At 44.0% G+C, this 60,810-nt stretch overlaps 1 protein-coding gene across 6 annotated transcripts; it reads left to right on the plus strand.

The window, feature by feature from the left end:
- The first annotated feature begins 5,917 nt into the window (after nt 1–5,917).
- epoa (erythropoietin a) lies at nt 5,918–48,101 on the plus strand. Of its 6 annotated transcripts, none has more exons than XM_041178830.1 (5): nt 5,918–5,940; nt 18,909–19,039; nt 24,575–24,661; nt 33,585–33,749; nt 47,292–48,101. In XM_041178830.1, the coding sequence occupies exons 2-5, from the start codon at nt 18,929–18,931 to the stop codon at nt 47,436–47,438; spliced, it is 510 nt and encodes a 169-aa protein (XP_041034764.1). In that variant the 5' UTR covers nt 5,918–5,940; nt 18,909–18,928; the 3' UTR covers nt 47,439–48,101. The 6 variants fall into 6 exon arrangements, with proteins under 6 accessions (XP_041034764.1, XP_041034758.1, XP_041034759.1 ...); XM_041178824.1 differs by lacking the exon at nt 5,918–5,940 and adding an exon at nt 11,116–11,222; XM_041178825.1 differs by lacking the exon at nt 5,918–5,940 and adding an exon at nt 11,875–11,955.
- The last annotated feature ends 12,709 nt before the right edge of the window (nt 48,102–60,810 follow it).

Consider the following 60,810-nt stretch of genomic DNA (forward strand, 5'->3'; position numbering starts at 1 on the left):
CATTAGGGTGTTCAGGTCTGAATGGGTTAATGTGTGGGACTGGAGAAACAGTACTGCCTACAACATGATGTAAGAGAGAGCCACAGGACCAAGAATCTAGAAAGAGAAAGCTCCTGGCTCAGTCTGAGTAACACCTGTAGTCTTGTACATCTGTAAATAGTTCTGTTCGCACAATAAACAAGTTGAGAAGAGACATGTCTCAGCTTTTCGTTTTGTACTCATCAGGGTACTTGCAAGAATACAAATATAAGAGGAAAACAACAATTTATACTGTGTGTGAAGAGAGTGCTGATTGGTTGGCAAGTGGCATTGCCATGGAGAGTGCACCAGTGATGGTGGCTGACAGTTTACTGTCAAACATTGTTTGAATTTTAAATCAGGCAGCTTGGCAATTAACTGTCAATCACCATAACTGGTGCATTCTCCATGGCAACACCACTTGCCAACCAACTATCTTCACATACGGCATAAATTGTTGTTTTCTCCTTATATTGGTATTCTTGTGAGTGTCCTGATGAGTGCAAGACCAAAAGTTTAGATATGTCTCTTTTTTCAGCAATACTCAAGTTCTGTAATACCAAACGACTATTAATAAACCAGTTATTAGTCAGACATATCTATGTCTCCACAGCCATTCCTTAGCCAGTCACAACCAATGTACAACATGGCGGCAGCAGTGAAGGACCCTGAAATTTCCAAAAATCAACTTTAAAAAAGTTTGCAAATCTGAGCTGAAGAAAAAGGAGCCAAAACTGAAGACTTTGGTAAGACAGTGAAAATTCACTCAAAAAAAATTCATAGAAGACGTGGAGGCTGAGAGGCAGAGAAAAAATAATCAATAGTTCAGCTTACTAAGGGCTACACTATAGTATGTGGCGGTCCGTGAAAAATCCCGATCCAGCAGCAGAGTCAAAGGACCCAGCGACGAACAAGGGAAGGGTGAGCAAACCTCGAAAAAGGTTTTGAACCTTCAGGTTAATGCTGCAGGAAGCAGGCAGCACTGGACAAAAATTCCATTTCAGTGAGCATGGGGTCTGAGGTCAGCGCCATTACACTTGGCGACTGCATGGCAGCAATTGAAAATATATATATTTTGGCCACTCAAACATGAATCCCCAGTGGGAGGGAAGCAGTGAACGGAGCTTAATAATAAGAACTTCCTGCGATTAGTTTAAAAGTTCTGCAAAGTTAGTAACGATTACCAAAGAAGGTCAGCGACTGCGGTGGGTATCAGTAAAAGCCTGATTAGCACAGGTAAACTCCGTAACTGCAACATAAGTTTAAAAAATACCCAGGCAAACTTCCTAAGAGCTTAAAACAGCTATAGATTCCAAATTCACCTTGCCTGACCAATGTGGGCACCTGGAATGGACAGATAGGCACAGAACTGGGCACTCTGAAGGAAGAGATTTTTAAGATTCAGAATTGCCTCCAGATTAAACACTATGTTAGAGGCTGACCAAATCAGTACTTTATTGTACTTTATTGGAGCAATTGCTGATGATGTAATAGTAGGACAAGACATTAATGAAACAACAGAAAAATTTGAAGAAGCCGTTAAAGACTTTGGTAATTACTTGAATTTATGGAGTAACAAGATATTAGAGAGGGCAAAGTTTAACAAAGGTGTCCAGAAACCTTGTGAATTCCTGCAGTGCATCTTGTAGCTGGTACACACTGCTGCTACTGTGCGTCGGTGGTGGAGGGAGTGAATGTTTGTGGATGTGGTGTCAATCAAGCGGGGCTGCTTTGTCCTGGATGGAATCGAGCTTCTTGAGGGTTGTGGGAGCTGCACTCATCCAGGCAAGTGGAGAGTATTCCATCACACTCCTGACTTGTGCCTTGTAGATGGCGGACATTCTAAACCTGTGTGTCTTTTCACATCAAAGAAGATATAGCATCTGCTCATGAAACAGGTTCAACTGTGACCTGATGAGATGGCCAAGATGGGAGTCATCTCTCCTGTTACTAAGCTGACAGAATGGTGCTCCAGGATGGTTCTGGTTTCTAAACCAAACAGCTCCCTTCACATCTGTGTCGACCTGACTCAACTCAACAAGGTTGTGGCATGGGAAACCCATCCAATGCCCTCGGTGGACAACAGCTTAACCATCTCAAACCTCGGGTGCCAACAGTGGCTTTTGGCAAGTACCAGTAGACGAAAAATCTAAAAAATCTAAAAATTATTGCCAACCTTTATTACCCCATTCGGCAGATTTTGCTTTGATCGTTTGCCATTTGGCATAACCTTGGCCCCAGAAATTTTTCAGCAAGCACTGTCCACCATCTTGCAAGACCTTAACGGCGTAGTTTGCCACATGGGTGTCAACCCTGTCCACAGAGCAACTGCTGAAAAACATGACCTGAGGCTTAAAGCAGTCTTGAACCGTTTACAGGAAGGACTGACACCTAACAATAAATGTGAATTCTCCAAAATTTCCATTTGATTTTTAGGCCATATTGTGAGCAGCATAGGCATAGTAGCAGACCCACAAAAAACAAGGGCCACCAGTGAATTTCCAACCCCGTCATCCATTCCAGATCTTCAACGGTTCCTGGGTATGGTAAATCAGCTGGCAAAATTCCTGCCAATCCTACCACAATCCACGGAGCCCTTAATATTCCAATTGAAGAAGGTTCAAGCATGGCATTGGGGTGCACACCAAGAGCGAGCACTCCAAAAGATTAAAGACATGCTGCTCTCACCAGGTATCCTGGCTCACTATGACCCATCTCCGCTGACCACAATCACAGCTGATGCCTCATCTACAGGACTAGGTGCAGTCCTGTTTCATGAGCAACTGAATGGGTGCTGTCACTGGACTAGTGATCCTGTGGCCCAGGCTAATGCTCTAGGGATGGGTCCAAATCCCGCCACAGCATCTGCTGGAATTTAAATAAATATGGAATATGAAGCTAGTCTCAATAATGGTGATAATGATTCTTGTAAAAATCCGTTGGGAAATCTCCTGTCCTTACCTGGTCTGGTCTGTGTCTCCCAGGGTGACCAACTCCTGGTAAAAAATTTAAGGGATACTTTGGCACTGGTGTGAACCTGTAAGGTTTGGGGGAATTTGTTGTGAGATCAGAGTTTGTTAGAGCTTTTATCAGGACGATGGAGAGAAGGCTGAAGATGAGAGCTTAGTAGCAAAATCCATTGCCAATGCGAGAAAAACAGCGGTCCAGCCTCAAACAATCCAGGTCACGGGATAAGCAGCCCAATTTCAGGGCGATCCCGTAAGATCCAGGATGGATCAGTCACCCTGGTGACTCCAGACCCACAGCAATGTGGTTAACTGCCCTCTGAAATGGCCGAGCAAGCCACTCAGTTCAAGGGCAATTAGGGATGGGCAACAAATGCTCACCTTGCCAGTGACGCCCACATCCCATGGAAGAAAAAAAAGGATGCCGGCAGGCCTGCGGAGCATTTCCAGAATTTTCTGTTTTTAATTTCAGGTTTCCAGTATCCGCAGTATTCTGCTTTTCAATTACTTCAATAATGCGGCTGACTGTGGTCAATCATCGACAATGCTTTGAAGTGCTGCTTGACTCACATCCCTGTTTACCAAGTCAACTATCCCTGAACAGAGATAATCCTTGTTTGCCAGTTATCGACTGCGTAGCCCTAGCCTGTCCTACGCGTGACTCCAGTCCCAGACCAACTGAGTTGAGTCCTGACTGACCCTTGACAATGGCCTAGCGAGCTGCTTGATCATATGTTCAAGGGGCAAGTGGTAGGGAGGGGCAATAAACGCCATAAACATCAGCTTTTACCAATGATGCTCACATCTTGAGAATGAATGAACAATAAGGGAAAGATTTTTTAATAACGTGCAGATTATTTTTTCAAAAGTGGCTCTGAATAGTAACTGGAAATGCTTGTGCTGGTGGTAGATATCAGTAAACAGCTTCATTATTGAAGCTCACCAGTTACAACAACAACTTACATTTATATAGCATTTAGTAAAATGTAAAAATAGTGAAGCATTCCAAGGAGGAGAGAGAGGCGGAGAGGTTTAGGGAAGAGGTTCCAGAGCTTAGGGCCCAGGCCGCCAATGGTGGAATGATAGGAATCAAAGATGCACGAAGATGCCAGAATTGGGGGAACACAACTGGAGTAATTCCTATCTCTGGCATCGCGTGTGTAACAGAGTTTGGTCTCTCATACCTCTGATTGCCTAGCAGCCTACATGCGTTCCACATGCTGTTGGCCAGTCTCTCTGTGTGCAGAAAAATGCACCAGAGGTTCAAGAGATATTACTATTGTCTGTTTGTCATTGTGCAGTTTCCACCAATAACTTCATGCTTACCACAACACGGTTCTTTGATTTTGCTTGTTTCTGCTGCTAGGAAGTTTTAACTCTGCCTTCTTTCAAATGAGTTGTTTAACCAAGGTCCCATCTACCTGCTAGGGTGCGTGTAAAAGATCCCATGGCACTATTTTGAAGAAGAGCAGGGGAGATATCTCCAGTGTCCTAGCCAATACTTATCCCTCAGTCCACATCGCAAAGAAAGTTGACCTGGTCATTGTTACATTGCTGTTTGTGGGATCTTGCTGTGCACATATTGGCTGCCGCGTTGCCTACGTTGCACCCACATGTGGTTGACTGCCTTTCCTCTGTTTCCCCAACCATGGCCAGAGTGGAATAAACTTTTAAAGAGATAAGAGCCTTGTCTCCCAAAGTTGTTCAAAAGATTAATGTTTCTAACAGTTGCTTTGCTCAGTCATGTAATTAGGGAGTGGACGGTGGGGACAATGGAATTTATGATTTCACTTTGAAGTCGAAGTACTTCATTAGCTATAAAATCATTCAGGCTGTCTAGGTGTCATGAAAAGCGCTATGTAAATGCAAGTCTTTCTTTTCCCTTATGCCTTCCTCCGTGAATTAGGCTTAGCTGTAGGATTTGGCATGTGGTAAGGGTTAGATTTAAAGCATGGCCTAGTGGTTTAGAGCCACAGTTCAATTAAGGGTGGTTTAAGGTTTAGGGTTAGATTTAGGTTTAGGGTTAGGGTTGTGGTGGTTTCGGTTTCGAGTTAACTATATATCCTCAGTAGTTGAAATTTTTTGATTCCCAAAATAAATTTTAAACATTTGTAAAATAAAAAAATGACAAAATTTGTATTAACACATTGTCCCTCCCCCACCCCACCCCATTAATTGATAAGTTTGTCGACACTATCCAGGGCAATTAAAGAATTTACAATTGCTTGAGGTACTGAATTGCCTTGGGAATTGAACTGTATCGATCAGCACCTTCGGTAGAGGGGCGGGGGGAGAAAATTAGGAGGGACTTGGATTGGGGAGGGGGAACAACGAAATACAACTGTGAAGCTTTGCAAAACCTTCAGCATTCAGGAGGTTAACTATCTACAAACAGATTTTGGGAGGTATGTCCTTTGTCGCTCTAAGCTGGCCGTTATCCAGTAGGTATCACACACGTACCCCAGCAGGGGCTCTGCTTTCAGTATCATTAAACAAACAAAACTCTAATGGGATTAACCTTTCACCCCCGGGTGAGCCAAGCTATCTAGAGTTGACAATCACAGGCGCCGTGTTTTGTTGACTGACGCCTGACACAAATGCGGCTGTGGAATGCTGAGCATTTGGCTGCGGTGAAACTCTTGACAATGATTGCTACCACAGTCACCCACACGTGGTGACTGTCCTGCCTCTGTCCCCCGCTGCCTCGGCCAAAGTGAAATGAACTTTTAAGAGATAAAAGCCACCCACCTTGTCTTCCAGAGTGTCCCAGTTGTTAAAAAGATTAATGTTTCTGACATGCTCGGCTCAGATCACGTAATTAGGAAGGTGGGGGGGTGGGGGCAGATGGCAGAGTGGTAGGGGACCAATGGAATTTATTATTTTCAGGAAAGGAAAATTGACGATTCGGAAATGTCAGCAAAGGATTGGAACCAACTCAGAGAAGACATCTCCTAAGGTAAGGAGTCATGTTGTGGTATTTATCTGCAGCAATAACTTTCATTTGTATAGCACTTTTAACTTAACATCCAAAAGTGGAACTCAGCAATGTAATAAAGTGAAATTGGACACTGAACCACTTAAGGAAATATTAAGACAGATGACCAGAAGCTGAAGATACAACTGCCAGTGGTGAAACGATTAAAATCGGCATAGACATCTCAGAAGGTTGTGGGATTGGAGGTATGGAGGTGACAAGCTAGACTTTGGAGGGGCTTGGAAACACTGATGAGAATTTTAAGATTGAGGCACTATATAACTGGGGGCCAGTGTTGGTCAGGGACCGAGGGTGTGTTTTGTGCAAGTGAGGACATGGCTGCTGAAATAAAAACAGAAAATGCTGGAAATATTCAGCAGGTTTGGCAGCATCTGCGGAGAGAGAAACAGAGTTAACGTTTCAGATCAAGGACCTTTCTTCAGAACTAACCGTCATCCTGTTGTCACAATTTTTTGTTCACATCTGTGCGTCAACCTTTACAGTTGTGAATTACCATGTCAACAATTTTTGCATTGTCAATTGTCACAGTGTAGTTTGAGGCTTTGAACATTAGGTGGCTCTGCAGAATAAATCTCTGAAATCTTTCCCCTACTTGGTTCAGAAAACAAGTTTTATTCATCAACCGATTAATTTACAATTAATATATTGAAAGTCTCGCTTAAGCCTTCACTTCCTATGCATAATTCCCTTTACTTCCTGTGGTTAGGACTTTTTGATTATAATTTCACTTTCAACACATCTACTGACAATTGTGAATGACTAGTCGTTCCACCATTGATGGCAATGTCTTCAGCTGCCTGGGTCCCAAGCTATGGAATTTCTTCCCTACACCTCTCTGCCTCTCCAACTCTCTATCCTCTTTTAAGACGCTCCTTAAAATCCATCATTTTGACCATGTCTTTAGTCACCTGTCCTGATATCCCCTTATGTGGCTCAGCAGCAAACCGTGCTTTACAACATTCCTGTGATGTGCCTTGGGTCGTTTTGCTACAATAAAGGTGCTACATAAATTCACATTGCTGTTGTTGACCAGTCAGGAGAGCTTACTGTGATAATGAAAAATATATTTTAAAAGTTGAAGCAATTAAATCACAAAAAAAAATCGTCCGCTGTTCAATTAATAATGTGACAACTGCTATTTTTGATTGTAGACTGCTATCGTTGACTTGTGATTGACAACACCCCTGGTCTCTTTGTCAACAGAAAGCAAAGGATAAAGTTTATCAAGAACCTTAATATGGGGAGAAACTATTTTCACTGACTGGAGAGTTGATAACTAGAAGATATGTGATTTAATATAATCAGCAAAAAATCTAGGGGGGATATTAATTATTTTTTCAATACACCAAGTTCTTGTGATCTGGAAAGTGCTGCCCGAAAGGGCGGTGGAAGCAGATTTACAATCGTAACTTTCAAAAGGGAATTGGATAAATACTTGAAAGGCTCTATGGGGAAAGAGCAGAGGAATGGGGCCAATAGGAATATAGAAGCAGGACTGGATCATTTGGCCCATCGAGCCTGCTCCGCCATTCAAACAGATCATGGCTGATTGTCTAATGCTATGCCATTTTTCTCCACTAACCCCATATCCCTTGATGTCATTAGTATCCATAAATCCATCAATTATTGTCTTGAACATGCTCAATGATTGAGCTTTCCACAGCCCTCTGGGGTACAGAATTCCAAAGATGCACCATCCTTCGAGTGAAGAAATTTCTCCTCATCTCAGTCTTAAATGGCCTGCCTCTTATTCTGCGACTGTGTTCCCTGGTTCTAGACTCACCAGCCAGGGGAAACATCCTATCCACATCTACCCTGTCACACCTTGTTAATATTTTGTAAGTTTCAATGAGATCACCTCTCATTTTTCAAAACTCTAGTGAATACAGGCACAGTTTCCTCAATCTCTCCTCATAAAACAATCTAAGGAATTAGTCTGGTGAACCTCTGTTGCACCCCCCCCCCCGGCAAGTACATCCTTCCTTAAATAAGGAGACCAAAACTGTACACAATACTCCAACTGCAGTCTCACCAAGGCTCTATATAATTGCAGCAAGTCATCTTTACTCCTGTACTCAAATCTGCTTGTGAAGAAGGCCAACATACTATTATCCTTTCTAATTGCTTGCTGCACCTGCATGCTAGTTTTTTGTGACTCATGAACAAGGACACCCCAGGTCCCTTTGTACATTAACATTTTCCAATCTATCGCCATTTGAGAAATGCTCTGCATTTCTGTTTTTTTCTACCAAAGTGGATAACTTCACACCTATTCACATAATATTCCACCTGCCATGTTCTTGCCCACTCACTTAACCTGTCCAAGTCCCTTTTGCATCCTCCTCACAGCTAATATTCCCACCTAATTTTGTGTCATCAGAAAATTTGGAAATATTATATTCGGTCCCCACATCCAAATCATTTATATAGATTGTGAACTGTTGTGGCCCCAGCGCTGGTCCTCGCGTTACCCCACTAGTAACAGACTGCCATCCTGAGAATGATTTGATAGGTCTGTCAAAGACACAGCACTGACACAACGGGCTAAGTGGTCTTCTTCTCTGTGGTGTAATTCTATAAGTTTGCATTTGTTTCTCTCAGTGGAAAAGTTGAAGAAGATATCACTTAATTTTCATATGTGATTTCAACGTAGCGGGGAGATCAATCTGAATGGCGGGATTCCTCCTGATTGGTTGCTGCCCATGTCAATTATGGTAAACATATTGTTGTTGGCTGAATATTTTAGCTTTAGAAATTCTCCTCTTATGTTGCCGGAAATTTATGTTTGTTAAAGACTATATAAATAAAAAATGATTTGCATTTATATAACACCTTTCAAGACCACATTACTTTGGAAGCATAGTGACTGTTGCAATGTAGAAAACACGGCAGCCAATTTGCACACAGCAAGTTCCGGCAAATTGCAAAGTGATAAAGACCAAATAATCTGTTTTGCTGATGTTGATTGAGCAGTAGGTCTAGACCAAGACACTAGAGATAGCTCCCCTGCTCATCTTCAAAACAGCATCATTTATGTCTGGCTGAGAGAGGAGACAGAGGCTTTAGTTCAACATGTCATCTGAAGGATGGCATCTCTGATAGTGCAGCACTCCCTAAGTACTGCACTGGAGAGTTAGCCTAGATACTTGAGCTCAAGTCCCTGGAATGGGACTTGAACCTTCAACTCAGGGACAACAATGCTACTCATTGACCCATGGCTTCCAACTAGTTAAGTATTACAAGAGTGACTAAACTTCAAAGGTGCTTCATGAGCTGGAAATTGCTTTGCAACATCCTGAAGTCATAAAAAGGTGCTTTGTGAATGAAAGTCTTTCTTTAACTGGCAGTTCAAGTCCAATTCTCTTGTGACCCCTGATTCACGAGGGTGCTCAACTCTGCCTTCCTACTCCAGCCACATGCTGTCCTCGCTTCCTGTAACACTTTCTCCATCTCTCTTCCCCTGTCACATTCTGTTGATAACACCTCTATAGTTAGAAAGCAGAGATCTGCGTCAAAGACTCTTGCATTTTTCTGCCCGTCACATTTCAGATCTAACACAAATGAAAATTGCTGCAGTGTGCTTACCAAATTTGTCCCACTTCAGATTTAATTTCTTCCAGCTGATGGTTAGATATGCAATTTATTCATCACAACTGATATCCAGTTGATGTTTCCTTCACTGCGGGCTGATGTTCCCAGGGCGCAGTGGGTAGCACCCTTACCTCTGAGCCAAGGAGAATCTAGAACACGGCGTCACTGTTTAAAAATAAGGGGTCGGCCATTTAGGACAGAGATAAGGAAAATATTTTTCTCTCAGAGGTTTGTGAGACTTTGGAACTCTCATCCTCAAAAGATGGTTGAGGCAGGCTCCTTGAACATCTTTAAGGCAGATGTAGGTAGATTTTTGATAAGCAAAGGAGCGAAAGGTTATCAGGGGTAGGCAGGAATGTGAGATTAAAATCAGAGGCCAGCATTTGTTGCCCATCCTGAATTGCAGCTCCCTCAAACTGAGTGAAGTGCTCGGCCACTGCAGAGCGTGGTTAAGAGTCAACCACATTGTTGTGGATCTGGAGTCACTATGTAGGCCAGCCTGGGTAAGGATGCCAGATTTCCTTCCCTAAAGGACATTATGAACCAGAGGTCTTACTGAATGGTGGAGCAGGCTGGAGAGGCCTACTCCTGTACCCAGAAGTAAAAAAAAGTTTGGACTAGTACTCTCATTTCTCCGTTTTTACTGGTGTTCCATTTTACGGTGTGCAAGACCAGTTTGGATCAGTATTCTTATTTCCCAGTTCCTGTGCAAGGCAAGCCACTCAGTTCAAGGGCAATTAGGGATGGGCAACAAGTGCTGGCCTTGCCATAAAGGGGGAAAAAAAATACAATAAAACTAAACTTGTCTCCGGACAGCATGTTCCTCTCAGAAGCGCCTCAATACAATTGTGACACACACTGACATTTACGTTCCTTCCTTGAAAAGGAGAAAGAACATAATTCATGAGGAAGCTCCCGTCCAAACAAGCAAGTGTCTCTACCCCTCTTCCACACAGTCTCTTAGAACACGAATTCAGAAAGGGATTGTGTGGGAAGGTGGATGACCCTCAGACACTGGCGCTTTTGTATGAGGAGGAGGAGGAGGGGGTGAGTCCAAAGTGGAAACGTGCGCCAGGTTGCGTGGCGACCCACGGAGCAGCACTCGGATTTCCGAGGGAAAATCCGCGTTTCCCCGCACTGTCTTAAATCCCCTTGCGACTGAGAGCAGCCCACACGGTGGTGGGGGGGAACACTTCCTTGTATCCCTCCCTGCGCCTGCCGTGCTCTCTAAAAGGCAGGCTGAGCTCCGGCAGCGATAGAGGGAGAGGGAGAGAGAGAGAGGAGCTTGGAATAGAAAACGACCTAACCAGACCTCGAAACTGTCCCATCGCTGCTTTATAACCCGCACCTCCGGAGAGCCTCTTGTGTTTTGTGTGTGTGTATGTGTGTGTGTGTGAGAGAGAGAGAGAGTTGGATTTGGATTGACTGGAAGGAGAATTTTCAAAGCAACTTATTTGCCACCACCACCAACCCCACGCCTCCTCCGGAAAAGAAAGTTTAAAAATCGGAGTTGCTCTGGGACATAAGTTTGCAGCAATTTCTGCATCTCCTTTACAACGTGTAACATTGTCCAATGGGAAACAGATTCACGCATGGAAACTCCAGAAATGTGATTGAAGAGGACTATGAAGTTTTGGACATGGGGATACCGGGTAAGTGGCATGGGGATCTGAGGAGTCAGGGAAACTCTTGATAAAATGGACTGTGCACCTTGAATATGTGAAAGGGGTATACACACACACACACACACACACACGTACTCAGTTTTGATTTAAATGCTGAGAATCTGTCTTGGAGCATGCAACCAGGCTGCTGAATTAGTTAAGCGTATGTCAGTTTGTGATTTCAACTCTTCTGTTCCCATCACCTGTCCCAGACAACCTTCATGATTTGGCTATTAAAGCAGGAAAAATAGAGAACTTATGCCTTTTGTAACTTCAGGATATCCCAAGGTATGTTTTTTTATGGCTAGTTAAGAAGTAAAATGTTGCTGTGAGGAGCAGTTTTGGGACAAGTGGGCTGCAGACAGAGCTGCCAAGTCTCAATCAGTTGTGACAATAACAATTTATATTTAGTCTGCCAGGTTCATGTGACAAAGTGAGTCCTTGGTGCCAATGCGGCAAGGACCCTGCGGAAAGTGGGAGAGGAAAGATTGCTCGTTTATACAACCGTCAAGGGGCTTCGGGGTCCTTAGTCAAATTGTGATGACTGCCCACATCTAGAGCCACATGAGGCAGGTGAAGCACATGTTTATGTCTGCTCCCATAGCCTGCATTTTCTGGAACAGGGTCACTCGCCTGAAATCAGAAGGGGGGCCAGGCATGGCTGACCAGAAGTCTTGCCCACTCTTACCACTTGCCACTGGCACATGGGATGGATTTGCAGGTTGGTAATCAATCTGTTTGGACGTGTTACCAATGCACTTGCTGTAGCCATCAAGAACTGAAGTGGGACGTGAACCTGGAGCTTCTGGCTCAGAGGCCGGGGCGCTAGCCACTGCTCCATGAGACCTATTACCCCCCACTCCCCTCCTCTTGTTTCAGGAAGACGGCTCACCACTGCCTTCTCAAGGGCAATTAGGGATGGGCAATTAATGCTGGTCTAGCCAGCAATGCCCACGGCCCATGAACAAATTTTAAAAATGGGGGCATCAGTAGAACAGAGGGCTGGAGAGGATTGGAGAGGTCGAATGATTGGGGTCGCTGAGGGATTTAAAGGTGAGGGTTTTGATCTCATTACACTGGAGGTTAGAGATGGCAAAGATGAACCCTGTGACCGATATGATTTGGACTGCAGCATTTAGAAGGAGATTCATTCATTCCAGTGTAAAATGTAACCTATTTTGATGCCTTTATCATGAACATAGCTCCACATGTCCAAGTGGGTTTTGCAACCTGCCTCACTCTACATGGAAAATGCCATTATGATTTCCCACCCTTGATTAAAGTGGCACTGTCATCACTCTTCGCTGTATCTGGAGGAGCTGACTCTCACTGCGCGCAAATGCCTTATGAGGCTGATTCCTTTTCGGGAGGGAGAAGGGTTGACCCTCATTTTCTGACGTCGTGACACATTCTGTTTTACATCATGTCATGACCAGGGCAAGCGATCTGGCTCTGCGGAATCTTCCATGAGCTATCACTTGGGTAGGATGATCTGCTGCTCCAGCTGTGCAGTCAGAGGTAGGTAGGCTTTGAATTGGGAGCGTAGTTGTTGGGAAGATGGTATCCAATGGTGGAGCATGTTGAGTGGTGATGAGTTGAAATCTGGAGTCCAAGGGCTGTTGGAGAAGACTGTTGAGATAAGAAAAAAAGATTTGCATTTATGTAGCACCTTTCATGACCTCAGGACGTTGCAAAGTGCTTTACAGTTAATGAAGTATTTTTTTAAAGTGTAGTCATTGCTATAATGTAGGAAACAGGAAAGCCCATTTGATAATGTCCAGGTATTTTTTTCAGTGATGTAGATTGAGGGAAAAAAAATTGGTCAGGACACTGGGGAGTAAGTCCTCTGCCCTTTTTCAAAGTACTGCTGCAGGATCTTTCATGCTGGCTTGACAGGGCAGACAGAGCCTCAGATTAACATCACTTTCGAAAAACAGCACCGCTGACAGCGCAGCACTCCCTCTGTACTGCACCGGCAGTGTCAGCCTGAAGTTTTGTGCTCAAATCTCTGGGGTGCGACTTGACGCCACAACTTTCTGACTTGGAGGCGAGAGTATTACCTGTGGCTGGGGAGTGAGTGGAGTGTTGGGGAACTTGTAAACCAGGACAAAAGCCTTGAAATGCACATGGCAGGTTGGATGGAGAGCTTGGCAAGAACAGGGTTGATTGATTTCCAGAAGTTCATGGAAGGGCATTTGGAGCATCTTCTTTGTATTGGGGATTGTTTGTGGAATCAGTGGTAGAAAGAAAGATGAGCAGAGAGGTAAGGTGCACACAACACAGCGGCAAATGCTATCACTTTAGGAAAAAGAAATGTGCGTTTCTAATGTGTCTTTCTCGCCTCCAAGACATCCCAAAATACTGCACAGCTAATTAGTTCATTACTTTTTTTTAAGTGCCGCCACTTTTTTTTTAGGTAAATGCAGCAGCCAATTTGTACACAGGAAGCTCCCAAAAACAGCAAGTGAGATGAATGATTTAATCTGTTTTTAACGGAAATGTTGACCAAGATTTCAGAGAACATCTGCCTGTTTTTAAAAAAAATTAAAGCCACGGTATCATTTGCGCAAAACTGAACTAGCAAATGGAATCTTGGTTCTCACCTGAAAGGCGGCACCTCTGACAGTGCAGCTCTCACTCAATACTGCACTGAAATGTCGGCTTTAAGTGCTCAGGACTGGGACTTGAACCTGTACTCTTTTGACACGGAGACAAGCTGTCACTGGAGAATCTGATAGCATCTCTCCACCACTACCACCTCCCCCCCCACCCCCGGTTCATCATCGTCTTCAGCTTCCTTCTCCTGTGAAGCAGCAGCAGCTGTAGGAAAGTGTGTTCAAAGATCTCAGTTACAAAACTTAACTCTCACCCAAATGGCTCATTGGCTAAAGGCACAACCCAGTGTGTAACTAAGATGTGCAAACCAGAAGGTTCATTCTCAGTACATGCCGTTATCAGATCTTGTCTCGAGTAGAAATAGGGGAGCAACAGTTGGCCTCAATTAGATTAGTTGGTTTAGCCGGAGGGTGTTGGATGGGGGGGAAATCAGCCAGGATTCCTACTGTTGCTTGGTGTCCAGCAACCCCAATTTGAAAGTGCATGCATGTGGACATTGGGTGTGGAGAGGGTGGTGCTCAGTTGTTGCACCAAAACAATAGATTAGCCCACGAATGTCTATGAACAAATGGCCAGTAACGAGCAAATGAGCTCGGCACATCAGTTTGCCTGCATTCTCCCGCTGGCCTCATTATGCACCTTTCACCATCTCTGAACATCCCAAAGGGCTTTAGAGCCAATGCTTTTTTGAAGAGTGGTCTTCGTTGTAATGGTAATTGGCAAAAGAAGCAATGGTGACATAAGGGAAAATGTTTTCATGTTGTGAGTGGTTAGGATTTGAATGTGTGCTGGAGGGAGGGTCAAACGATGCTTTCAAGAGGAAATTGGATTGTTATCTGAAAAGGAAGAATGGGCAGGGTTAAGAGGAGAAGGCAGGGAAATGGCACCAAGTGAATTGCTCCTTTGGAGAACCAGCTCTGATATGATGGGCTGAATGGCCTCCTTCTGTGCTGCAACCATCCTGTGAAACATGACAGCCAATTTGTGCACAGCAAGCTCCCACAACCAGTATGTAATAATGACCAGATAATCTATTTAGATTGTTGGTTGAGGGGTGTATATTGACTACGATGCCAGGAAGAACCCAATTGGTTGTCTTTAAAATGGGAAGGTTTAGTCCAATTGAGACCAAATTTGACGTTGCAACCAAAAGTTTGCACCTCTGTCATTGCAGCACTCCCTCTGTGCTGCCACTGGGAGTGTCAGATGTTTGTATTCTAGAGTGGAACTTGAATCTAGAACCTTTGGATCTAGATGCTAGGATGCTATCAACTCAGCCAGGGCTGACTAGGAGGAGGCAGAATTGGGAGGTTTAGAGAGAATTAAGGGATAGAATTCCAGAGCTAAGGGCCTGGATTGCTGTAGGCAAAGCCACCAGTTGGGGCCACTACTATTGTCAGTCTACAGTGTGATGTGAGGAGATGCGGGAGTATAGACACTGACTGATTCCTCTTCTGACTTTTCCTTGCTAATGGGTCGGCCAAAAGGGTTTGGAATTGCAATTGAGGGTTTCTGCGAACACTCTCGTCCCATGGTCACAATGAGAAGCCAGATTTCCATAAGCAGGCTGTGGTTGCTGAGGTGAACACAGATGCATTTAAGGGGAAGTGAGATAAACACATCTGGAGAAAGGAATAAAATGATGTGTTGATAGAATTTGATGAAGAGGGGCAAAGAGAGGAGGTCCCTTTGGAGCATAAACAGTAGCATAGACCACTTGGGCCAAATGGCCTGTTCCTGTGCCATGCCATTCTATGAAACTCCTATGATCTGAATCCTGCATTCATAAAACTAAGGCTAGCAATTGCTCTCTAATTATATTGAGTAGACACTACACGGGACTCATACTTCAAATCTACTTCCAACTGCGTATCAGACACAACATCTTGATTGTTCTCAGTGACCATTTAGGACTGAGATGAGGAGAAATTTCTTCACTGGGAGGGTAGTGAACCTTTGGAATTCTCTGCCACAGAAGGCTGTGGAGGCCAAGTCACTGGATATATTTAAGAAGGAAATAGATAGATAGATTTCTGGATTCTAAAGGCATCAAGGGTTATGGGGAGAGGACAGGAGTACAGCATTGAAACAGAGGATCAGCCATGGTCATATTGAATGGCGGAGAAGGCTCAAGGCTAAATGACTTACTCCTGCTCCTAATTTCTATGTTTCCATGTGTGGTAGCCCCTGGTAAATTGGTACTGGAACAATTCTCCACCAGTTTTTGAATGGACGATCTGTGCCATGTCCCTCTGGCTCTTTCACAGGTTAAATCACGTAGTCAAATTTATTACAAACAAAAGCAAAAATTGCTGGAAAAACTGAGCGGGTCTGACAGCATCTGTGGAGAGAAAGACTCTTAAATCTTAGGTCGTACGGACTCAAAACATTAACTCTGTCTTTCTCTCCACAGATTCCAGCATCCGCAGTATTTTGCTTTTAGTCAAATTTACTTACTTACTCAATAATACACATAGAAGCAGTGAGATGCAGCAAGATACTGAGGTTATAATATTTTTTAAAAAACTATAGCATTCATCGACAGAGAAGAGTACCCTTTTTAGAATTTATTTATGGCTTGACAAGCGACAGGATGGCTGGGGAATTAGATTCATGTGGACCTTTATGAGGCAAAATTATAATTGGGTGATGGGAACAACGGCCGTGCAGTTTGGAACTTTAGCCAGAACTGAAGTTAAATAAAAACAGAAAATGCTGGAAAAACTCAGCAGGTCTAACAGCATCTGTGGAGAGAAAAACACAGTTAACATTTCAAGTCTGGCTCTGAAGAAGAGTCATACGGACTCGAAACGTTAACTCAGAAACAGCAGTTAGACCTGCTGAGTTTTTCCAGCATTTTCTGTTTTTGTTTTAGATTTCCAGCATCAGCAGTATTTTGCTTTTATTATATCAAAGTTAAATAACTTCACTTGCGTTTTATGCAGGGGGAATAGCTTCACGTCAAAGACATTTTTTCTTAAGTCAGTCAAACTAGAAGCACAGAAGATCCTGCACCTTGAGATAATGTTGGGATATTACTCCTCAATTGTTCAGCAATCAGGGAGGTCACATTTGATTATTCGAGGGTCGGTCAATCTGCATACGTTAACATTTCAAATAATCTACCTGGCCAAAAGTAGAAAAATTCAGAGAGTGGCATAGACAAAAAGAAAGCCATACGGGACAGCCATTTTGCAATTAAAATGCCAACAGGTCTAGCCAATTATCAGCTACAGCAACACCGGAGATACTGCTGGCTAAAGCTATTTTAAAGTCAGATGCACCCCACCTATCCAGCTGCATTTAATGTAAAATTCAAAAATCGCCCTATTGTGTTCGAAGCAGCAGTTTCAGGAGAGGTTGGGAGTTGAGGAGGGTGGGGGTGGGGGGGTGTAGCGACAAAAGCAGGTTAGATAGAAAGCATTAATGATGGATCTATGCATGAAAAAGTGATCGTGAGAATGATTTCAAAGCATATTATGCCAAAGATGCTACATGTACAATTTTAACCCTGCCTGCCCAAGGGAAGCGGTTGTTTAAAAATAACACCATTTGGGTGTCTTCATCAACTTTTGAACTCCTGTGATATTCGGAGCGGTCAAGGCCACTAGCTACAGGTAGGAGGGGACCTGATTATTATGAAAATGTTAGGGTCTGATCATTTGGAAAGCATCAACTGAGAGCAAGAGCAGAGATGTAGGTGATTTGGATGTGGAGGTTGGCCTGCTTGTCCATTCAGCTCGTCAAGCTTGGTCTGTCTTCCACGCCCTGTCCTGAGGCCCAATCAGCTGATTTGGTCATTGACAATTGCACCTGCCACCCCCCCACCCACACCACCCCCCCCCCCCCCCCCCCCCCCCCCCCCCCCACCCCTTTTAAATGGGGCACTATCTGAATGGAATCCTTGGTGCCTGCCTGATCCAGCTCAAGCCATGAGTTGGTTCAATCCTTGGGATAGGCAGCGGTCAACCACCTGATTGCAGGAAGGGAGGAATGAGGAAAGAAATAAGTCCACGTGGGTGGCTGAAAGAGTTACTGTATGACAAGAGATTAGGTTTACTGTGTCATGATATGCTGAGGCACTGTGGGAAACTGAGAGCTCGGCAACATTCACAAGGTCACTATGAACCTAAAACAGAAAGGAAACTTGGCAAAACACAGGAATGTCCATAAAAAGATATGCTGTAGAGTCTTGTCCTTTTATAGAGGATTGTATGGTGTGCAAGTCAGCATCTTAAGTATAAACTCATGACAGCCAACAGAGAGAGTGGAGCACCTAATTCCATCAGTATGGTTTTGGGAAGTGTAAAATCTGTATTCGAACCCACTGACCTGGAACTCCCACTCTCCTAGTCCTATTGAGGCAACATTTCATGGATTCAGCAATCCTGATCCTAGTTTTATTGTCAGCTAGGAATGTCAGAAGACCATTCAGCCCATTGAAAGTGCCCTTCCACTGAACCTCAGACCATTAGTTAGGTGCTCCCAAAGAAGTAATGAGCATACATAGATGAGATATCCGTGTTCAAAATGGTGTGATATTTGCCCAACATTGTAATGTACATAATTCAACCTTCAGCACCCTTAGGGTGAGAAAATTATGTAACCATAGTCTTAAGGGGAGTGGAGCCAGCAGTCTGTCATCTCAATTCCACTTTGTGCAGCATCCATTGGGAGGTTGGGAGAGTGGACCATAGATGGGAGCCAGCTAAGTCAATTCTGGTTCTTGATCTGGTGCACAGCACATTTTCCTTCAGAGTCAAATGAACCTGACAAATGCCTTTCCCATTCAGGTACTAGTCTTACCTCCAGCTAGGCCTGCAGTATGAGATGACTCCCTGTCAATTTTACATTTCGGTAATGACTCACTTGGTTTCCATTTGATACCTTCCTGGAACAAGACTGCTGACATTGCGTATTGAGGCAGCAGCCTCACCCCACAACCTCACTCCTGCCAGAGGTTCCCTTATATTGATACACAAGTTTATGTCATAACTTTTGTCACATGTTAACTGATGGTTCTTTTTCTTTTTATTTCCCCCTCCTCTCCAACCCAAGGACTTTTTGCACTCCTAGTGATGTTACTTGGTTACATAAAGCCAGCAAAGTCGACTCCACTCCACCCAATCTGTGACATCAGGGTGCTGGACAAGTACATTAGAGAGGCAAAGGATGCTGCAGATTCAATGGTACGCTCGCCATTGTGTGCACGTATGTGGTCTGCTTATAGTATAACACTGTGACTTTGGGTCGGACATTTGGTATGAATGTTAACTCGGAGCTCTACTTAAGAACAGATTAGTGCAAGGTTATGGATTCAACGCTGCAGTAACTTTTATTCGTGTAGAAATATAGAAGTTGACTGGATCTATTGAGTATGTGTTCCTTAATTGTCAGGCCAATCACTCCAGTTCCCAGTTGGGGCAGCAACGATAGGGTTGGAGGAATGCTCCTTTTAGTTGGCCTGTATGTTTTTGGGCGGGGGGGAACAAAAAGTCATCTCAGCTCTTGTTCCCAACCTGTTCGAGAGACCCATGCTGTAGAGTGCATGTGTGTTGATGTTTGTCCAGGACAACATTAAGCCCAGCTAACACTCGCTGTTTAAACCCCCTCAGGGACAATGGCCACCTGGGTGAGGTCCCACGGGGCAGCTGTGTCCCTAGAGCTGCCTGCCTGCAAACATTAGCCCCTGCAGGAGAGGAGACATTGAGGCCCAATGATACAACTTTAACCAGCAATATCAAAATTAGCACCAATGAAAAATAAAGTTAAACTCGATATCATTTCAAACGGCAACAATCTAGGGTTGTGTTCCCTGGAATTTAAAAGGTTAAGGGGTGATTTGGTTGAGTTTTCGAGACATTAAGGGGAACAGACAAGGTTGATAAAAAGACACTATTTCTGCTGGTTGGAAAGTCTGGGACTAGGGGGAAAAATCAAAAAAGAATAAAGTCAGGAGTGAAATTAGGAAACACTTTTTCACTCAAAAGGTGGTAGAAATTTGGAACTGTCTTCTGCAAATGGCAAATAATGCGGAATCAATTGTTGATTTGGAAACTGAGATGGATAGATTTGTGTTAATCAAAGGTAATAAGGGATGTGGGGCAAAGATGGGTATATGGAGTTAAGTGGATCAGCCATGATCTCACTGATTGGGAAAACAGGCTTGAGGGGCTGAATGGTTTCCTCCTGTTCCTATGTTCCTCGTTCCATCTGAGGAGGCAGATGACCAATCACTCCAGCTTTGTGTTTGCAGTTTGTTTAGTCGTGAGAACTCTTTTGATAGCTGCCTTTCACCTATCCAGAGTCCTCATTGGTTCCGGGTCATCTTCTGTAAAATCCAGGAACTCCTGAAGAAATGACATTAACATGGTTTTCTTCGTCGCGCGAGGGTTTAACGGTTGATTTACCGAAGATGTGGCGGGCAATGGGAAGTGCCCCCATGGAAGTTGGTCCTCACCCTCCCCCAATGTGTTTACATCATTTACATAATTCAAGGAGATTTTGCGGGATTATTTAACACGTGGTAGTACCCAATGTTAGTCATTTAGGACTTCCATAAAATTAGATCATCCATCTCAGGTTTGAACTCCAAATAGTTTGACCCATGAGAGATCAGATTTTCTTAACAGATGATTAGATCAAATCCAGACTTTGCACTTCTTTGTTTGCTCATCCCAAGAAACCTGTAATATCTGTCAATTACCAAGGGATTACACAATGCTTAAAGTTCCTGGGTATTAAACATTCAAAGGTGCAGAGACAAGACCCACTTCCCCATCCCATAGTTTGATACGTTTAAGCAGCGAGTCACTGATCAACATAAATCTGGAAGGTTCCAAAGTTCAATTCGTGGTCTGCCCTCTGTGAGCTGCTTTGCAATGGGATTGCCTCAGTTGACCCCGACAGAGGGGAGAAAGCCGGCCAGAGTTCCCATTCCCAGTGACCTTTCAGACATACTGGAAAGAGCGTGCATGACTGGATTGGATGTGATGTCCCTTGGAATCACTCGGCTGCTGACACTCACTGAGCAATGGCTTCCAAAATCTGGTCTATTTTGAGCACAGAATTAGCGCAATCTGGGTAGGAGGGAGAAGCATTTGGGATGGAACTCTGTTTTGGTCCCTGAGATATTTTGGCAGAAGGCAAGTGAGTCCTCCAAAACCCAGAAGTGCCGTCACACTTGGCGGTCGGATTGGCAGATTTCCCTAGAAATTCCAGTTGTACAGACAATGGGAAGCAGTCTAAAGTGGGCCTCACAATCCCTATCCCATTTGTGAAAGAGAGACATTGCCATTAGAAATCATCCCCACAGCAGCAGAGAACAAAGGTTTTCCTCTTTGACCACATTAGCCACATCCGCAACAGGGTGGCCTTGAGCCACTCAAGTATCCCGCTGCCCGTATCCTCCACCACCACCCCCCCCCCCCACCCCCACTCGGCCACCGTGGTGGTATAAATGGCTTGGGCAGAAGGACAACAAGACAGAAGCTCACCATCACCAGGCTGCTTACTGCAGTTCCGTACTTTGAGAACATGTTCTGAGTGACTAGCCTGGAATAACGACAACTCATGCTACTGTTCCACTGCTTCAATGAGTTTGATCAGATTCCACTTTCCACTATTTTAGCAAATGCTTAACCTGGTTATTGTGAAAGCAGTTAGCAGCTCTGTCAAAATAACAGAGAGAGGAATCGCATACCAGTATGTTAAGCGTTTCCATGATAACATTCCTTACAGTCGTTTGCAGGCTTCTGTGTTTACTGCTTGTGCTGACTAATCCTTTCAGCCAGTTTAATATGCTTAGCTACTTGGAGCTTGTTAACTTAATATAGATTGATATAGTTGCCCCTGCCAGCATTTAAACAAAAACTCCCCTTGCCACTTGTGCAGATGGCAAAGTTGAGGAAGGGTTTTGAAGCTCTGCATCTTCCCCACATCCAATCTGTCACCCACCCCACAACAATCTCCTGTCTGAACACCCAGTCTTTCTCCTATGCCACATGACTAGATTTTGTCGACATTCTCTTTGTCAGCCTCTCTGTTTTTAACATTCACCAGCTACAGGTCAAGCAAAATGCCATGAATGTGTCCTTGCCCTCACTGAGGCCCACATCACCATCAGCCTTATTTTTAAAAAAATCATTCATGGGATGTGGGCGTCGCTGGCCGGGCCCAGCATTTATTGCCCATCCCTAGTTGCTCTTGAGAAGGTGGTGGGTGAGCTGCCTTCTTGAACCACTGCAGTCCCTGTGGTGTAGGTACACCCACAGTGCTGTTAGGGAGGGAGTTCCAGAATTTTGACCCAGCAGCAGTGAAGGTACGGCGATATATTTCCAAGTCAGGATGGTGAGTGGCTTGTAGGGGATCTTGCAGGTGCTGGTATTTCCATCTATCTGCTGTCTTTGTCCTTCTAGATGGTAGTGCTTATGGGTTTGGAAGGTGCTGTTTAAGGAACCTTGGTGCATCTTGTAGATGGTACACACTGCTGCTACTGTGTGTTGGTGGTGGAGGGAGTGAATGTTTGTGGATGTGGTATCAATCAAGCGGGCTGCTTTATTCTGGAAGGTGTCAAGCTTCTTGAGTGTTGTGGGAGCTACACTCATCCAGGCAAGTGGGGAGTATTCCATCACACTCCTGACTTGTGCCTTGTAGATGGTGGACAGGCTTTGGGGAGTCAGGAAGTGAGTTACTCGTTGCGCTATTCCTAGCCTCTGACCTGTGCTCTTGTAGCCACAGTATTGTATGGCTGGTCCAGTTCAGTTTCTGGTCAATGGTAACCCACAGGATGTTGATAATAGGGGATTCAGTGATGGTAATGCAATTGAACCATCAAGATGTGCTGGTTGGATTCTCTCTTGTTGGAGATGGTCATTGCCTGACACTTGTGTGGCTCAGATGTTACTTGCCACTTGTCAGCCCAAGCCTGGATATTGTCCAGGTCTTGCTGCATTTGGACATGGGCTGCTTCAGTATCTGAGGAGTCATGAATGGTGCTGAACATTGTGCCACTGGCTCCTTCCATCCCAGAGCATTGACATTTGAGGGACTAATTTCTCACATTGAATCCCTCAAAGGCCTTGACTCTTCCCCCAGGTCCACCCCACTGCCACTTCCACCCAACCACAATGATCCTTCTTCAGTCCCAAGCCTTCTCATGCACTCTCCACTCCTGCAGCTCTAGTTTACTTGACCGACTCTGCATCATCCTTTGGAACTCACTCTGAATTTCTGCCTTGTCACTTCCCTCTCTGTCATAGACTTTGGATCCAAGAGAGAAATTGGAATATTTTGTTAATGAGGAAAGACTGGGAACTGTGAAGGAACAAAGTAATCTTAACACAAATCATTAAACCTGAGTGCTCAGGTACATAAAATAATCAAAAAGGCTTTTGGAAAACTGGCCTTTATCTCAAGAGGGCTGGAAACCAAATTTAGAGAACATTATGCTTCAGTTGGTAGGCCCCATTTAGAATACTGCATTCAGTTTGGGATGCTGAACCTCAGGAACAATAGACTGGCCTTGGAGAGGGTGCTGGACAGGTTCACCAGAATGATACCACAGCTTAAAGAGCTAAACAATGAGGGCAGATTGCATAAACCTGGTTTGTATTTCCTTGAGTTTTGAAGGATGAGGGGGGTTATCTAATTAAAGTGTTCAAATTGATTAAACATTTCCGTAGGGTAGACACAGAAAACCTATTTTCTCTGGTGGTGAAGTCCAGAATTAGGGGGCATAATCTTTAAATTTGGACTCGGACATTCAGGAGTGCTTTCGGGAAGTGCTTATTTCACATAAAGGATGGTGGAAATCTGATACTCTCACTCCCAAAAGCCTACGGATGACTGGGATCAGTAGAAACTTTCAAGACCGAGATTGACAGATTTTATTAGGCAAGGGTGTCAAAGGGTATTGCATAATGGTGGGTATATGGAGTTGAATGATGATCAGCCATAGTCTAATTGAATGGCAGAACAGGGTCAAGGAGCTGAATGGCTTACTCCTACATTCCAGTGTCTCTTTCAGTGTACTTCATCTTCACACCATGACCTTGTCTTTTCCCTCCCCTCAGTGTCCACTCAAATCTATTCCCTCGCTCTATAAATTACTGAGAAATGTCTTCCTTTACAAAGTGAGCTTTATGGAAAGACAAATGGTTGCTATAGTATAGTGCTCAGTGGGTGAGCATGTACGAATTATTCCTCTATGGGTTAAAATGGCATTTAAATTCAGCAGTGAAGAACAATGTCCATCCGAGAGGCCAAGCAGCGATTGCTTGCTGCACCTCCAAATCAAGTCATGAGCAGCCAGCGAACTCTGAGTGGAACATGCCAACTCTCCTGGTGCCTTTCTGCTGCTTCGATATGACTGCTGACCACCTCCCCATGCCCCCCCTTGCCTGTCTGACAACTCAGCTGAAATCAGCAAGTCACCAGGCGTGAAGACGGTCCTTGGTGATGGTGTGAAAAGGGGAAACAATGAACCTCTTGACATGCATGTAAAACTGGCAGCCGATTAGCTGTTGCCCCGACGGACGAAGACCAACTTTTCCCATGCCATGTGGGGGAAGATGGTGGCAGTCATGCCTTTTCACCTCCCCAAGGTGCAGCACTTCCTGCCCATGCCACTTGCTCCAAAAGCTTTTCCCTTGAGGTAGCAATTAAGACCGAGTATTAGTAGGTGCGGCTGGTTCTTTGTCTGACTGTCATGTCCTTCCATTTAGAAACGGTGTGAGGAAGCCTTCACTCTCCCAGGAAATTTTACTCTTCCAAAAACCAATGTCAACTACAGAGAATGGGAAACAAAAGACGTAAGTTTGTTTTCTTTTCACGATCATACTGATAAGAATATAAGTGGAAGGGTATCTGGCTTGGCACCAAATTGCAGGCTAGCAACTCTAGTCCAAATGTTATTATCTGACTGGCCCGGAATCCTGACCAACTAGAGCAAGATTTCAACTTCATCCAGGAGGAGGGAGAAAAGATAGGGAAAAAATAATTGAGAATAAAACAAAAAAAAATTAATTTGTCTGAGGAGAGCTACAAGTACAGATTTGAACCCATAAAACTGTCCTAATTCCAGATTGGGAAGTGGAATGGTGGCAGCTGCCGTAGTTGGGATAACCTGGATAATACAGGCACCTAATAATGTGACGTGTGATGTTGGTTCTGTATTGTACATTTCCACTTGGCATATCAGCTGTGATTATACCTGTTGGGTGCTTAGTAAGGAGTTCCCTTAAACCCATTTAATTTTGCACCCTTGTGTCATTCAGTCTGCACTTCATGTTACCCATGGTGATGAGATGAAAGGACATTTAGAGGTAGGACGTGGGTCTTTCGCTCCTGGATTTAAATCAAGCGCAGACTTATCAAATGAAAGTCTGTTCTAAGAGGGTCCAATGCGAAATGAGCTTTGGCAGTCTCAGCTTAGTTCACAATGGTCAAGGAACCACTGCACAAAGCTGTCTTTAATTCAACTGTTGAGTCCACCTGGTTTTATATTCTGTTAGATTGAAAAAACTAGAACATTATAGATGCTATATCAACCGGGAAACCTCCCTGACAAACACTTTGTGATCCTTCTGAAATGTTTTGAAAGCATTTGCAATTTCAAGGATCAGAAAACAGATGCTAAAAATCTAATATTATTCCATAATTTCACTGTAATAAGGGTCTTTCCTTAACAGAGCCACTTATTTTCAGAAACAACAATAACTTACATTTACGAAGCACTGTTAAAATGCCCCGAGGTGCCTCACAGGAGTGTTCTAAAGCAAAATCTGATGCTGAGCCACTTAAATGTAAAACAGTCCCAGTAGATTGGAAGTTAGCAAATGCAGCTTTGCTATTCAAGAAAAGACGGAACAAGGAAACAGGGAACTGCAGGCTAATTAGCCTGACATCAGTTGTCAGGAAAATTTTGAAATTTAGGAAGTCTGAACAATCCGCTTAGAGAATCATAGTAAGGTCAAACAAAGTCAACCTGGTTTTACAATAGGGAAATTGTGTTTGAGAAATTTGGACTGTGGTGTTCAGGCTGTGATATCAAAATTTGTAGATGATACGAAGATTGGAAACATTGTCAAATGTGATGGGGATCGTCTTGAACTTTAAAAGGACATAGACATGCTGGTGGATTTGGCAGACAAGTTAAAGGTCATTGCAGAGAAGTGTGAAGTGATTTATTTTGGCAGGAAGAATATGGAGACAGTATAAAATAAAGGAAAAAACTCTAAAGGAGGTGCAGTGTTGCCGGAGATTACCGGTAATGGTTATTGGCTTAGTACACAGAGGAGAAGAGTCAATTCTCTCAACTCTAAATCCGCTTTATTCACATTGTTTGATCATCTACATATAGCTTATACGTCTGGTTAAATATAGACATGCAGTTTACAGCAGATTATACAGTTTTATACCCAAAACTAGGATCTAAACGCACACCCACTAGGTTTCTCTGACACTCCCTGAGTGGTCACAGAATATAAAAGCTAATATCCGAAAAAGACAGCTGATGCTGGCCAGGAGTTCCAATCTCTCTCTCTTGCGTCTCTTATGTTGCTGACGTAGGTTCTTCTGCTTCTGTGATGGTTGGTCTCCAGAGTCTCGCTGCCCCATGCCCGAAATCCTCTCAGTATTATACTAAATCATATCTCTTCAAGCTGTGCTGTCTCTCTTCCCGTTGGTTTAGCCTGATCTGTGGCATCTTCTCCATTGGCTCTGTTCCAAGACTTGCAGGATCACCTCGTTCCCCCTCATCTAAATAAGGACTTAACACATTTCCTTTGTCTTCAAGACAGTCAGCTACTTCAGAACTGGTTCCAACCAGTTCGGACCCAGTGACTGGAGTTAGGTTTCAAAAGTTACTCAGGCCAGCAACTGGACTCAGGTTACTTCAGGTCAAAAATTGCTTTTGCTTGTGTCAACAATTCAGCTGCAGCCCCTGGCCAACAGCAGGAACAAAGAGACCTCAGTGTATATGTACATGAGTCATTGAAGATGGCAGGGCATGTTGAGAGCAGCTAATAAAGCATATAGTATCTTAGACTTTATTTATAGGGGCATTGAGTACAAGAGTAAGGAGGTCACGTTGAACTTGTATAAGACACTAGTTAGGCTTCATCTGGAGTACTGCATCCAGTTCTGGGCTCCATTCTTGAGGAAGGATGTAAAGGCATTGGAGAGAGTACAGAAGAGATTCACAAGAATGATTCCAGGGATGAAGAATTGTAGCTATGAGGATTGATTGGAGAGGATCGGACTGTTTTCCCTGGAGAAAAGAAGGCCAAGAGGAGGCTTGATGGAGGTATTCAAGATCCTGACAGGTATGGACAGGGTAAATAGTGAGAAACTGTTCCCACTGAAGAGAGCATCAAGAACTAGAGGGCTCAGATTCAAAATAATTGGCAAAAGGAGTAAAAGTGATGTGAAGAAAAAAATTTTCACCCAGAGGGTGGCTGGAGTTTAGAACAAACTTCTTGAGGGTGATGGAAGCAGGTTCAATCGATGTATTCAAAAGGGAATTGGATTGCTATCTGAAAAGAAAGAATGTGCAAGGTTATGGATATAAGGCAGGGGAGTGGGACTAGGTAGAATGCTCTTTCAGAGAGCCAGTGCAAACTCAATGGGTTGAATGGTCTCCTTCTGCACTGTAAAGAATCTGAGATTCTGTGATTAGATATTTTAAGGATGTAATTATAGGGTAGATAAAGGGGAACCAGCAGCTACTTGGATTTCCAAAAAACCTTTGATAAGGTGCCTCACAAAAGATACACAAGCTCTTGGAGTTAGGAATAATATATATATTAGCATGGATATAGGATTAGTTAACGGTAAGGAAGCAGAGAGTAGAGATATATGGGGCATTTTCAAGTTGGCAGGCTGTGACTAATGGAGTGCCGCAAGAATAAGTGCTAGGGCTTCAGCTAGTTACAATCTATATTAATGACTTAGATGAAGAGACAGAGAGTAATGTAACTAGGTTTGCTGATGATACCAAGCGAGGTAGGAATGTAAGCTGTGAGGAGGATACAAAGACACTGCAAAGATATTTTTTCAGATTAAATGAGTGGGCAACAAGATGGCAGATGTAGTATAATGTGGGGAAGTGTGAGGCTATTCACTTTGGTTGTAGGGACAGAGAGCAGAATATTTTTTAAAAGGCATGACATTTGTAAATCTTTATGTTCAAAGGGACTTGGGTGTACTGGTACAAGGAATAAAGTTAGCATGCAGTTACAGCAAGCAATTAGGAAGGCAAATGGTTCATTGGTCTTTATTGCAAAGGGATTGGAGTACAAGAACAAGGGAGTCTTGCTAAAATTTTAAATGGCTTTAATGAGAGCACACTTGTGCAATTTTGGTGCCCATGTCTAAGGAGTGATACACTTGCATTGGAGCTGGAGTAGCAAATGTTCACTAGATTGGTTCCTAGGATGGTTCCTGGGATGAAAGGATTGTCCTATGATGAGAGGCTGAGCAAATTGGGCTTGTACTGTCTGGAGTTTAGAAGAATGAGAGGCGATCTCATTGAAACGTAAAAGATTCTGAAGGGGCTTGATAGGGTAGACACTGAGAAGTTATTTCCCCTACCTGGAGAATCTAGAACATGGAAACAAAATTTCAGGATAAAGGAGTTGATTATTTAGGACTGAGATGAGGAAAAATTTCTTCACTCAAAGGGAATTCTGTACCCCAGAAGGCTGTGGATGCCCCATCGTTGAATATATCTAAGGCTGAAATAGACAGATTTTTGGTCTCAGGGAATATGGGGAGTAGGCAGGAAAAAGGAGTTAAGGCCAATGATCAGTCATGATTGTATTGAATGGCAGGTCATGCTGGAGGGGAGGTATCATCCACTCTTGTTCCTATTCCTGATCTTTTGTGCTTAAAGCAATTTTAGAGCAGGTGGCCAAATGCTTGGTCAAAGAGATAGCTTTTAAGAAGCTCTTAAAATGTCGAAAGAGAGGCGTAGAGGTTAAGGGAGGGGATCCCAGAGCTTAGGGCCCTGGTAACTGAAGGCATGGCTGCCAATTGTGGAGCACTTTAAAATTGGGGATACTCGAGGCCAGAATTAGATGAGTGCAGATATCTGGAGGGTTGTGGTGCTGGAGGTGATTACAGAGATGTGGTACAGTGAAGCCATGAAGGGATTTGAAAACAAGGATGTAAACTTTAGAACTGAGGTGTTGCTTGACTGGGATCTAGTACAGGTTAGCAAGCATAAGGGTGATGGGTGAATAGGATTTATTGCAAGTAAGGACATGGGCAGCAGGGTTTTGGATAGCCTCAAGTTTATAGAGACTTTGGAAGGCCAGCCAGGAGTATGTTGGAATCGTCAAATCTAGAAGTGACATAGATGGGTTTCAAGAGCATATGAGCTGACGAAAAGGTAGAGTCGGACAATGTTACAGATGTAGAAATAGGCATCTTAGTGATGGTGTGGACATGTGTTCGGAAGCTCATCTCGAAGTCACATATGACACCAGGGTTGCAAATAGTCTGGTTCAGCATCACAGTTGACGGGTGAAGTCAATTGCTAGGGAACAGAATTTGTAGCAAGGACTCAAGACCATGGCTTTGGTCTTCCCAATGTCTAATTGGAGGAGATTTCTGGCCATCCAGTATTGGTTTAGCAGTGTGATAATTTAGTAGTAGTGTGAGAGTTGAGAGAGATGGTAGTGAGTTGGAGCTGGATTGTCAGTATACATGTGAAAACTAATGCTGTGCTTTCGGATAAAGTCACCAACGGGCAGCATGTGGTTGAGAAATAGGAGGGGGCCAAGGATAGATCCTTGGGGAAACACCAGAGATCATGGTGTTAGAGGGGGAAGAGAAGCCGTCGTAAATGATACTCTTGCTATGATTGGATAGATAAGTATGGACCTGGGCAAGTGCAGACCCACCCAAATGGGCAACAATGGAGACAGCGGAGTAGGATGGTGTGGTCAACTGTATCAAAGGCTGCAGACAGGTCAAGAAGGATGAGGGGAGATAATTTACCTTTATCACTGTCACATCAGATGTCATTTGTGACTTTGATAAGAGCCGTTTTGGTACTGTGGTGAAGTGGAAATCTGATTGGAGGGATTCAAACATGGAGTGCCTGGAAAAATGGGAATGGACTTGGGAGGTGACAACACCTCAAGGACTCTACAACATTTTTTATCTTTGAAATTGCATCATTTTTTGCCGACTAGTCAGCATTTCTGAGTCCGACAAGTTGAGTAATGCATATAAAATCGATGTGAGAGAATCTTGACACAAGATGGCTGGAGTCGGAGGATTAGAAGCAAAATTGTCATCTTCAAAATCCTTGCCATCTTCACTATTTCATGGTTTAATTCTGGCATGGGTTGGTTCAATGCTTTGATGGAGGTTTGGGAGATCAAGGAGTCATCAACTGTGACATAGTCAGGGTGAAAAACATCAGCAGGGATCACTCACAAACATCAATATGGATAAAATCTGTAACACCATGAGGAATCAGTCTTTTCCTTGCCAAAGGCTTTCAATAGCGACCCTTGAAGAGTTTGATAAGTCCAGCTCAAAGCTTAGAAGAGGTATCCATTGGAATTCTGACAAGTTCCACATTCATCAGCCTGGAAATTTCAAGATGCACAGGGCAATTTTGCCTAATGTTTAACTAGTTTCTACACTGAACTTGAAATTTTCAGTCCAGAGGTTGGATGTACTCCTAAAGGGTTTCGAGGCTGAATCCTATTGTCTTTTTGTCAGTTCTGCAAATCTAGTGGGTTGAAGCCATTTAATATTGCTTGAATATGCCCATGAATCTTTACAAAGTTAAAATTCTTCAGATAAATCCTAGTACCAGTTTGCAAAATCTTTGATGTCGAACCATAAGATGAAGGTTCACCAGATTAATTCCTGGGATGGCAGGATTGTTTTATGAGGAGAGATTGAGGAAACTGGGCCTCTATTGTCTAAAGTTTCGTAGAGTGAGAGGTGATCTCATGAAACTTACAAAATTCTTACAGGGCTTGACAAGGTAGATGTGGATAGGATGTTTCCCTTGCCTGGTGAATCTAGAACCAGGGACACAGTCTCAGAATAAGGAGCAGACCATTTAAGACTGAGATGAGGAGGAATTTTTTCACTCAGAGGGTGGTGAATCTTTGGAATTCTCTACCCCAGAGAGCTGTAGAAAGCTCAATCATTGAGTGTCGTCAAGACAGAAATTGATAGATTTCTGGATACTAATGATATCTAGGGATATGGCAATATTGGGGAAAAATGGCATTGAGGTAGATGATCAGCCATGATCTGTTTGAATGGCGGAGCAGGCTCGACAGGCCGAATGGCCTACTCCTGCTCCTATGTTCCTATAGCCCTATGAAGAATAGAAGAAATAATGCAAAAGCGGGTGGACCGTGAGGTCCGAAATCAGCAAAAGGAAGAGGCAAAGGATGAAGCTGACAGAAGGGAGTGGCAGAGAGATATGGCTATAGAAAACTTGAGAGTTTCAGAAATCTGAAGACTTTCAGGGTAAACTACCTAATTGGCAATTTTACTTATAGAGTCCATAGGATGGTTGGTATGGGAAATGGAACTGTTATGTCACAGAGGTTGGGGCAGAGGCACATGGATGAGGATTCCTAGAAAGATCTAATATGTATCCAGTGCTATTGTACCACTTGCTGGCGCTGGGTGTCTAACTTGATGTTATATTTGATGTAAAGCCACAACATGACATCATCATTGTTAAACTTGTATAATTCAGCCTCATATGGAGTATTGCATCAATTTCTGGGTGCCACCCTTTAGGAAGGATGTGAAGGCATTAGAAAGAGTGCAGAAAAGATTCATGAGAATGATTCCAGGGATGAGGAACTTCAGGTACGTAGCTAGATTGGAGAAGTTGGAACTGTTTTCCTTAGAGAAGAGAAGGTTGAGAGGAGATTTAATTGAGCTGTTCAAAATCATGAGGGGACAGAGTAGATGGGGAAAAAATGTTCCCACTGGTCATAGGATCGAGAACGAGAGGGCACTGATTTAAGGTAATTGGCAAAAGCAGCAACGGAGACATGAGGAGAAACTTTTTCATACAGTGAGTGGTTAGGATCTGGAATGCACTGCCTGAGAATATGGTGGAGGCAGATTCAATCGAGGCTTTCAAGAGGGAAATGGATTATTACCTGAAAAGGAAAAATGTGCAGGCTATGGGAGAAGGTGGGGGAATGGCAAGGTTTGGCAAGTAATTGGTATGTCGATTAATAAGGATCCGAGAATTGTACAACGTAATGCATGGCGGTGTATTCTGTTGCTGAAGTCCAGCTATGTGTATTTTGGTGCTCCCATTGAAGCTATGTGGTATAATAATTGTGCTGAGGGGGTCGGTTAGAGATTAATTGCCAGATCAATTTAGGGGTTAATTATTTTTCTTCAAAGGAAAATTTGGCTCCTAATTCAAAGTTAGGTTTTGATCCAGGGGATTTTGTTTTGAAAAAAAAAACAACTGGTTTCCTTTCTTATGTATTTTTCCGAGTGATGCACACCAAGGGTCACTGACAATTCTCGAAGTGAAGCTATTTCTGAAACTGAATATCTGCCTATCTGATATCTAATTGTGTGTCCAACCTGAACCTATCACACTTCAAAGTGTCATGATTGAAAAGAATCACGCTCAGAGTGTCCACTTGAAGGTACACACCACTCTTGGACCCAATTGCCTAACAAACATTACACTCCTGAAGCAGCAGCAGTTCACAACTGACCAGGTGGGGCAATGTGCCAAGGACTAAGGAGCATCTTAAAATAAATGATCTAAGAAGAGTAAGCAGTGAGGTGCAAACTGGCTTCAGGATGTGACCAACAGAAGTGCTTATCTACAGCAATTAAGTTTTAATGCCTTTAAAGGACAGGCCACAGCCCCGCCTAACCGGCAGAATATTATATTGTCCATGACATGGTACACTGCTCCTGCCCTTATTGATTAGTTCAAGCTCTCAGCGTTAAGTAAGAGGGTTCAAGCACCACTCTCGGAATTGCGTGTAATTGAAAGTCTTGTACCATATTGAAGGAGTGTCGCATTAGATGAGATACCATCCGAAGCCCCAATCTGTCCCCTCAGCTGGGCATAAAAGACCCATGGCGATATTTTGAAGAAGATTATGGGAGTTCTCCCATGTCCTGGCTGATATTTATCCTTCAATCAACATAATTTTTTTTAAAAATAGCTGATCTGGCGATTATCACATTGCTGTTTGTCAGATCTTGCTCTGCACAAATTGGCTACCGTTTTTTCCTACATTACAACATGAAGCTTAAGTACTTCATTGCTGTAAAGCACTTGGGGATGTCCTGTGGTATTGTAAAGTGCTATATAAATGTAGGTCATTCATTCACAAGTATACTGAAGGTGTGGCTGCTGGCAAAATGTCATTGGTGAGATGCCAAGTGTTGTTAGTACAGCATATGGGGTTTGTTTTGATTGTCATATTATGGGCTACTTTATGAGTACTTCTGCTATAATGCATAAAGGACTGATCGGGTGGTCTAGGCGAGGAGGGGAATTTGTAGGGAGTGAGGGTCAGGACATTGCAGGCCCACTTATTTGGAATTTCGGTCTGACACTTTAATGGGACGTTTCAATGAGCCTGCAATTTCCCATGGGACGATTCTCTCCCCACTAGTGCTGTTTCGTGCCTCAAGGAGAGCTAATATTTTGTTCCATTGGGATGATCAAACACTGCATTAACTTTTGTGTCTCCGCAGTTGCGAACGAAAGCCGAGGAGGTTCAGACTGGCCTCAAGCTGCTCGCTGTTGCAGTCCAGAAGGCCCAGAATGTAACAGTCAACAGCAGCATGCTGTATCTAATAGAAAGGAGCTACAGTAATATCCGCAGCATAACGCAGATGGTGAGAAGTTTCAGCACACCGGTAAGTGGTGCAAGTAAGTTCATAGGATACAGAGAAAGTTGGGGAATTGAAGGTGGTGTCTTAGCACCCTTTAGTGGGATGTGGTGAGGTGGCGGAGCGGATGGGGGAGTTGGTAGTCTTTGCAGCTACCCATTTTCCGTCTTTGCAGTTTTCATCCTTTCCCCCTTCCTGTAGTCGTTATAGTTGGCTGATGCCCGTTGCAATCCATAGGACAGCGGGCAGTCCATCTATGCCCTGCCTAACTGGCTGTGTGCCATTGGGATGTTTGACAATGGAGCCATCACAGCCAAGCCCAGTGCTGCCCTCCCATGGTGTCCACATATAAAAAGCATGCTCCGAGTGTTTTGCATATTGATCGGAAATGGAAACTTTCCTAGCCTGAGGAGAGACCAATTTTAATGTCTGCCTCTAACCTGAGTAACTTAGCACAAAGTGGAGGAACCTGATACAGGACATCATTTTGAATATTAATTATAGATGAATATTTGTTCTGTACCAGTTGGATTTCTGACCTGTTCGTCAGACCTGCTAGCAATGAGAAATTATTGAGCCCAACGTTACACGGGAGCGGGATTAACATTATTTGAGATACACTTAGTAACAAACGATAGCTGAGCCCAACAGTTGAAGGAAGCTGAATTAATATCAGGAGAGATACAGTGAGGAGGTTCACTAAATTGGTCCCTGGGATGAGGGGGTAGTCCTATGATGAGGCTGAGTGAATTGGGTTTATATTCTCTGGATTTAGAAGAATGAGAGGCGATCTCATTGAAACCTACAAGATTCCGAAGGGGCTTGATAGGGTGGACACTGAGAGATTGTTTCCACTGGTTGGAGAGTCTAAAACGTGGAGTGGGGTGGATCGGCACAGTCTCAGGATAAGGGGCCGATCATTTAGGACTGAGATGAGTGAAATGACTTCACTCAAAGGGCTGTGAATCTTTGGAATTCTCTACCCCAGAGAGTTGTGGATGCTCCATCGTTGGATACATCTAAGACTGGGAGATTTTTGGTCTCTCGGAGAATCAAGAGAGCAGGCAGGTAAATGGAGTTGAAGCCCAAGATCAGCCATGACCGTACCGATTGGCGGAACAGGCCCGACAGGCAGTATGGTTTACTCCTGCTCCTATTTCTTATGTTCTTATTAGAAACACGGCGCAATGGCTAGGAGGAGGCACTGGCCCTAACCATGTGAGGGAGCTGCATTAACATCAGTCGAGATGCAGTCAGTAAATCAGGAAGTTGGATGGGTGGGAGGTACTGGGTCCTACAGTGGGGAAGCTAGATAAACACACGATGGAGAAAGGGAGAGAAGGATATGTTGATGGGGTGAGGTGAAGTGGGGTGAAAGAGGCTTGTTCAGAGTGTAAACAATGACGGTGACCTTTTTGAGCTGAATAACTGAGCTCTAAATATTTTGTAACATAAGTAAACATATAGCTAATGACAAAAGACACTGGGCAGCCCCTGTGGTTCAGAAAGTAAGCATGATGCTTACTAATCAAATGGCCCCATGGTTTAGGAGATCTGTGTAGAGTTAGTGGATCTCATCCATGTTCTGGCAATGCAATAACACTTGGCCTCCGGGCTAGAAAAACATAGAATGATTCAGCACATAAGGAGGCTATTTGGCCCCACTGTCTTTGTGCCAGCTCTTTAAAAGAACAAAATTAGCCTGGGATCCTGCTCCTGGAGAATGCTGAACTTTGGAAATTGGGCAAGAAGAGGATTAGGCTCAGCTGTAATTCGTCCAATGAACCACCTAGGTTCACACAGGCTGAACTTAGCAAGGGTCCTTAGACAGCATTTTCCAAACATTAAATCTAAGGGCAGCAGACACATGGGAACACCCCCACCCACAAGTTCCCCTCCAGGTCACACACCATCTTGACTTGAACTATATCACTGTTCCTTCACTGTCGCTGGGTCAAAATCCTGGAACTCCCTCCCTAACAGCACTGTGGGTGCATCTACACCACATGGACTGCAATGGTTCAAGAAGGCAGCTCACCACCACCTTTTCAAGGGCAAGTAAGGATGGGCAATAAATACTAGCTTTGCCAGTGACACTCACATCGCATGAACGCATTTTTTAAAAAAAGGACACTTGGATGAGATATAGCAGGGTAAACAGTCACCATACTATAGTCAGAGTCAGCACCTTCAGGGGAGGGGAAGAGAAATTTGGGAAAAACAGAATTACTTTTGTAAAACGTTGCTGAGTTGACGAATAATTTCAAGAGGTGGAGTAAATAACCAGAGTGTGAGCAGTTAGTGTATCTGACGACGCAAGGCAGCTGGATTAATCTGTGTGGTTGCATTGACATGCTGGTTAGCTGAAGTGCCTGTACCGGTGATAACTAAACTGTCATTCATCGGGCTCAGGAACTCCTCCACGTCATCAATACTCACTGTTTAAATAAAAATACTGCAACGCCAAAACTGAACAAACCAACAAGTGATCTTTTGAGTAGTTTGGTTTCTAAGGGTCTCTGTCTTTAACATGGCAGAAGGGAGTGAGTTGGCAATTCCACAGTGATGGGACATCGAGTTCCCTTCCAGGGTCATCTCCCTGACCCCCAACCCCCCACCCTTACTGAGCCCGAGTGTTACTTAACTTTTGGTGACCCTGCCTTATCCCCTTCCAATACAGGGCTTTTTTTTCCTATTGACGCCTGCAGTTTAACCTAGCAACAACCTTCAAATATTGACACTGGAAAAAAGGCAGGGGAATAAATAAAAATAATGAGCCTCGCTCCTGCTCTCTGTCACGTAACCCATCCTGTCGCTCGTTCCCCATGCCTGGGGCCACAGGATATTGACCTCAGGATGCAATCAACAGTTTATTGGATGAGGAACAGCTTTCTGTGAATAGGGTTAGCTTTCCTGGAATAAGATTGCCGAGTGGCTGGGTATAGATTGGAAAGCTCAAAACACAATTACATCTTCAGTTTCAAACCTTCATATGTTAGTTCATAGAAGCATCCTTTCATCTGTACATGCCAATATGTGTATGTTCTGCTTCTTTTAAATCATCTGCCTCTCTCATTTTTATTAATTTCTTCCCCCCACCTCCCTCCCCAGCTTAGAGGCTTATTGGCCCAATCAGAAGCATAGTTTCCTCCATGTCAAAAGTTTGTGGGTTACTGTTTTAAGGCTCGAGTTTGTAACCTAGACTTTCAGTGCAGTGCCAAGTTGTAAGGGGTGCTGATCTTTTGACTGGGAAGTTAACCTGTTGCTGGCAGATGGTAAAGAGCTCATGGGCGGGTTCAGAAAGGAGCAAGAAGTTGTCCTGATCGACGGTCATTACCCCCTCAACACATGAACGCATTTAAAAAAAAAGGACACTTGGATGAGATATAGCAGAATAACCAGTCAGGCAGAACCATACTATAGTCAGAGTCAGCACCTTCAGGAGAGGAGGAGAGAAATTTGGGAAAAACAGATTTACTTTTGTAAAACATTGCTGAGTTGAGGATGCAAGGCAACTAGAATGGGTTGAAAAGAGAAGCCAAAGCTATTTGTGGGCTAAACAGTAAAATAGCAGTCGCTGCAAAAGATTAAGGTCAGGATTTGTAAGATGGCGGTGTTTCCCTGTCTGCCGCCCAGAGGGTCGGCGGGGAACACATCCGTTGACACTGTCTGCCCCGTAGCCATTTCACACCCCAACAAGCGTCAATTGGCTGCAGGCGGGGCTTCCACCCCTCACTCGAGAAGAAGTCCCGCCTTAGAGAACTGATGACTAATCTGATTGGCCGGCAGCTCGCTGGTCCCTGCAGCGCCAGAAGTTGCGATGGACAGGGCTGGGACTGCAGGCAGAGCCCGGGGCTGAAGTCCTGGGATTCCAGGAAGAGGCAAGTTTTGGGGGTCTCAGGGTGAGGAGGATAAGAGAGGCCCAGAGGGGTGGATAATGGGGGATTGGGGTGTCGGGGGAGAGTCCAGGGTGGGTTTGTGGTGGGGGGTGGTCCTGCAGTTGCTGGACCTTAAGGGACTGGCACCTGAAGTTAGAAGGGGGTTTCTGATGGAGGCACCCCTGCCCCCTTCAGCCAAAGGCTTGAAGCCAATTATTTTCGGGCTCCCCCCATACCCAGGACCTTAACAACCCTTAAGCGGTCAATAATTTGCTACTTAAGGGCATCAATTGTGATGAGAGTGGGCTTCCAAGGCCTCACCTCACCCCCACCTTCCGCTCCCACCACCCACAACAACCCCCCCCCCCCCCCCCCCCCCACCCCCACCTTGCCCCCGTGTAAAATTGCAGAGAGTTCAATACCAGCGGGAACCTAGCAAGAAGCCCATCCAAGGAATGTTATGCTCACTCCCCACCTACAAACCCGCTGGCAGGGGGAGCGTAAAATTCAGACTGCCCGCATGGTGTGAAGTGCTTGGGAATGTTCTATAACATGAGGAAGGTGCTATATAAATGCAAGTAAAGCAGGTAAGAGGGAGAGGGAAACCATCCTAAAGTGAATGGCTTGGGCTTAAACCTCAGTCTGTGCTAGGAGGGGGACTCAAATTAGATTGGCGATTTAAAATGGCAACGGAGAAAACCAAATGAACATGCCAGTTTTAAAAAAATTATTCAAAGATATGGCTTCGCTGGCTGGGCCAGCATTAATTCCCATCTCTAATTACCCTTGGGAAGGTGGTGGTGAGCTGCCTTCTTGAACCGCTGCAGTCCCTGTGGTGTAGGTACACCCACAGTGCTGTTAGGCAGGGAGTTCCAGGATTTTGACCCAGCGACAGTGAAGGAAGTCAGGATAGTGATTGGCACAGAGGGGAACTTGAAGCTGGTGGTGTTGCCATGTGTCTGCTGCCTTGTCCTTCTAGATGGTAGTGATTGTAGGTTTGGAAGGTGCTATCTAAGGAGCCTTGGTGAGTTCCTGCAGTGCATCTTGTAGATGGTACACATTGCTGCCACTGTACGTCGGTGGTGGAGGGAGTGAATGTTTGTGGATGTGGTGCCAAATCAAGAGGGCTGCTTTGTCCTGGATGGTGTCGAGCTTCTTGAGTGTTGTGGGAGCAGCTGGTGGACAGGCTTTGGGGAGTCAGGGGGCGAGTTACTCACCGCAGGATTCCCAGCCTCTGATCTGCTCTTGTAGCCACAGTATTTATATGGCTGGTCCAGTTCAGTTTCTGGTCAATGGTAACCCCCCCCAGGATGTTGCGAGTGGGGGATTCAGTGATGGTAATGCTATTGTATATCACCAAGGGCTGATGGTTAGATTCTGTCTTGTTGGAGATGGTCATTGCCTCACACTTGTGTGGTGCGAATTTTACTTGCCAATTTGTCAGCCCAAGCCTGGATATTCTCCAGGTTTTGCTGTATATACTGTGTCACAAACCACTCTGCTGGTGCAGCTGATTCTGTGTCGGCTGCAGTTATCAGAATGTGGGCAGTGTGTTACTTTGCTGGTTAGCCTTTTTCTGTCTCCCCACTGAATGCCCCCTCCCCCTCACCCCCACCCCCAAATTCCCTTCCCAACACTGAGAAAATGGAAGTAAGCTTGGAGTAGGATTCTATCTCCCAACTATCCTGATTCTTCAGAATAATATAAATGGTGTCCCACTCTCCTAGTTGCATTTCCGAATTTCAAAATACTTTCAGATCAATTGCAACCTTTGAGCCAACTTTGCAAAGTTGAGGGATAAAGTCTGATATGTTCTAAATTCCTGCCTCCCTCACCTCAACATTTCTGTGGTCAGTGGAATTAACTTTTTACCTCATTTTTAAAATTATGTTGAGCCTTAACTTGTGTTACAGCCTGTCAGAATGGAATAAATGTTTGAAATACCTGATTGAAAAGCGTGAAAATTTAGACCGAATCCCACTGAATTTTTATTATATAGTGATTTTTCACAGCTCAGAAACACAGACTGTGTCACATTAAGTACATTAGTCTTAAGTTCAGTGATTGTTATGTGGGTAAATGTAACAGCAGTTTTGCACGCAGCAAGATCCGACAAAACTGCAAAGTTGAATGTTTTAGTGGTGTTGGTTGAAGAAGATATGTTTTATAGGGTACAGAGAGAATTACCTTGCCCTAAAGACTTGGAGTGGGGCTTGAACCCGTGACCTTTGGACCCCAAGACCAGAGTGCTACCACTGACAGTGCAAAAACTGTTAGGTTGTGTAATTATGATTTTTTAGGACCTGCGTTTTTCTGGTTTCAAAGTTCACAGGTTGAGAGGTAACAGCAGTTGAGTACTCCCTATTGGGATAATGGTACTGTAAATGCAGTGAGGTGATGGACAGTGTGAAGGAGAGCAGGAAAGTAGGGTGGAGCATAAAGGAAGACAATTGGAGCTTGTCAGAAAGGCATGGCGATAATCATGGGAGATTTTAATTTACATATTGACTGGAAAAGTCAGATGGGCAAAGATAGACTAGATGAGGAGCACATTGAATATTTTTGGGAAGGCTTCTTAGAACAGCATGTTCCGGAGCCAACCGGAGAGCAGGCTATACTAGACCTGGTATTGTGCAATGAGATGGGAGTGATCAATGATCTCATAATGAAGGCACCCCTAGGTAGCAGCAGCCACAATATGATTGAATTTTACATTCATTTTGAGGGAGAGAGGAGTGGGTCTGATACTTTGTTTTTAAACTTAAATAAGGGCAATTATGAGGGCATGAAAGCTGAGCTGGCTAAAGCGAATTGGCAAATTAGGTTAAGGGATAGGTCAATAGGAATGCAGTGGCTAATATTTAAGGGGATGTTTCAGAATACACAGAATAGATACATTCCAACGAGTAAAAGAAGGTCCAAGGGATGGGCACACCATCTGCAGTTAACTCGAAAGGTTAAAGATAGTATCAGATTTAAAGATAAAGCATATAATTGTGCAAAGACAGGTTTGGCAGTTCAGAAGATTGGACAGAATATAAGGAACAGCAAAGAATGACTAAAAGACTAATATGAAAGAAAGCTAGCCAGAAATATAAAAACAGATAGTAAGAGTTTTATAAATATTTTAAAAAGAAGCGAGTTAACAAAGTGAGTGTTGGTCCTATAGAAATTGAGTCTGGAGAATTGATAATGGAAAACAAGTAGATGGCAGATGAATTGAACACATATTTTTCGTCAGTTTTCACTATAGAGGATACAACTGACATCCTAGAAGCAGCTGTAAACTAGGAAATGGAAGTGGGGGAGGAAATCAGGAAAATAACAGACACCAGAGAAGTGGTACTGAGTAAATTGTTAGAGCTGCAGGCTGACTAGAGTCCAGGTCCTGATGGACTTCATCCTAGGGTCTTAAAAGAAGTGCCTGGTGAGATAGTTGGTTTTAATTTTCCAAAACTTCCTAGATTCAGGGAAGATCCTGTTAGATTGGAAGATAGGAGACAGAAAGCGGGATACTACAGGCCAGTTAGCTTAACGTCTGCTGTAGGGAAATGTTAGAAGCTATTGGTAAAGAAACTATAGCAGGGCATTTGGATAAGCTCAAGGTCATCAGGCAGAGTCAGCATGGTTTTGTGAAAGGGAAATCATGTTTAACCAACCTATTGGAGTCCTTTGAGGAAGTAACAGGTGCTGGGATAAAGGGGAACCAGTGGATGTACTGTACTTAGATTTCCGGAAGGCATTTGATAAAGCACCACATCTAAGGTTACTGCGGAAAATAAAAGCTCATGGTATAGGGGTAACATATTGGCATGTATAGAAGGTTGGCTGGCTAACAGGAAGCAGAGAGTAGGCATAAATGGGTCTTTTTCAGGTTGGCAAGAAGTAACGAGTGGTGTGCCACAGGGGTCAGTGCTGGGACCTCAACTGTTTGCAACTCCATATAAATGACTTGGATGAAGGGATGGATGGGATGGTTGCCAAAGTTAGGTAGGAAAGTAAGTTGCGAAGAAGACATAAGGAGACTACAAAAAGATATAGATAGGTTAAGTGAGAGGGCAAATATCTGGCAAATGGAGTACAATGTGGGAAAATGTGAAATTGTTCGTTTTGGCAGGAAGAACAAAAAAGCATATTATCTAAATGGTGAGAGATTGCAGAGCCCTGAGGTGCAGAAGGATCTGGGTGTCCTAGTGCATGAATCACAAAAGGCTAGTATGCAGGTACAGCAAATAATTAGGAAAGCTAATAGAATGTTATCATTTATTGCGAAGGGAATTGAATACAAAAGTATAAAGATTATACTTCAGTTGTACAGGGCACTAGAGACCACATTTGGAGTACTGTGAACAGTATTGGTCACCTTAGTTAGGGAAGATATAAATGTGTTGGAAGCAGCTCAGAGAAGGTTTACCAGATTTAATATCTGGAATGGGTGAGTTGTCTGATGAGGAAAGGTTGGATAGACTAGGCTTGTATCCACTGGAGTTTTTAAGAGTAAGAGGCGACTTGATTGAAACAAATAAGATCCTGAGGGGTCTTGACAGGGTGGATTTGGAGAGGATGTTTCCTCTTGTGGGAGAATCTAGAACTGGGGGGTCGCTTAGAACTAAGGGGTTGCCCATTTAAAACAGAGATGAGACAAAAATTTTTCACTCAGAGGGTTGTGAGTCTTTGGAACTCTCTTCCTGAAAAGGTGGTGGAAGCAGAGTCTCTGAATATTTTTAAGGCAGAGGTGGATAGATTCTTGGTAAGCAAGAGAGTGATAGGTTATCAGGGGTAGGTGGGATGCAGATTTCAGGTTACTATTAGATCAGCCATGATCTTATTAAATGGCAGAGCAGGCTCAAGGGGCTGAATGGCCCACTCCTGCTCCTTGCTCGTATGTTCGTATGAGAGCACAGTGCAGTGTCAATGAAGGCTGGGACTGTAAGGGTTGGGAGCAGCAGAGCCCAGCAGGAATGCAACACTGAACCACAGTGCAGAGCTGCAAGAGGTCGGAACAATTAGTTGTTTTGGACATGCTGTTTGTTTGGACAGTGTCGCTTCCCAAAACTAGAACCAATATTTACTATAATTAGCTCCAGTCCTAAATCCCCATTTATTTTTATGGGAAACCGCCCATTGATAAGGGACTGTAAAATATAAAAAGTCCTGTGAACTGTTTATTCAAAATTAAACAGTGAGTATAAGCATTTCAAAAATAAAACACTTGACTGTACCACTAGCTTATATTTTTGATTGTAACAGTAGACAGTGAGTGCTGATGGTAATGTTAAAGAAGACAGGAGCGAGCGAGTGACTGTGCCCCAAGGGAACATAGGGGTTTAATTAAGAAGGTACTTACAAGGGACACTGGCTTGGATATTAACAGTGGGTGAAAAGTGAGGCCTTAAGAATAGCAGCGAAGCAATAAAGTTTTGGTTTGGTGACATTTGGTGTGACTAATGATAAGTTCACACTTTGAATTTATACATTAAATTCTGTGTCTATGGTCACTAACTATCTAACTTCCTGCTATGATTGCAATTGAAAATACCAATGGAAATATTGTGGCTACATTTCAAAAATGGGACTTCAGTGGTTGTAAAGTGCTTCGAAACATTGGTGGTCGTTAACACATTGTATAAATGCAAGTCTTTCCTTAGAATGGAAATCCTATATGTAAACAGTAGTCTGCCACGATGTAGTTCCAGGCTATTCCCAGTGGGTGGTGCTGTTTTAATTTAAAAAAAATATATATATGTATAATGATGTCCTCCTTACCGCTCTGTATGTTTAGGAAAACCTAATATTTATTAACTGACCATGGTTAACAAGTATTTAATATTCTGCTGTTGAGGGAGGGAGTTTATAGAAGAGGATGCTAAGACTATGTAGCAAGTGCAGTTAGTCTGTTACCATAACAGGCTGGCTCCAGGTGCCAAAAGATACTGTTTATCATCTTTGCCAGTTACTGCAGCTGTCTGCTTCTTGTCACTTAGCTGTTCCCATACCCAGTCTCTCCAGCCCAGATATGACCTTGCAAGCAGAGAGCTAATGATAAGTCAAATTGTAGCTTACATTTGCTCAAGGATGTTCCTGGCTTGTCCTCGTGCACCAACTTGCGTTTATCTAGTGCCAGTAACCAGGTTAAGTTTCCCAGGATGCAGAAAGCTTGTGTCAGCATCTGCAGGAGATGAGAGGAAGGCAGGGAAGAACATTTCCCTTGCCAGAGACATCAACGATCTATTAAACTGAAGCTCCATCTGCTTGCCATGGTGCGGAGCATGTTTAGTGAGCACTCCACTGCACTGTCAGAAGAAGAGGGGGAAATTCACCCAATCTCCTGACCAGTATTCTTCCCTGGACCAACAACATCAAAAACTGGCCTCTCGTCAAGCTGTTAGTTGCGGGATCTTGCTGTGCGCACGCACACACATGCACACACACACACACATACACATACACAAAAAAAAAGACTACCCACATAACAACAAGAATAAGCAGTGTAATTCATTCAAATTGAACCATTAATGAGATGTTTTGAAGAAATATGCTGAAGCATTATGTAAGCGCAAGCTCTTTAGGTATTTTCTTTCATTGGTGCCTAGAAAGGCTCCCCATATTTCACTCTAATGTTTGGAGAAGCATTATTGCACCATATAGAAACGAACAGTATGTAAAGTGATTAAGGTAGAATGCAGAAGTGGAAACCTTGGCCCATCTCTTGCATCCCTTAGTTGCTTTATCTATCAATATCTGTTCAATTTCCTATTTAAATTGACCCAAACTCTTCCCCTCTCCCTTTGTAACCGCCACCCCCCCCCCCACCCAAAATACACCTGCACTCTATTTTCTTTGAGGGGCATGTTCGGTTGCGGAGATGGGGAGGTAGGGGAGGCAGTTACCCTGAATCCCATCATGGCACAATATTGTGGGTCAGTAAACCAAGATGCCAATCTCCATTGCTTGCTAGCTTTGGACAATGTGTCCACAGTTACCCTCTGCCAGTGGTTACTGAAGAAAACGAGCAGGGAAGCTACAATTAGCCTCAAAACCCAAGGCTGAAAAAAAGCGAGGGCCAAAAAAAAAAAGCACGGCTAGTGATCCCACTCTTATCGTTGCCTAATTTGCACCCTCCCACCATCCCTGCTGGAAAGTAGACCCGTTCATGCGCAAGTTTGATGACAGGATCAGGCTGGACCTCTTTGGTCGAATAGCTTGTTGAGAATTATTGTTTAGGGCCACTTTTTGAAATAATGGTAGGTTGGAGGTCTTGGAGATCTGCCAGTGCCGACGGAACTGTCCCCAGCATGAAATAGGTCTTTGAGAAAAGAGAGAAATAGAAAATAGGTGGAGGGAAGGATGGGCAAGAGGTGGTGTCCCTGAAGCAGACTAATTCTGGCCGTGCCATGGCACAAGAGTGCTGCTTTGTGAATGAAAAATGCACTGCCTCAAAATCTTTATTGTGCCTCTAACTGCTCTAAATTTAGTCTCTGTAGTCAGTGGCACATTTGAGCACCAGTATTGTAGGAATGGTGCAAAAAAATGTTAAGTTAAAGGGCAAATAAAAAGGCCCACGGGGGTCACAGAATATCTGGTGCACTTGTTACGCAGGAGATTTGCAAACACTGGGGTATAGTACATGTAGGGACAGGTCTGTCACTGTATAACACTGGGTACAGTACTTGTAGGGACAGGTCTGTTACGGTATAACACTGGGGTACAGTACTGGTACACATCAATATTGTTTAGGATTACCAAACATACATCCTGTCCATCAGTACAGTGTCAGGCGTTAACCTTTTCCGTTACCAGACACACGTAGGAACATAGGACTTAGGAGCAGGAGTAGGCCATTTGGCCTTTCTAGACTGCTCCGCCATTTAATAAAATCGTGGCTGATTGTGGTTTCAACTCCACTTACCTGTATGCCCTGTTAACTGGATCCATGCCTGATAGTAAACTTAAAACTAAGATACAGCAGCTTTCTTTGCTGCAGAGTTTATTGACTTAGTTCACAGTCAACACTACTCCCACCCACCAGTGTCCCAGCTATCCCCATTCATAGGTGTACAAATACCCATCACTTGTTTAACAAAGTGATTGCCATTAAACCTTAACAATTTAATTAATAAGACATAGATGTGCCACTGCATAACCCTTGACTCCCTTGTCTATCAAAAATCTGTCTAACTACCTTGAATATATTCAATGGCCCAGCCTCCACTGCTCGCTGGGAAAGAGAATTCCACAGACTAATGACCCTCTGCTGTGACGGCCACTACTTTATGTTTGGAATATTTGTATTGTTTCATTTTATCCTCACGAGCAGGGAGGGAAGTTAATCCCCTCTCCATTTCTACACAAAGTCCACACTTAACATTTATTTTCTTGACTGGGACGGTCTCCTTGTCTTTCTTGATGGCTCAGCTGAGCCATGGCAGCTAAAAAGGACCTACATTCACTCCACGGTCTATACTGAGTTAACTGATCTCAGATAGGACAATATTCGATGAGCTACAATTGGCACCTAAAGGATCAGTTTAGTTGCCCTTTAGTGGACAGTTTCCGATGTCAGGGAGACCATGCTGTAGTACAGTGATGAGAAATGCAGAGTTAATGATTGGAACATGTAGAGAACACAATTTATAGATTGTCATACATGATTTGGTACTGGGATGTGCAACAACTTGCATTCATAGACTGCCTTTAACCCAGTTGAGGTGCTTGACATGGCACAAGAATTGGCACCAAGCCAAAGAGGGAGATGGAAGGACAGGTGACCAAACATTTCATCGAAGTGGTAGGTTTTAAGGAGAGTTTTAAAGGAGGAAGGAGAGGCAGAGAGGTTTAGGGAGGGAATTCCAGAGTTCAGGGCCCAGATGGTTGAAGGTATGGCTGCTATGGATGGGGGTGAAGGAAGTGGGGGTTGCGTTTGTGAGTGCGATTGCCATTTTTAATTTCATTTGGGGGATGTGGGCATTACTGGCCATCCCTAATTACCCTTAACTGAGTGGCTTGCTGGGCCATTAGAGTCAACTGCTTTGCTGTGGGTCTGGAATCACATACAGGCTAGACCAGGCAAGGATGGCAGATTTCCTTCCCTGAAGGACATTAGTCAACTAGATAAATTTTTACAAGGCTCCGTTGTCTCATGGTCACCCTTACAGAGACATTGATGTGCTACTCCATAACCCTTGACTCCCTTGTCTATCAAAAATCTGTCTAACTCTACCTTGAATATAGTCAATGACCCAGCCTCCACTGCTCGCTGGAGAAGAGAATTCCCGATTTATTTGCGACATTGAATTTAAATTCCCCCAGCTGCTGTGGTTGGAAGTGAACTTAAGCCTCGGGATCATTCATCCAAGCCTGTGGATTACTAGTCCAGAAACATAGCCACTCTTGCCGCTCTTTAAGGGTGGGTGTTGTGCTGGGAATCTATGCATTCGGAAGTGAGATTGAGACTGCTCAACGTTGAATCACCATAGGCACATAACAGGTGGTAGACTGGGGATAGAGACTTCCAGCTCATAGGTAGAGTGATGGGCCCTAATGGTCCTTCCCCACCCTTCCTTTCCTGGGTCTCAGTTTGAACCTGGTCCCCTGAGTTGAAAGGCTCCCTAGTGTGTACTTACGCAATGCACTCTCTTCCTGCTGGTTGCTTGCATGACAGATTAATATGTCCTCTTTTGCTTTTGCGCAGGATACCCTTAATCGGGAACGGGAGTTACAGACCACCTTTAACACAAGAACACTGAGAACCATTTTTCATGCATATTTAAATTTCTTACAAGGGAAAGTCAGACTGTTTTTCCTTGACACAGAAGCCTGCAATCTGACGACAAGCTGATAGCCCCAGTTGAACGCCAGCAGACTCTGAAAGGGCCTTCCGATGCAGATTATAAGTTGTAACCTTTGCATTCTAAGCACAATACTGTATAGTATCAACAGGAGCAGAGAGAGAAGAAAAATAAACAAAAAGGGAAAGGAAGAGGATGGCCTGGTTCATTTTGGAATATAATGTTCGAAAGGAAAGCTAATTGTCCAACTCTACATTGCCTGGACAACCCAGCCACAGAGACTGTGGTAACCTGGATGCTCAGGGTATAAGGACTCGCAATTTTTTGAACTCGAGGACAAGAGAGAGAGAGAGATAACCGCACCCGAGGAATCATTTTGAGTATGACAGATCTACAACAGAAAGTGTCTGTTAATCAATGGCGTAGCTTGCTGCTGAGGGCATTGTTTTATGGAGTTCTGTGAATACGGGATGCGAGCATTTCATGTCTTTTGTACTTTTTAAGCTGTCAGCTATTACGCCTCAGATCTTTGTATTGCTTAACTCGTGGACTAAAGTTCACTGGTAACCTGTTAAAAGCATTGTAGAAATGATGAGAACTAACTTGGCCAAATGTTTTGTGAGTTGGTGGGGGTGGGGGCAGGGTTAACACTAATGCTGAGCCATTGTAGATCAGCTCTATGTTTATTAAAATATTATAACTATTTAAACATATTGACCTGTACACTGTGGGCTTGATTTCCAAGAACTTAATTTCTGCCTTTTGCATTGTGAAGCAAGTCCTAAAACATATGTTTCTTCCACACCTTTATGTAATTATTGATGTACTGGCTGCTCTCCCATGGCATTGCTCTTTTGATGTTTGAAGCATGATTGTGATCTTTGGCTGCTCCTTTAAGACCATTGCTCCAACATTCATCGTGGGAAGTGGACTAAATAAGCACATCCTGGGGTCAAATCAAGAGCAATGAGTTATACAAACAAAACTGTCCTGGAAGCACTCAGCAGAGCAGGCAGCATCGCCACAGCTTTCTCTGTTTTTATTTCAGGTTTCCACCATCCGCAGTATTGTTGCTATTGTTTTCGAGGCAGCTGAATGTTAGCTTGTCTCAGCGGAAACAGGTTCACGTGAATGGAGAAGGTTGCGAGTTCAGGTCCCACTCCAAGGCCGGAATCTTCTGTCCTGGAGTCTGAGCTCTGTGCTGGGTGTGCAAGTCAGAGTGATTTCCGCTGGGGGCGGTGGGGGGAGGCTGACCACGTGCGATCTTGCGCTGGTCAGCTCATTACCTATGTATCCATGCAGAGCTCAGCGAATCTCATGACAGGAGCAGGCAGGAAGTCATTGTTCCTGCCATTACTTCATGGGGCTGAAGGTCCGTGTGCTATATTTAAAGGGCACCTGGACAGCCTGCACTATCCTTTCCACCTTTGCCCAGCCACAGCTCCACCATTTCCTCTTAACCTTTCCTCAGTTATCCTCCACGTAGCCTGCACTACCACCAGCCGGTCTCAAGCATAGCCTGGCATTTACGGACACTCCCCAAAGAGGACAATGCAGCGGCAACTCCCCATTAATCATGAAAGAAGTTGACCTCTCCAGGTGCACGCCACTTATATAGAGTTGTGAAGATGATCGTTCTAATTTCTCGCTGGCGGGAACTTAATTCCAGTGAGGTGGCCTTTTAAAGAGCGTGCATTGCATTTTTAAAATATTTGTTCATGGGATGTGGGCATCACTGGCTAGGCCAGCATTTATTGCCCGTCCCCAAGTGCCTTTGTTCAGAGGGCATTTAAGAGTCAACCACATTGCTGTGTGGGTCTGGAGTCACACGTAGGCCAGACCGAGTAAGGACAGCAGATTTCCTTCCCTAAATGACATTAGTGAACCAGATGGGTTTTTGCAGTAATCGACAATGGTTTTGTGGTCATCATCAGATTTTACTGAATTGAAATTTCACCGTCTGCCGTGGTGGGATTCGAACCCAGGTCCCCAGAACATTACCCTCGATCCCTGAAATACTAGTCCAGTGACAATACCACTATGCCACCACCTGCAAAAGAGCTTCCCGACATTGTCTGTCGGGAAACTTGACCTGCTTTTAACCCACCTTTTAAGTCCGAGAACGTCATTGCTAAAGTTCACTCCGCTGTCAGGAAACTAATTTTTGGCCTCACAACGAATTAAAATCGCCTGCCTACCAAGCTTCCCTCCACGGGCGGGACCGGAAGATTCTGCCCCAAAACTGGAGCACATGGGCCAGGATGACACTTTAGTGCACAGTTAGAGGTACTGTCTTTGGGAGGAGACATTAAACCAAGGCTATGTTTGCCTGGTCAAATGGACACAAATGATTCCATGACACTCAGAAGAACGGGGGAGTTCTCTCAGTGCCCTGGCTGATATTTATCTCTTGATCAACACCACCGGGACGCATTCAGTAGTCATTTATCCGATTGGTGTTTGTTGGGACCTTGCCCTACCCCAGGAGACTGTACTGGTAATGTTACTGGACTAACAATCTAGAAGCCCAGACTAATGCTCTGGAGACGTGAGTTCAAATCCCACCATGGCAGCTGGTGGGATTATTAATGTATCTAGAATAAAATGTTCGTCTCATTAATAATGATCGTGAAACTACTTATTTGCATAAAAACCCATTAGGTTCACCAACGTCCTTCAGGGAGGGAAATCTGCCGTCCTTACTTGGTCTGACCTACATGTGACTTGCACAATATGAATGACTCTAAACTGTCCTCTGAATTCACTTCTTCTAAATAAAAGGTTTGGCAATGGGTACCCGTATGGGCCCCAGTTATGCCTGCCTCTCTATGGGGTATGTGGAACATTCCTTGTTCCAGTCCTACTCAGGCCCCCTCCCACAAGTCTTTCTCCAGTACATCAATGACTGCTTCGGTGCCGCTTCGTGCTCTTGTCTGGACTTGGTAAAATTAATTAATTTTGCTTCCAATTTCCATCCCTCCATCATTTTCACATGGTCCATCTCTGACACTTCCCTCCCCTTCCTTGACCTCTCTGTCTCAATTTCTGGTGATAAACTGTCCACCAATATTCATTACAAGCCTACCGACTCCCACAGCTACATCAACTACAGATCCTCACACCCCACTTCCTCTCAGTTTCTTTGCCTCCGTCGCATCTTTTCTGATGATGCCACTTTCACAAACAGTTCCTCTGACACGTCTTCCTTCTTCCTTAACCGAGGTTTTCCACTCACGGTGGTTGACAGGGCCCTCAACTGTGTGCATCCCATCTCCCGCGCATCCGCCCTCACTCCTTCCTCTCCCACCCAGAACCATGATAGGGTCCCCCTTGTCCTCACTTATCACCCCAACAGCCTCCGCATTCAAAAGATCATCTCTGCCATTTCCGCCAACTCCAGCATGATGCCACCACCAAACACATCTTCCCTTCAACCCTCCTGGCGGCATTCTGCAGGGGATTGTTCTCTCCAGGACACCCTGGTCCACTCCTCCATTACCCCCTACACCTCAACCCCCTCCCATGGCACCTTCCCATGCAACCGCAGAAGGTGGTACACCTGCCCCTTTACTCCTCCCTTCCTCATTGTCCAAGGGCCCAAACACTCCTTTCAAGTGAAGCAGTACTTCACTTGCACTTCGCTCAATTTAGTCTACTGCACTCACTGCTCCCAATACGGTCTCCTCTACATTGGAGAGACCAAACGCAGACTGGGTGACCGCTTTGTGGAACACTTTCGGTCTGTCCACAAGCATGACCCAGACCTCCCTGTCGCTTGCTATTTCAACAAACCATCCTGCTCTCAAGCCCACATGTCCATCCTTGGCCTGCTGCAATGTTCCAGTGAAGCTCAACGCAAACTGGAGGAACAGCACCTCATCTTCCGACTAGGCACTTTACAGCCTTCCGGACTGAATATTGAGTTCAACAATTTTAGATCATGAACTCTCTCCTCCATCCCCGCCCCCTTTCTGATCCCCCTTTTTCTAATAATTTATATTTTTAAAATATATTTTTCTTTTCCCACCTATTTTTAAATCTTTATCATTTTATCTCCACCTTTTAGCCCATTTCCATCTCTTCCCCCCAACCCCAGTCCCACTAGGGCCGTCTGCCACTTGTTTGTCCTGCTTTCTACCCTTCATGTCACCATTAGCACATTCCTTAGATAATATCACCACTGTCAACACCCCTTTGTCCTTTTGTCTACGACATCTTTGGCAATCTCTTCTTTGCCTCCACCTATCACTGCCCCTCTAACCAGCTCTACCTGTCCCATCTCCCTCTACCAGCTTATACTTCACCACATTTCTATATTTCTTTAGTTCTGATGAAGAGTCATACGGACTCGAAATGTTAACTGTGTTCCTCTCCGCAGATGCTGTCAGACCTGCTGAGTTTTTCCATCTATTTTTGTTATTGTCCTCTGAATTGTCCTGGCAAGCCACTCATTTGTAGGGGACTCGCCACCACTGCTCAAGGGCAATCAGGGAGGGGCAATAAATGCTGACCTTACCAACAACGCTGCATTTGCCCATGTTTACAGCAGTGACTATATTTCAAGTCATGCAGCACTTTGAGGCATCGTGAGTACATGGAAGGCATTCTGTAAATGCAATTTTTTCTTCAGTTACTGTTGTTGTTGCAAGTTTTCTCTCGTACAGGAGCCAAATTACCTCAAGGCTAGAAGAAGATCGGGAGAGAATGACTGGCTTTCTCTCATCATTTTGGGTTTCGAGATGTGTTAAGATTGTTCAACTGTGAGTGGTGTTTTATGGAAAGGGTGATGGTTTAAGTTTGACAGGTGCAAAAGAGTCTTCAATACAAAATGTAGAAAAGGTTTCAAATCCACTGCGCTTTGAAAAGTCCTCACTGCCACCCGGCTCAGAAGGGCTCAGCAAATTATGCAAGGTAACAATCTGAAAAATCATGTACTAAATAAAATTTTTAAAAGATTCTGAAGTTGCTGATGTGGCACCTCCTTAGAGGGTGTTGGGGTATTTGAATTGTGAGTTGGCCTAGAAGCTTAAAATTAATCGAGACACAATGTCCCACAGTGTGCTTCATCCTTAGCCCTTCACCTTGGCTCAAGACATTACATTAACTTGTGTTGGGTCGGTATGGCTGAATGGATTCACAGGGCAGATTCCTATATTGTTGGGAAAGGTCAGAAATCTCTGCATGCTGTGTTTTAGAATACAGTTACTGCTAGTCTACTGCATGAGGATGAATCCAAAAAATGAAAAAAAAAGTGTTTTTTGTGACCACTGAATATTTGAAAGCATGTTACAGCCGAAGAAGTACTTTGTGAATTGTGGCCTTTTTGTAATATAGGAAGCACAGCAGCCAATTTTGCGCACACCAAACTCCCACAAACAGCAATGTGATAATGACCAGATAATCCGTTTTTGTGATGTTGATTGAGGGATAAAGACTGGGGATGACTCCCCTGCTCCTCTTCCCAGTTGTGCCATGGGTTGTTTTGTGTCCACCTGAGCAGGCATATGGGGACCTTGGTTTAATATCTCATCTGAGATACAGCACCTCCAACAGTACGGTGATCCTCAGTGCTGCACTGGAGTGCCAGTTTTGATTTTTTGTGTTCAAATCCTGGAGCAAGACTTGAACCCAGAACTTTATGACTCAGAGACTAGAGTGCTACCAACTATGTCATAGCTGATATGGTCTGATCCCTAGTTTGTGCCAGTTTAGCCCATTCCAGTTGTGGCGATCTCTGGCTAGGGAGGGACTGGTGTGAGGAAAATAAGTCAGTGAGGCTTATATCACTATCCAGGGGTAAGTCCAGAGCAATTGTACCTAATCTCTCTTCGCAGGGGTTGCGGTGGGGGGGGGGGGGGGGGGGGGGGGGGGGGGTTATTCACAAACAATTGCACATTTTTGCCTCCAAATCACAAGAGAACATTGTAAAATGACTGATCTCCATACTGTTTTATTCTTAAGTTGTTCTAACAAACCATGACACATTGAAGTTTGATGGCTGGAGGGTAACAGAAAAATGCTAGACATGCCTTTTTAATATATGTTATATATTACACATGTGCGCACACACACACATACGGATCCCCCTCTAGTATTGCTCATAATAAATTGGATGAAAGTATTTCCTAAAGATAGAAGCATTATACAACAACCTGCATTGACAGCACCTTTAACTTAATAAAACATCTCAGCGCTTCACAGAAACATTGTGAGGCAAAATTTGACACCGAGCCACATGGAGCATATGGACAGATGAACAAAAACTCGATCAGTGAGTTAGGTTTTAAGAAGCATCTTAAAAGAGCAGAGGGAAGGAGAAAGACGGAGTGGCTTAGGGACAATGTTGCAGAGGTTCGGGCCTTGGCAGCTGAAAGCACAGCCGCCAATGATGGAGCAAGTAAAATCAGAGTTGCTGAAGTGGCCGGAATTAGAGGAACACCGGTTTTGGAGGATTTGGTAGCTAGAATATGGGGGAAGACCTTGAAGGGTTTTGAAAATCAGAATTTTGAGATCAAGGCATGGCTTAACTAAGAATCAATGTAGGTCAGCGAGGACAGGAGTGGTGAGTGAATGGAACGTGGTGTGAGTTAGGACATGGGCAGCAGAGTTTTGGATGATGTCAAGTTTACAGAGCTAAAACTTTGGCCGGGATTTTCCAGCCCCATTGTGGCGGGACCTTGGCAGGAGATTCGGTGGCTCAGCCAAAAGTCCATTGACTTTTGGCAGGACTGGATGAACCAGCGCAATGGGTTATTCTTCTAGTAAGGCGCAATTGTGTTTATGTTGTTGCTTTGAGGCCAGATACATCGCCGTTCCTTCACTGTTGCTGGGTCAAAATCCTGGAAATCCCTCTCTAACAGCACTGTGGGTGTTCCTACAACACATAGACTGCAGCAGTTCAAGAAGGTGGCACAACACCACCTTCTCAAAGGCAATTAGGGCTGAACAATAAATGCTGGCCTAGCCAGCGATGCCCACATCCCGTGAATGAATAGAAAAACAAAATCTAATTGCTATAAGTAAAGACAGTTTGAGGTCACTCAGTGAGGTTTGCAGCTCAAAAGTACCCAGCATTTCAAGATCATTTTGCATGTGTAGCCAAGTGTGATATCAAGAGTGTGATTACTGTGCTTGTTTCTTAATTCCATTAATAAATGACCAGATATATTTGAGGACCAAAGTCATGGTTCAACTACCCAGAACAAAGAAACAGTAAAAACTGGGAAATAAGAATACTGGTCCGAATTGGTCTTGTATACCTTAAAATGGAAAACCTGTAAAAACTGGGAAATAAGAGTACTGATCCAAACTGTTTTTTCCCTCTGGGTATGTGTTAGGGCCCCTGCTCTTTATGATATATATTAATGACCTATACTTGGGTGTACAGGGTACAATTTCAACATTTGTGGATGACACAAAACTTGGAGGTATTGTGAACTATGAGGAAGATGGTGTTAAACTTCGAAAGGATGCAGACAACTTGGTGGAATGGGCTGACAAGTGGCATATGAAATTTAATGCACAGAAGTGTGAAGTGATTCATTTTAGTAGGAAGAATATGGAGAAACAATACAAAATGAAGGGTATAATTTTGAAGGGGGTGCAGGAGCAGAGGGACTTGGGGCTTTACGTGCACAAATCATTGAAGGTGCAGGACAGGTTGAGATAACATATGGGATCCTGGGCTTTATAAATAGGGACATAGAGTACGAAAGCAAGCCAGTCTTGAAGAACCTTTATAAAACACTGGTTCAGCTTAAACTGGAGTATTGCATCCAGTTCCAGGCACCACACTTTAGAAAGGATGTGAGGGCATTAGGCAAAGTGCAGAAAAGTTTCATAAGGATGTTTCCAGTAATGAGGAACTTCAGTTAAGTAGATAGATTGGAGAATCTGGGACTGTTGTCCTTGGAGGAGGTTGAGAGGAGATTTGATAGAGGTGTTCAAAATCATGAGAGGTCTGGACTAAGGAGGTAGAGAGAAACTATACGCATTGGTGGAAGGATTGAGAACAGAGGGCACAGATTTAAGGTAATTGGCAAAAAAACAACAACGGAGACATGAGGAGAAACTTTTTTACTCAGCGAGTGGCTAGGATCTGGAATGTGCTGCCTGAGAATGTGGCGGAGGCAGATGAAATCATGGCTTTCAAAAGAGAATTGGAAATGTAACTGAAAAAGAGAAAAATTCAGGGTACAGTGAAAAGGTGGGGGAGTGGCACCAGGTGAATTGCTCTTGTGGAAAGCCAGCACAGACACAACATGCCAAATGGCCTCCTGCTGTGCTGTAACTGTTCTATGATTCTGAGAATAATTCTTATCAGTGACCATGCTCTGCTCATTCAGAATCATAGAGTTTTCGCTGTCATCTTGACTCATTTCTTAGCAAATGGCAGAGCAGGCTTGAGATGCCGAATGGCTTACTCATGCTCTTAATTCGTATATATGTATGTTCATAAGGCAAGCGTCTTCTCTCTTCAGTGTTACAGGGTAGGAAGGCTCCAGGTTCAACAGATTGATTGTTACCTGGGCAGTCTTGGAAATGTTACAAGAGAAGGGTTCAGACTTCTGGTTCCAATTGGCATACAGTGACTCCCAACATATACAAGTATAGATTCTGGGGTAGGACAGAGTTGGGATTTTAGCCACAGTCGATATACTGCTGCCCCTGTCAGAACTCACCAATGTCCTCTTGGGAAAGGTATCACAGAGCACTCACTGTTCGTGGAACTGTGCCAAGTGAGAGAAGTGGTGCTGCCAACATCACACATTTTACACCTGTCGAGTCAAAATTACCCCAGCGAGCTTTACCCCTAATTCTGCCACCTCACTTTCTTCATTATTTTTTGATCCCAGGTGCTTTGCCTTTCCTGCAGCAAAATACCTGAACTTTTAAGCTGCACCCACTACTCGAATACTTTAAGGATCCATAGCATGGCAAACTGGCACACTCTAGCACTGAAATACCAATCCAACACCAATTCAAAATGCTTTCAAGCACAAATAAATAAATGTAAATCCATCTCAGAATAGTTTTGACCCTGTGTCCTTTTATACAATGGTCAGCCAATTGTGACCTTTCCACATTGGGTCCTTGTAGAACTGCCAATATTTGCTCAGTTTGTCAGCTTTATTCTAATTTCAATTCAAGTGTAATCTGGAGCCTTGGTATTCAAAGGATTGCTTCAAAGCACTGACAAAATATCCATGGTTTGCTACTTCCCTCATGGGTTCAGCTGATATTGCAGCTGGTGCTTTTTCTTTAGAAGGGGATGGCCCTGTCATGATCTCAATGACACCATCTAACACTCCAAAGGAGGAAAACTGATGGTATCCAGGGCTCAACTTTGCTGGGTTCCACAACCCGTCAATAGGGAGTCGTGCACAACGCATACCTCTATTTAATTGGCCCTGAGCAACCACAATGAGCTAGACACCCAACTGAGCCCAGAAAGAGGATGAGGCAAAGGGGCCGTCAGCAATTGGATAATGGTAGGTGGTTCTGCCATGGGTGAGTTGCTGATTCAGAAGAGGAATCATCACACATCTACTCTCATGCGCACTCTTCCTGGAAGCCAGTTACAATTAGAGATCTGGGAACTGATTAGGGGAACAGCAGCATAATGGTAATGTTACTGGCCGAGTAATCCAGAAGACTGGACCGATGTTTCAGCGACTTGAGTTCAAATCCCACCAAAGCATCTGGGAGAATTTAAATTCAATGAACAAATCTGGAATAAAATGCTGGTCATGTTAGTACTAATCACAAAACCACTGAATTGTTGTTTAAAAACCCATCTAATTCACTAATGTCCTTTAGGGAAGGAAATCTGCTGTACTTACCCAGTCTGGCCTACATGTGACTCCAGACCCAGCAACGTGGTTGATCCTTAACTGCCCTCTGAAATGGCCGAGCAATTGATGGGCAAGAAATCCCTGCCAGTGACGCTCAAGAACAAATAAAATAAAACTGATGTGTTTGTGGCCTTGGGAATCTCAGAAGAGGATATGATCATGGTGCAATTCTGAGCAATAATGCAACAACAGGCAGGGAACCCCATAGGGATACTGAATATTGCAAATGATGCAGGAAAGGTAACTTGACAAACTATTACAGCTTAAACCATAGTGAGTGTGAGGTGGGATCACTGGTTCAAACTACTGAAAGGCAAACTGGTTCTTTCGACAAAAGAGGATCAACACGTGGAATGGATTCCAGCCGAGGCAGTGGAGGCAAAAACACTGGCATAAATTAAGTGACAGAGGAGTCTGCAATGGGGAAACTGTAGTGATGAGCTAGGATAAACAAAATGACTGTCCTCGATCATTTCTCTGCTCATATCTCTCATGGGGTAAATCATAGATTTGTCTGATTCACACTGGCCATCTGGCCAACTGAGACAACCAGTCCCTAAAGAGTCTAAACTGCTATGGCAACATGCACTTTTACATGCATGTTGTAGTCCAAAGCTATGAATAGTGATGGTAGAGGCTCCAATTTTCTTTCCATCACATGGCTGACCAGGAATCTCTCCGCCTTGGCATATATTGCTAATCAAACCGTTTGGCCGTGTTATGAAAACAACTTCCTTGGCCATCAAGTCCTGAAGTGGGATTTGAATGGAAACTGGTTCAGAGGCAGGGACTCTATACCCGCTGCACACAAGATCTCCCTGCTAACTATATCCTATCCTTTCAAGATAGGGATAAAAATATTAAGTGAGAGAGTGCAATTTTCATGAATAGCATTGATTACCAGCAGTAAATGAGTATTTGGTGATTGAAAGAAGTATATGTTAGTTATTTTCCTGCACCATTTGCCATGGTCAATCGACAAATATAAGTTTCGTTAGATATAAATTGGTGATGGAGTTAAGAGAGATAATCTCTCCACAGGGCTATCTCATGGCCAGAGTTTGCACCTACACTGTGACAGTGGACACAACAAAATTGATTGGGAAACAACCTACAACGGAAATCTTGACAAAAATAAGTGAGCAAAGATTGTGACAACAGGAAGTACGGTTTGTGGAGAAGACAGTGTGCACCATATGCAACTCCAAGAATACCACTCCTCTTCAAGGGGCTTGTCTTATGAGGAGAATTTGAGCAGTTTAGGCCAATATTCCCTAGAGTTTAGAAGGATGAGAGGAGATCTAATTGAGGTATATAAGATGCTAAAGGGAAGAGACAAAGTAAACGTGGAGCGGATGTTTCCCCTTGTGGGGCATTCTAGAATGAGAGGCCATAGTTTTAGGCTAAGGGGTGGTAGATTTAAATCAGAGATGAGGAGGAATTACTTTTCTCAAAGGTCGCGAATCTGTGGAACTCACTACCTCAGAGTGCAGTGGATGCCAGGATGCTGAATAAATTTAAGGACGAGATGGACAGATTTTTAATTAGTAAAGGTTATGGGGACAGGGTGGGAAATTGGAGTTGAGGCCGAAATGAGATCAGCTATGATCGTATTGAATGGCTGGGCAGGCTCGAGGGGCTGAATTGCCTACTCCTGCTCCTAGTTCTTATGTTCATAACTAAGTGCGGCTTTGAGATGTCCACTGAAAGGCTGGTGACAGTAACCCAGTGATAACTTTCTCTCCTTGTAGAAAACTTCATATTTACTGGAATTCCCCCGTTGCTGATCTCTGTATTCCGAGAGTGGGAATCATAAATACAGACCCATGTCCTATATGGTACTATTCTATGCTGTAACACTTTGTTCCTTCAATGCTACTGACTGAGGTCATGTTAATCAGCAAACCACCATTTACGGATAACACTTCAAAGTTCCCGAGGATGTTTTTGGGCTGTTTCCAAGAAGATGTGAAACCATTTAGCCCCGGCTATAAATGAAAGATTAGCCACTTGCTATATTTTACCAGGAATTAAATCCCTGGTTAGTGCTTGTTGTGCCAGATCATTAAATACTTAAAATCTATGACCTGTGGACTGTGTATTCTCTGAGTTTTAACAATCTGACAGAAATTCCATGCAATTTAGTTCTGTTTATACTTATGCAAAAGCAAAATGCTGCGGTTGTAGGAAATCTGAACTAAAAACTGGGGATGCTCACCAGGCCTACTCCTGCTCCTATTTCTTATGATCATATGATTCCTTAATGCTGGGTCAAAATCCTGGAACTCCCTCCCTGACAGCACTGTGGGTGTACCTACACCACATGGACTGCAGCGGTTCAAGAAGGCGGCACGCCACCACCTTCTCAAGGGCGATGAAGTTTGGGTAACATACAAGATTTTCCACAACCCCAGCAGTGCTGATCTCCATGACTTGACCATAACCAAGTGTGACTCTGAACTGCCCGCTGTGCCAGTAGCATATGGATGACCTTACCTCCTTGTGGGAAAGCCCCAGTACACATTGTCCATTTCCCCTTTTGCTGATCTCTGCAACTCAGGAGCGGAGATCATAGACCCATGTCCTACGGAGTCCCATTGGAACATTTTGTGCTACAGACTGAGGTCACCTTCATCAGTTTGCAAACCTCGGTGTGAAATGATATTGTTGCAAAACTCCTGTACGTGGGCCTGTGACTGGACAGCTAGTAAGACTGTTTTAGCCCTTCACTGTAAATAAAAGATGAACCAATCACTACATTTTACTAGAAATGAAGCCGCTGCTTACGGTTTGTTATGGATGTCAGAAAATGATGAAGTGAAATGCGGCCGGGGGCGGAATCGGACCAAACACATAAAAGATAAGGATAGTCAGCAAATTTGTTTTAAATATTTGGACTAAAAGTTAAACACAGATATCGAGGGTTTTCAAACTACAACCGACTGATCATGTGGAAATTCAGATCTATTTGTATTTATGTTGCTTCACTGGTGATTTCCCTGTTTGTAATTAGTGGGGTTTTTTTTATTCATTCATGGGATGTGAGCATTGTTGGCAAGGCCAGCGTTTATCACCCATCCCTAATTGCCCTGAACAAGGTGGTGAGGCACCTTCTTGTACCGCTAGTCCAAGTGGTCTAGTTACAGCTACAGTGTTGTTAGAGAGTTCCAGGATTTTGACCCAGAGACAGTGAAGGAACGGCGATATAGTTCCAAGTTAGGATGGTGTGTGACTTGAAGGGGAACTTGCAGGTTGTGGCATTCCCATGCGTCTGCCGCACTTGTCCTTCTAGGTGGTAGAGGTCACAAGTTTGGAAGGTGCTGTCTCAGGAGCCCTGATGAGTTGCTGCAGTGCATCATGTAGATGGTACACACTGCTGCCGCTGTGCGTCGGTGGTGGAAGGAGTGAATATTGAAGGTGGTGGATGGGGTTCCAATCAAGAGGGACTGCTTTATCCTGGATGGTGTCGACTTCTTGAGTGCTGCACTTATCCAGGTAAGTGAGGAGCATTCCATCACACTTCTGATCTGTACCTTGTAGATGATGGAAAGGAGGTTTGGGAAGGTGT

The sequence above is a fragment of the Carcharodon carcharias genome, chromosome 33 (assembly GCF_017639515.1).
Source record: "Carcharodon carcharias isolate sCarCar2 chromosome 33, sCarCar2.pri, whole genome shotgun sequence".
Taxonomy (NCBI): Eukaryota; Metazoa; Chordata; class Chondrichthyes; order Lamniformes; family Lamnidae; genus Carcharodon; species Carcharodon carcharias.

Coding starts and splice junctions, on each gene's coding strand:
- epoa (XM_041178824.1), top strand. CDS start 11,144: ATGGGAAACAGATTCACGCATGGAAACTCCAGAAATGTGATTGAAGAG. Junction 24,662..33,584: donor GAGAATGGGAAACAAAAGAC/GTAAGTTTGTTT, acceptor GTGTCTCCGCAG/TTGCGAACGAAAGCCGAGGA. Junction 33,750..47,291: donor TGAGAAGTTTCAGCACACCG/GTAAGTGGTGCA, acceptor GCTTTTGCGCAG/GATACCCTTAATCGGGAACG.